This window comes from Leucopleurus acutus (assembly GCF_964270905.1).
Source record: "Leucopleurus acutus genome assembly, chromosome: 20".
Lineage (NCBI taxonomy): Eukaryota > Metazoa > Chordata > Mammalia > Artiodactyla > Delphinidae > Leucopleurus > Leucopleurus acutus.
The window spans coordinates 19,923,115-19,994,090 of NC_139162.1; the positions used below are offsets into that span (position 1 = coordinate 19,923,115).

The following is a 70,976-nucleotide window of genomic DNA, read 5'->3' on the forward strand; positions in this document are numbered from 1 at the left end:
TTATCTATTAGGTGTTACTTGGCACATGGATGTCTGTTTCTATAGGAGTTTGTAGCTTACATGGTCTCTAAGCTGTTTTATTATTTTGGAAGTTGTTGAAAACTGATTGTGATGGAAACTGTTCTTGTCCATTGAGATGCAAATGCATTTTATCAGATGAGGTCGATTGATACCTTGTTGGAGGTGAATGGGCTAAAAGCTGTACTTGTGGCTACATTTTGGCTTCTACTTTGGATTGTGTATAACATTCTATTGGCTCCCTCATTAGTTAATGAGTTAAATAAAATCGTTGACATCCATCCATCCATCCATCCATCCATCCATCCATCCATCCATCCGTCTAACCTTCTTTTCATCTATCTACCTCCATATCCTCCCACAATCCACTTATTCTTCCTCCTATCCATTTACCCATCCATTTATCCATACAAACTCCCATTTATTCACCCATCTACTTATCTATTTACCCCATTTGCATGCATCCATTCACACATCCCAAACATACTTACTGATACCTACTACAGGCCCAGCACTCTGCTGTGTACTGGTGAAAAAAATGATGTAGAAAACCAGGTCTCTGCTCTTAAGGAGCCCACAGTCTGTCAGGAAAGGCAGATGTATAAACCAATGGTCACAGAACAATTTATTTTCTTTGCTAAACGTGCACAGATTAAGGACACTTAACCCAATCTGAGGAGGTTAGAAAAACCTGCTTTGAGGTTGTGCTCCTTGAATTGAGCTTAAAGTTTAATTAAAATTTCGCCAGATGGACAGGACTGGGTGATGTTCCAGGGGAGAGAATAGCTTGTGTGTACGATGGCTGTGTAGCTGTCGAGAGACCAAGGTGATTCCAGGGACCCAGGTAATTTGGAATATTGGGAGTTGAGTGTGAATGAGTGGTGTGTTATGAGAGAAGATTGGAAGGAAGGTCTGGAGTGTTTTCCACAGCAGCAATTGATTCTCCAACTCTCCAGACATCAAGTGGGTGTCCAACAACTCGATTCAGTTCTGCAACTCCCCAGTTAGCACACATGCCACAGCTTAAGGGCGCAGCACCACGACTGCCCCCCACTTTAGGCATCAGCTGCAGAACTACCCTTTGATTATAAGGAGAAAGTTCCCTTGATCTCCTTCTTGGGTTCAACAGTGTGCTAGAATGGCTTGCAGAACTCAGGGAAACACTTTACTTATGTTTACCAGTTTCTTACAAAAAATACAACCCAGGAACAGCCAGAGGGGAGAGATGTACAGGGCAAAGTGTGAGGGTGTGGAGTGGTGTGTGAAGCCTCTGTGACCTCTCTGGGGGTACCACCCTCCCTGCACCTCGATGTGTTTGCCCACCAGGAAGCTCAACAAGTCTCATTGTTCAGGAGTTTTTATACAGCTTCATCTCCAGCCCCCATCGGCTCCATCCCCTTTCTGTAGGTCAGTGGGTAGGGCTGAAAGTTCCAACCCTGTAATCACTTGGTATTTCTGGTGACCCTTGCCATCCTGAGGCTGTGTGTGGGCCCCCCACGCCATTAGCATAAACTCAGGTGTGATCAAAGGGCTTGGTATGATTAACAAAAGACACTCCTGTCACTTAGGAAATTTCAAGAGTCTTAGAAGCTCTATACAAAAACCAAATATTGTGACAAAAGATGCCCCTATCACTCTTCACACTTAGGAAATTATGTGGGTTTTATTTGCTCTGTGTGAGGAACCTAGGACAGACAAAATATATTTCTAATTGTATTGCAGCAGGTCATAAAGGCCTTGAATGACAGACTAATGCCTTGAATAACAGGCTGAGGACCTTGGGGGCCACATAAGAGCTTTAAGAAGAGAGTGATATGGTCAGGTATGTGTTTTAAAAAGGTCTCTCTGGCTATCTTGTGGAAGATGGGGTTGGCTGTGTGTGTGCAGAGGGGATCAAGTGGTCCAGTCTCTGTAGAATGAGGACTTTGCCAATGATGTGCTCTTGATCTAGGCCCTGGGGTTGGCCTAACCCCCAGGTTTAGCCTGGGCCCAAACCCAGTTCTCATTCCACTTACCCTGCCAAGGCTGAAGTTAAGGCAGCCTGGCTGAGGGTTGTGGTACGACGAAGATTTAGGGGTTCTCCATTTTCCAGGGTGGCATGCAGTACCCCTCACCAAAGTCTTCAGTCTTGCTGTGGTCCATCTCCAGCTTTAGGACTGCTGTGGACTTTTGTGAACTGTTCACTGGTTTGTCTGTCAAACTGGGAAGGATCTCAGTTCCATGCCCCACTCTTCTGCGTCTACAGTTTGCATCCACAAAACCCATTAACTTCCCATCAGTCACCCCGTGATGTTTCCCCTGGCCCCGTGAAATCTCCATCCCACCAGGCTTGCTAGTGACACCTGACAGTGTTTATCCCAGGTGGAGCTGCTACAGGGAGTTAGACATGGCTCCAGCCCTCAAAAAGCTTGCAAAAGGGGTGAAAGATTGATCTGGGGCCCCATTGATCTGGACTGAGAAACCCCAGCATGTGGAATAGGAAACAGCTCAGGCTGCAGAGTTAGGTGAACTTGGGTTCGTGTGTTTCCTCTACCACTCACTGAATTGTGCCCTTAGGGAAGTCACTTCACTTCCTCTGAGCTTCAATTCCTTCATATGTAGAAAGGGAATAATAATATTTACCTACCTTAGTTTAGATTTTTTTTGGTAGCAACTAATGGGCGCCAACTTGAACCATTTTAAGCAAAAAGGAAAATTTACTAGAACCTAAGTCTGGGCTTTTTGAGGTCCTGGAGTGGGGAACAGAGAAGTAGATGGGAACCCAGGCAGGACTTTGCCTCTTGTCTCTGCATCTCTCTGTTCAGTCTCCTAATTTTCTCACCCTGCAGACCCTCTCTCTCCATTACTCCAAAAAAGTCCACCCTGCAGCTTAGGAGTGAGTTCACAGTAGCTCATTTTAACCAAAAGCAGACCTGACTGACTGTCTTTCAGGCGTAAGTCCAGATTCCCAAGAGAAAATCGGCTGAGTTGCATTCGGTTTTCACGTTTGATCCAATCAACTGTGACGAGGTTGGGGGTGGAGGGCATATAGCACGATGTGGCATCTATTGGATGTATGCATAAGCAGGGGGTAGTTTTTGTTTATTGAGGTATAGTTGATTTACAGGTGTACAACATAGTGATTCAAATTTTTCATAGGTTATACTCCATTTACAGTTATAAAAATTGGCTGTATTACCTGTGCTGTACAATATATCCTTGTATCTTATTTATTTTATACATAGTAGTTTGTACCTATTAATCCCCTACCCCTGTCTTGCCCCTCCCCGCTTCCCTCTCCCCACTAGTAACCACTAGTTTGTTCTCAATTATCTGTGAGTCTGTGTTTTGTTATATTCTTTTATTTGTTTTTTTTTTAAATTTTAAGATTCCACAAATAAATGATAACACACAGTATTTTTCTTTCTCTGTCTGACTTACTTTACTAAACACAGTATCCTCCAGGTCTGTCCATGCTGTTGCAAATGGCAGAATTTCATTTCTTTTCCCCATTGTATACTTTTGCCTCCTTTGTCATAGATTAATTGACCATAAGTGCATGGGTTTATTTCTGGGCTCTCTATTCTGCTCCATTAATCTATGTGTCTGTTTCTTGTGTCCTACCATACTGTTTTGATTACTGTAGTATAGTCTGAAGCCAGGGAGTGTGATACTTCCAGCTCTCTTCTTCTTCCTCAAGATTGTTTTGGCTATTTGGGGTCTTTTGTGGTTCTATATATAAAATTTATTTATATATAAATTTTAGGATTATTTGTTCTACTTCTGTGAAAAAGGCCATTGGTATTTTGATAGAGATTGCATTGAATCTGTAAATTGCCTTGGGTAATATGGTCATTTTAACAATATTAATTCTTCCAATCCATGAATATGGTATATCTTTCCATCCATTTGTGTAGTTTTCAATTTCTTTCCTCAGTGTCTTATAGTTTCTGAGTACATGTGTTTTACCTTTTTAGTTATATTTATTCCTAGCTATTTTATTCTTTTTTATGTGCTCCTATGTTAGATGCATATATATTTACAATTGTTATATCTTCTTCTTGGAGTGATCCTTGGATCATTATGTAATGTCCTTCTTTGTCTCTTGTTACAGTCTTTGTTTTAAAGTATATTTTGTCTGATATAAATATTGCTACCCTGGCTTTCTTTTGATTTACATTTGCATGGAATACCTTTTTTCATTCTCTCACTTTGTCTGTGTGTATCTTTAGATCTGAAGTGAGTCTCTTATAAGCAGCATATATATGGGTCTTGTTTTTGTATCCGTCCACCCAACCTGTGTCTTTTGATTAGAGCATTTAGCCCATTTACATTTAAAGTAATTATTGATGAGTATGTTCTTATTGCCATTTTGTTCACTGTTTTGGGCTTGTTTTTATAGTTCTTTTTTGTTCCTTTTTTCTTCTTTTGTTCTCTTTCCTTGTGATTTGATGCCTACCTGTAGTGTTATGTTTGGATTCCTTTCTCTTTTTTGTGTATGTATCTATTATAGACTTTTGGTTTGTGCTTACTGTGAGGTCAGGCTGTCTATCTATCTGTCTATCTATCTATGATTATTTTAAGTGGCTGATCTCTTAATTTCAAACACATTTTAACAACCCTGAAGTTTTACTGCCCTCCCCTCGTGATTACTGGTTTTGACATGGTATTTTCCATCCTTTTGTCTTGTGTGTCCTTCAGCTGATTATTGTGGATATAGGTGACTTTACTGCTTTTGTCTTTCAACCTTCCTACTAGCTTTGTGCATGTGGTTGATTTACTACCTTTACCGTATATTTGCCTTTACCACTGAGCTTTTTCCTTTTATAATTTCCATGTTTCTGGCTGTGGCCTTTTCTTTTTTGCTTAGAGAAGTCCCTTTAACATTTCTTGTAAAGCTGGTTTGGTGGTGCTGAACTCTTTTAGCTTTTGCTTGTAGGTAAAACTTTTGATCTCTCCCTCATATCTGAATGAAAGCTGTGCTGGGTAGAGTATTCTTGGTTGTAGGTTTTTCCCTTTTCACCACTTTAAATATATCATGCCACTCCCTTCTGGCCTTCAAAGTTTCTGCTGAAAAGTCAGCTGATAGCCTCATGGGAGGCCCCTTGTATGTACCTTGTTGCTTTTCCCTTGCTGCTTTTAATATTCTCTCTTTTTAAAATTTTTTTTGCCATTTTAATTACAATGTGTCTTGTTGTGGTCTTCTTTGGGTTGGCCCTGTTTGGGATGCTGTGCTTCCTGGACTTGGACGTCTGTTTCCTTTCCTACATTAGGGAAGTTTCCAGCTATTATGTCTTCAGATATGTTCCCTGCACCTTTCTCTCTCTCTTCTCTTTCGGGACTCCGTAATGAGAGTGTTAGCATGCTTTATGTTGTCCCAGAGGTCTCTTAAACTGTCCTCATTTATTTTTATTCTTTTTTCTGTTCAGCGGCAGTGATTTCCACCACTCTGTCTTCCAGCTAACTGATCTATTCTTCTGTATCATTTAATCTACTGTTGATTCCTACTAGTGTATTTTTCATTTTAGTTGTTATATTCTTCATTTCTGTTTGGTTCTTCTTTATATTTTCTAATTCTTTGTTAAAAACTTCTAGCTTCTCACTCTGTTTATCCATTCTTCTCCTGAGTTCTTTGACCGTCTTTATGATCATGACTTTGAACTCTTTATTGGGCAGGTTGCCTATTTCCACTCCACTTGGTTCTTCTCTTGAGGTTTTATTTTGTTCCTTCATTTGGAACGTGATCCTCCGTCACCTCGTGTTGCCTCATTTGCTGTTTTTGTTTCTGTGTATCTCGTAGTTGGTTACATCTCCTGACCTTGGAGAAGTGGCCTTTTGTACCACACATCCTGTGCATCCCAGCAGCACACTCCTGTCACCAGCGCTCTGTGCTCTAGGTGTGCCCCCTATTTGGATAGTGTGGGTCCTTCTGTTGTGGCAGGCTGACAACTGTGGGTGGTCTGGTAGGCACGGCTGGTCCCCAGTCTGGTTGGTTGCCAGGCCCTGTCTTAAGCAGGGGGTAATTTTCAGAGAAAGTGGGGACCTGTGAGGTGGGCAACACTCCCAAAGTGGTCTCCTATGTTATCTCAGGTTTGTTGAGAAGACTGAATAGGATAATGAATATAAACATTTGGCACAGTTTCTGGTATATACTTTGGGCTCTATAAGTGGTATCTGCTATTATTCATTCATTGACTTATTTAATAAGCACTTTTTTTTTTTAAATTTCAAGCATGGACATGTGTTACTTTTTAAAAAAAATTAATTAATTAATTTATTTTTGGCTGCCTTGTGTCTTTGTTGCTACTCACGGGCTTTCTCTAGTTGCAGTGAGTGGGGGCCACTCTTCGTCACCGTGTGTGGGCTTCTCATTGCAGTGGCTTCTCTTATTGCAGAGCACGGGCTCTGGGCGCATGGGCTTCAGTAGTTGTGGCTCACGGGCTCTAGAGCGCAGGCTCAGCAGTTGTGGCGCACAGACTTAGTCGCTCGGAGGCATGTGGGATCCTTCCAGACCAGGGCTCAAACCCGTGTCCCCTGCATTGACAGGCGGATTCCTAACCACTGCGCCACCAGAGAAGCCCCTTATAAGCACTTTTTAGTGTATGGTTTGTATTAGATCCTACACTAGGTGCTGAGGGCAAAGCCATAAGTTGTTGCTGGGGTTTTTGTCAGGATTGAAAGAAATAGTACAAAGTGTTTAGTACAGTTCCTGACACAGAGTAAAGTTTCAGTAAATGTTGTCTGTAAATGTTGAATGTCTAATTGCAAAAGAGTGAAAAAAATTCTTTTTTTTTCCTATATGTTTTTTGGTCCCTTGGCCATAGGACTAAGACATGTTTCATTACAAAAATGGATTTTAGTGATCAAAATAATGTCAGCCGCCAGACTGACAGTTTTGAGATGCTGTGTTTAAGTCAAATTTAGGAAAAGTTTAGGAAAATGACATTGGCATCTTCCAAACTCAAGCACTTAAACAAATCATTAAGAGTTAACTCAGTTAAAAATACCCATGTGCAACCTGTGATTGTCTTTATCTTCCTGACCAAGGATGGATGGACCTGCCCATCTGCAGGAGACTAAATTGTGGTATAGCCACACGACAGAATTCAGCAATGAAGATGAACATGCTACGGCCACAAGCAATGTATGGGCAACTCACAAACACAGGGTTGAGCAAAGGAAGCCAGACACTGAATGATTCTATTTATGTAACTTTCCGAAACAGGAAAAGCACATCTATGGTATTAGAAGTCTGGGCAGTGTTTGCCCTTGGCAAGGTGTTGGCTGGGAGGGGCTTTAGGCATGTTGGTGATGTTGTTTCTTGATCTGAGTGCTGGGTACACAGGTGTATTTTGTAAAATCTTACTGAACAGCACACTTAACGTGCATTTTAATGTATATATGATCTAGTTTGATAAAGTTTTAAAAACAGAAGAAAGAGTGCCTCATCTTTATGCACCTGCCCAGCCGAGGCAGGTGAGGCAGGCTCCCCGCTTGGTGACTGAGAAGGAATTAGATTTCTAGGCAGAGGGGGCAAAGGGAAAGGAACTCATATTTATTCAGTCCATGGGAGAACCTGGTTTCGAGGCTCAGTAACAAACATAGTTTCACTTCTTCTGAGCAATAATTTCTTTCTTTTTACTTATTGAAAAATATCTCTTGAATATTCTGTAGAGGGTGCTTCCCTCTACAGTGGCTGCTACTGAAAGTCAGTTTTGGACTCCACCTCTTACAAGTGCAGGAATTGTATCTTTCATTGTCATCCTGAGATTTTTCTTTTATTTCTTATCTTTATTTTTCCTTTGTCCCAATTCATTCACTTATTTTAAAAAAGTTGAGATGTGTGTATATTTCCTTTGCCCCTAGTTACTCACTTATTAGAGAAAACATGATAGTATGTGTGTGTCTTTAAGTGGCTTTGATTCTTTTTGGAGGAACATGGTGTACGAATAAACAAAACAGTGCAGAAAACATTTATAGCAGCCTTAGGTGTGTTGGGTATTTCCACCATTTATTTCAGGGGATGTTACGGGGGAAGGGTGTGGTTTGGAGGGGCTGGCCTGGTACACAGTAGGTGCCCAATGCACTTGTGGGGCATTGGCCAGTGAGGGATGGGGATGGAACACAGAGGATCGCATGAGGGCTCTGCTTTCTCCAAGTACCAGAAAGCAGAGAGAAATTCACTCTGGTCTGGGTCAGGAGCTTTGGGCTTGGAGCCAGAAAATCTGGGTTCAATTCTCCTCTTTTTCACCCGCTGTGAGTCCTGGGACGAATCCCTTGTCCTTTAAGAACCTTGGTCCAGCAGAAGGGTCTCCATCAGGTACCACCTGGGGCCTGGGTCTTCTGTCCAGCATCTTCAGACTGTGGCCCCCTCCCCTGGAGCATCTGTTGAGTATGAAGGGGACTCTTTTTTTAAATTGAAGTATAGTTGATTTACCAAGTTGTGTTAATTACTGATATATATATATATTCAGTTATACATATGTATGATTCAGTTATACACATATATGTGATTCAGTTACACACATATATATATATATAGTGATTCAGTTATATATATATGTAAAGTGGCTCAGTTATACATCTATATCTTCTATTTTTAATATTCTTTTCCATTATGGTTTATTATAAGATATTGAAGATAGTTCTCGGTGCTGTACAGCAGGACCTTGTTGTTTATCTATTCTATATATAAAAGCTTATATCTGCTAACCTCAACCCTCCCCCAACTCCACTCCCCCTTGGCAACCACCAGTCTCTTCTCTGTGCCTGTGATTCTGTTTCTGTTTCATAGATAGGTTAATTTGTGTCATATTTTAGATTCCACATATAAGTGATATCATATGGTACTTGTCTTTCTCTTACTTCACTTAGTATGATAATCTCCAGTTGAATCCATATTGCTGCAAATGGCATTATTTCATTCCTTTTTATGGCTGAGTAGTATTCCATTGTATATATGTACCACATCTTCTTTATCCATTCATCTGTCGACAAACTTTTAGGTTGTTTCCATTTCTTTAAAAAAATTTTTTTTCTTTTTTGGCTGTGTTGGGTTTTCGTTGCTGCATGCAGCCTTTCTCTAGTTGCATTGAGCAGGAGCTACTCTTCATTGTGGTGCGTGGGCTTCTCATTGCAGTGGCTTCTCTTGTTTCAGAGCACGGGCTCTAGGTGCACTGGCTTCAGTAGTTGTGGCACACGGGCTTAGTTGCTCTGCGGCATGTGGGATCTTCCCGGACCAGGGATCGAACCTGTGTCCCCTGCATTGGCAGGCGGATTCTTAACCACTGCGCCACCAGGGAAGTCCCTGCATGTCTTGATTATTGTGAATAGTGCTGCTGTGAACACAGTGGTGCATGTATCTTTTTGAATTAGAGTTTTGTCCAGGTATATTGCCCAGGAGTGGGATTGTTGGATCATATGGTAATTCTTTTTTTTCCCCAAGATTTATTTATTTATTATTTATTTATTTAATTTATTTTTGGCTGCGTCAGGTCTTAGTTGCAGCACGCGGGATCTTTGTTGAGGCATGCGGGATCTTTCGTTGTGGCACGTGGGCTTCTCTCTAGTTGTGGCACGTGGGCTCCAGGGCGTGTGGGCTCTGTAGTTTGCAGCACGTGAGCTCTCTCGTTGAGGCGCACGAGCTCAGTAGTTGTGGCGTGCGGGCTTAGTTGCCTGGCGGCATGTGGGATCTCAGTTCCCTGGCCAGGGATCGAATCCGTGTCCCCTGCACTGTAAGGCAGATTCTTTACCACTGGACCACCAGGGAAGTCCCTGGTAATTCTTATTTTTAGTTTTTTAAGGAACCCCCATACTGTTTTCCACAGTGGCTGCACCAACGTACATTCCCGTCAACAGTGTAGGAGGGTTCTGAAGGGGACTCTTAACCCTGCCTCTCCTTTCTGTCCTGGTCCTCTCCACCAGAGTTCCTGGGGACTCTTGGTAACTTGGGAACATTCTCATGCCACCTGCTCACATCCACAAATTTCAAAAGAACAGGAGATCCCAGAACCCGACAAGATGGCTGTGGGGAGTTTCACTGCCCCCTGCATCTGCTCCTCTTAAAGTAGGCTTAGCAGCTCAGGAACCTAGGAGAGCTGGAACCTGGACTGGCAGAGACAGATGGGCCCCTTTTTTGCCATCCCTTAGGAGGCAGTTTGTCTGCTGTTTGTTTTGAGCTGACCAGGGTGGACTTGAAATGCTGCTGGGAGAACTTGTCCCTGAGAAGTATGTTAATCATGTCACCTGAATGCAGTACAGAACAGTTTACACCCCCAGCCTGGAGTAGCTGAGCCTTTGCACTTGGGAAGAGGCAGCGCAGCGGTCCTGCAGAGTCTTGTGAATTTGACCCTGTGGGGAATAAGCTGTTTCTCAGCATCTCTGTTTGGACTGTCACCTTGTTCATTTTCACTGGCATACAACGTGCTACAAGCATCCCGCTCCCCTAAAGCACGGCACAGGCTGCCCTCAATGTAACCTTTTCTCAGCTCAGTCTGGAAGAAAGGACACCCTTCCACTGCAGCCTTGGCACTGCCTTAAATCAAGCCACACCCTTTAATAGTTACCCGTTGCTACACGGTTAGGTCCACACTGGAAAGGACAGTCAGGGTCCTTTCTGATCTTGTCCCTGCCCACCTCTCTAGGTTCTATTCCAGTCACTCTCCCTCTCACCCCTTGGGCTCCAGCCATCTCTAACATCCAAATGCCCCCTTCTTCAGCCGCTTCTCTGACCTTGTTTTCCCTTAGGTTGAATTAATATCTCCTTCATCTGGGGCCCCATGATACACTTCACATTTCAAAATGATAGAAATTGCATAAGATTTTTTTGTGTGTTTGTGCATACATGCCTCCCTATTTGTGAGCCTTTGGAGGGGAAGAACAGAGTCTTATTCATCACTGTGGCCCCAGCTCAGGGTCTGGCACAGGGCTCCATAAACATTTGTTGCACTAGTGGAGTTAGATCATAAAGACACCAGCGACTGTGCTGGAACAGGGGGCTGCCTCTGGAGGGCCCCATCTGCCCTTGTGGTGTTCTAGTTCTTTCTCCCTCCCTGCCCCTTCTCAGTGTGTTACTTCTAGCTGTCCTCCTCCTTCCATTTGATACTTAAAAGCTTCACAGAAGAACTGTAGGTTTCTTGAGAGAACAGTATCCATGGCTGCTAAATAAATAAGCTACATTCACCAACAATTCAGCAAAACCACGTTTGGTGAGAATGACTGACTGCATTCTTACCAGGACACTGCTGGCTGCATAGCAGTCCTTGAGAAGACAAAACACTCTTTTTATTTTAAAAGAATTTTAGAAGAATTGCAAAAATGGAGCTCACGTATATCCTTCACCCAGCTTCCCCTAATGATAGCGACTTATATAACTGTAGTACAATGATCAAAACCAGGAAATTAACAATTGGTACAATATTGTTATTGTATCCTATGTGAAGTTCACTAGTTTTTACCTAATGTTCCTTTTCTGTTTCAAGATCTGCTTTAGGATCCCACCTTGCTTATGGTTGTGTCTCCTCAGATTCTTCCAGTCTGTAACAGTTCCTGATTCTTTCCTTGCTTTCGTGAACTTGACATCTCTGATGAGTATTGCTCAGTTACATAGAAGTTTTTTATTTGCTTCTGGTTCCTGGTTGGTTTCCAGGTGATTGAGGTTCCTGGAGGTGTTGTCTTTAGGGTTAGTTCTGGATAAGTGCTTCTTCTTCCTTTCCCTTCTCATTCTGCTTGATTCCCTTGGGATTCTCTGGAGCAGGAGTCAGAGGAGGGCGGCATTCTGTGGAGGTGATTAGCGTCACAGTGAGCGCTCCCGATCACATCTGCAGTCAGTTATACAATTAGCCGAGCACAGTGACCTTGCGATGGTCCAGATTCCTTCTTGCTTCTCCTCCTTTTCTGCATATCTTACTTTGCTCCTCCCCTCTCCCAGTTGTCCCTTGTTGGTAATCGATTAGAGGATGCTTCAGGACTGGCACCCCAGTGCACACACTTTCCTGGAGTTACACTCTCTGGGACATCTCTGCCAGGTCTGCTGGGGGGACTGGGTGGTGTATTTGGGAAGTGGGACCGTGTGCTGAGCCTTACGGCCCCCCTGCACTCATCAGTGATGGGGTCATGTGGCCCTTGAGGTTAGGGACAGGAGCAGAGGCCTGGGAGAGGAGTCAGCTGTGGTAACAAAGTGTCAGTCAGCTCAGCCCCATTACATTCAGTCACTCATCCTCTGATGGGAAGCCTGGGCTTTCTGAGGGATGATGTAAGAACATGCTAGAACCCAGTCCCTTAATTCATTCATTCAGCTATTCATTCACACATTTATTTGACCAGAGTAAGGCCTGGTTGGTTATTATTATTGTTTTTGTTGTTGCTGTCATTATTATTAAGTACTAGGAATGAGACTTCCCTGGCGGTCCAGTGCTTAAGACTCTGCACTTCCACTACAGGGCGCACGGGTTCGATCCCTGGTCGGGGAACTAAGATCCTGTATGCTGCATGGCGCGGCCAAAAAGAAAAAAAAAGTCCTAGGTATGAGGACATAGGGATGAATGTGACTCAAGCCCAGCCCTCAGAGTGCTCAGAGAGAGAGAGAGAGAGAGCGAGCGAGCGAGCTTGGAAGACCTCAGCACCATGTGACAAGGGCTCTGTTGAAGGGATGTGTTAAGTTTGTGGGAGCAAGGGAGAGGAAGTGACTTAATTGTGACAGGGATGTGCAGGGGATGGGGCAGCTGATGCTGAAGGATTTGGAACAGTTAGGCCGGCAAACTGGGAAGGGGCTGATGTTCCAGGTAGGGGAACAGCTTGCGCAAAGGCCTGGAGTGCGGAAAGTCTGTGGCTAGCTGAAGGGATAGAAAACTCTCCACACCTTTACTCCTTCATTTATTCATCCACTCGTTTGTTCTGGGCCAGGCTTTGCTGGGAACAGGGCCACCAAGTTGTTCTGGGCCAGGCTCTGCTGGGAACAGGGCCACCAAGGTGAGGCAGACCTGGCCCTGCCTAAGGGTCTCATGGTCGGGGGGAGTCATACAATTATTATGAGAGCAGAAATATACGTAGATGCCTTAGGGAGGATAGAGAGATGGGCAGGCAAGCTTTCTTTGAGGAGGATATCTCTGAGGTTTGATTTGAGGAGTAGCTGGGCAAGTGAAGAAGCAGAGATGGTCATTTTTTACAGAGAGAGAGTAGCATGTGCAAAGGCCCAGGGGTCATCTGTTTTTTCATTCACTTATTTGTTCATTCTACAGATATGTATTGAGTGCCAGCCCTGTGTCTGTACTATGCATAGAGGTTACAAAGTGAACAATTATGAAGCTTACATGGAGAGTTTTACTCACCTTAGGCTAAATTATGCTTTGGTGACAACCTGAAAATCTCAGTGGCTTACAACAGGGAAGGTTTATTTTTCACTCAAGTTATGTGTTCATCGCTGGTGGCAGGGAGAAGAGAGGTAGTGGAACCATGAGCTGGCTCTTAAGGTTTCAGCTCCAAAGTGGCAAGTGTCTCTTGCATTCGTATTTTATTTGAGAAAGTGCATCACCTGGCCAAGTTTGACATCAGCGGGTTAGGGAATGTGTAATCCTCCCACAGAGAAGGGCAGTGCATATTTTGACCAGTAAGACAACCTACCAAATGTCTGAGGAAAGGTAGCTTAATATGACTGGAGGCTGGAGACAGGAAGAGCAATTGGGAAATTTTGGAAATACCATAGTAGAGAGAATGAAGAGGGCCCCAACTAAGGTTGGAACAGTAAGAGGAGAGGAGGAGAGGGCTTCAAGAAATGGCAGGAGTAGAATGAAGGGAATTTGGCACATTGTTCAACAGATAACTTAGAGAGAAAGAAGGAACGAGTAAGTGTGTGTGCCTGGACCTTGCACACCAGTGAAGTAACCAATAAATCGATCACTTATAAAGTGAGACAGACCTTGATCAAATATCTCTCCATTAAAAAAATTGTTGATAATTAAAAAAATTTGGGGGGGGCTTCCCTGGTGGTGCAGTGGTTGAGAGTCCACCTGCCGATGCAGGGGACACGGGTTCGTGTCCCGGTCCGGGAAGATCCCACATGCCACGGAGCAGCTAGGCCTGTGAGCCATGGCCGCTGAGCCTGCGCGTCCGGAGCCTGTGCTCCGCAACAGGACAGGCCACAACAGTGAGAGGCCCGTGTACCGCAAAAAAAAAAAAAAACTAAAAAAATAAAAATAAAAATAAAATAAAATATTTGCATACAGTAACATTCACTTTTTTGGAGTATAGTTCTATGATTTTGACAAATGCACATTGTGTAGCCGCTACCACAATTAAGATACTGAAAAGTCTCTCTCATGCAGCTTCTCTTTGTTAATCAAACCGTCCCTTCTCCCCTACTCCTGGAAACCCTGATCTATTTTCTGCTGCTGTAGTTTTGCCTTTTTCAGAATGTTGTATAAATGGAATCATACAGTATGTAGTCTTTTAAATCTATTCTCTTCCACTTAGTGTAATGCATTTGAGATTCACTCAAGTTGTCGCATGTATCAGTGTTTCTATTAGTCAATAGTATTTAATTGTATGGCTGTACCATGTGCATGGTTTCAAAAAAAAAAAGCCCCTGGTCACATTTTGTTATTCTCTACATTCTGCAAAATGGTGGCTGCTTTATGTGATGCCCCAGGCAGAGTTTTTTCTGTTTCTTGCCGAGCACCCTATGCCTGTAGGTCTCCCTCTGCTCAGTCAGGAAAATCCTTCTCTGGTTCCCTGGGCTCAAAGGTAGAATTTCGTTTTCTTCCTTTGATGTAAAGACTCACTTCCTGCTCAGAGTCCCATATGAAAACAAAACCCCTTTGCGCAGCTTCCTGTGTAACATCATCAAACATCCCACCAGCAACCGTTACTCAGGAGCATCAGAGGTTAACGGCACTTCCTACACCTTATGCTACAAAAGCACATTGCAAAGTTCTGTGAAGTCCCTGAGAGTTGGTGGACGCTCAGCTTTCCGAGACATCCCCAGATGGTCTCTGGATGGACTATGGGAAATTGGTCTCAGCTTTTTCTCTTATATGTTTGAGTAATGTAGTATAAGAGTAATGTAGGATATTTTTCTTTTTAAAATTAATTAATTAATTTTGGCTGCATTAGGTCTTCGTTGCTGAGCACGGGCTTTTCTCTAGTCGTGAGTGGGAGCTACTCTTCGTTGCGGTGCATGGGCCTCTCACTGCAGTGACTTCTCTTGTTGCAGAGCACAGGCTCTAGGCGTGTGGGCTTCAGTAGTTGTGGCACGTGGCCTCAGTAGTTGTGGCTCGTGGGCTCTAGAGCACAGGTTCAGTAGTTGTGATGTATGGGCGGGCTTAGTTGTTCCATGGCATGTGGGATCTTCCCTGACCAGGGCTCGAACTCGTGTCTGCTGCATTGGCAGGTGGATTCTTAACTACTGCGCCACCAGGGAAGTCCCTAGGATATTTCTGTGCATTGCAGAATCCTATGGGGTCAGTTGGCTGGAAAACCAGGTTTTCCTCATCCCATGGACTATAATAGTTCTGATCCAGAAAGTTGCTGGAAATCTGGGGTTCAAAAACTCCAAAGGCTAAGAGATGAAGATCCCACAGGACCAAGTTCAAAGGAATGATTTTTAAAAAAACAACAACTTGTTTTGCTGGGTTCAAAAGCAATTAGTTAATTTTAAAAAAGTATCTGTTGCATTAATAGATAGTAAACCAAAAACCTTTTTTTTTAAAAAACAAAAACTTTAAATGATATGTGGGGACAAACTTTGCTTATCAAATTTACTGTTTTTCAATGAGAAGGAAGTGTTTACAAGTTAACATTAAAATAACATTCTTTTCTGATTATAAACATAATGCATGCTGATTATTGAAAATTTGGGAAACACAGAATTAAAAAGAAAAGTTATTCATAATTCCCAAGCCTGGAGATGGATATCTGCTAGAAAAAGTTGAGATCTGACTGTAAATAATGCATTGAGTTCAGCTTTTTTGTTTGACCTTGAGATCAACTCAAGATCACCTTGTCACGGCTTAATGGCTGCCAGTGTTGTTTTATGGATCCTGCCATATTTTACCTTACGAGTCTTTTATTATTGGGCATTTCTGTTGTTTCCTATTTTTTGATTTGTATATACCTGAAATTAACACTGTGGCAGATACATGCTGTACTTGTTTCTTAGGCTATGTCCTTAGAAGGTGAATTGCTGGGTGGTCTGGAGTTTTGGTTGTGAAGATCAGAGATTCAACCTATCATTTCGAAGACAGTAGAATTTATGGTAAGGATTCTTGACCTGGGCGATGCCTGGAACCAGGGTGCTCAAGGATGGCTGCTCTTTCTGGCCCGGAGCCGATGCTCCAGGATTGGCTTGGCGAAAGCAGGGTGTAGCAGAGCAGGAGGGCTGAGTGTGGACACTGAGGCAGGGGCCCCTGGTGCGGGAAAGGATAATGGGGTGCACATGCCCAGGGATCCCACAGCCAGGGCCAGCTGCTCCCTCTAGTTGAGATTCTGTTGTCATCAGTGCTGCTGGAGGCCACAGGTACCTATGGGGAACTAGGTACCTGCCTTTCTTTTCCCCATCAGAGACTGGCAGGAGGGGAGGTGCAGAGTGAGTTGTGGGGCCAGACCCCATGGTTGCCTCTCTGATCTGGGTTCTGCCAAGGTCCAGGCCCCTTGGAACCTGAGGTCTGTGTCAGGATACCGTGGTGTTCCATCCCCGGGATGCTATCGAGTCCTGAGCACGTGTTGAGGCCGTGCACCCCCTAGTGGTCATTTTCTCCATGACTAGCACAATGGGCGTGGAAGATGTTTCTTGGTCCAGCCTCCAAGCCCCCAGGTCTGAGGAGGTCTCCCGCAGATCCACATTTTCCTGGGAGCCAGGAGGCGGGTGCTACTCCCAACTCTCTCTTTAGCTCGCTGTGTGACTCTGGCCACTTTTTATTGCACAGAGCCTCAAGGTCAGCCAGAGAAGAGAGCTTAGGGCCTTCCCAGAAAGGCAGAGTTCCAGAAAGATCCCTTTCTGGGTCTCACTTTAGTCATCTGTGAAATGAGGAAGGTCATGCTGGCTTCATAGGTTTGAACTGGGGAAGGGCTCAGAGCCTTTGCGGCTCCTGCCCACTTTGGCCAGGTGGGGGGCCCATGGACCGAGCAGGTATGTGCAGCGTGGTAAGCAGATTCCAGGGAGCACTGGGTTTGTGCCCTTTCCTGGTGTCCACTAAAGGTTCCAAACTGAGAGGTGAGCCCTTAGCTGTCATGAGGATCACTCTTCCCGCCTCAGGGTAAATAGGAGTCAGAGAAGATGTGGCCAGGGTGGTGAAGTGCTCAGAGCTGGGCCCCTCTGGGAGGGTTGGAGGGAGAGGGACTGCCTGATTTGGGACTGCCTGGGAGGCTTCTTGGAGGAGGAAGTAGTGAAGAGATCCCATGGGCTCCAGGGATTGGAAAACTGTGAGTTCAGAGGGCAGGCACTTCAGACAAGTAGGAAAATAGAACACAAAAACCATCCTGAGGGGGTGACATCAGCAGAAATGGCAGAATAAGGAAATCCTCTCTTCCATAAAAGCAATGAGAACACTGGAAAAAAAATATCAAAATCAACTTTTTCAGAACTCTGGAAATTAAGCAAAGGCTTGAAACAATCCAAGGAGTATTCATTAGAAACAATCAGCTAAATCTTGGTAAGAATAGTGAACTTTGTAGTGTTTTAACTTTCCATAGTCCCATTCCCCTCTCTCCAGTCCTGTAGTAGCCTTGAAACCCAGTAGCTCCACAATTAACAGTGAAAACCAGCAGCCTGGAAGCCATTGGAAGGGGCAGAACAGAATTGCAACTCCTCCAAAGCTCAGTTTCCCAGGTAACTGCCCTCATTTGACCCATCTGGTGGTTCCCTAGATGACCTCCCTTGAAAGGTTGTGTTTATTTGACCTGGCTTGAAGCTTGCTTAATGCAAGCAAGCCTTTTTTCCTGGGGGCATTTGTTGAAAATAATCAATGGCAATCATTTAACATCACAGTTGCCTGAGGCAATGATAACAACTAGGGCAAACAAGGAGCTAACCAAAAGTCTTAAAGGAAGAGTTAGGGCATGAGCTGTCCACAGAGGGCTTTGAAAAACTTTGGCATATTCCTGGGAATCTAAAAGGCCACTCACATGTGCACGGATGTGCACATTCTCAGAGAAGACCTGGGAAGGCCCTAAGCTCTCACCTCTGACTGACCTGGAGGCTCTGTGCAACAAAAAGTTAAGGCTAAGGCAGATTTGTAGACTGCCTGCCTGAGTATCAGAGGAGTTCCCCAAAATACAGAACTCCTTGGCAAATGCTGAGAGACTTATTCATTCCAGGCATTTAAGGGACTCTGTCCAATTGCTAACTGACCACTACCAAACAGAGACTTCAGTGACCGCACACAACAGAGAGTACAAACTTTACAGCATTAGTTTAGGAAAGTCACTAAACAAACTGCAGAAGCAACAAAACCCAGCAACAACAGACTCTGGGGGTCAGGGATCTGGTTTCTGCAGTTGCCATATTGTATTATTGAAATATCCAATTTTCTATAGAAATTACGAGACATGCCAAGAAATAAGAAAGAATGGCCCATTCACAAGAAAACAAGCATTCAATAGAAATTATCCCTAAAGAAACCCAAAGGTTGGACTTACTAGACAAATACTTTAAGCCAGTTATTTAAAATCTTTTCAAAGAACTAAAGGAAACCATGTCTAAAGAATGAAAGAGAAGTATGAGAGTGGTGTGTCAACAAATAGAGAATATCAATAAAGAGGTATAAAAAAGAACCAAATAGAAATTCTGGAGTTGAAAGTACAATAAGTGAAAGGAAAATACATTAGAAGACCTCAAGAGCAAATGTGAGTTAGCTGAAGAAAGGGTCCGCAAACTTGAAGATAGGTTTAATTGAGATAATCTAGTCTGAGGAGCAGAAAAAGAAAATTAATAGAGCCTTAGCTACCCATTGGACATTAGCAAGCATCCTAATACATGCATAATGAGAGTCCCAGAGGAAAGGAGAGAGAGAAAGAGACAGAATATTTGAAGAAATAATGGTCCCAAACTTCCCAAATTTGATAAGAATATTAATCTACACATCTAAAAAGTTCAATGAACTCCTAAGATCAACTCTAGACACATCATAATGAGACTGTTGAAAATCACAGACAGAGGGAATATTGAAAGCAGCAAGAGAGAAACAGCTTATCACATAAAACGTTTCCTCAATAAGATTAACACTCAGTTTCTCATCAGAAGCCAGGGAGGCCAGAAGGCAGTGGGATGACATGCAAAGGGCTGAAAGAAAAAGCCTATCAACCAGTAATTCCATACCTGGCAAAACTATCCAGCAAAAAATAAAGGTGAAATCAAGACTTCCCAGATAAAATAGATTCCTCACTAGCAGACCTTCCCTACAAAAAATACTAAAGGGATCGTTCAGGCTGAAATGAAAGAAAATAGACAGTAACTTGAATCCACATGAAGAAATAAAGATCAGCGATAAAGGTAACTGTATAGGTAAATATAAAAGACAGTATAGGGCTCCCCTGGTGGTGCAGTGGTTAAGAATCTGCCTGCCAATGCAGGGGACATGGGTTTGTTTGAGCCCTGGTCCAGGAAGATCCCACATGCCGTGGAGCAACTAAGCCCGTGCACCACAACTACTGAGCTCGTGCTCTAGAGCCCGCGAGCCACAACTACTGAAGCTCGCGCGCCTAGAGCCCGTGCTCTGCAACAAGAGAAGCCACCGCAGTGAGAAGCCCGCACACTGCAATGAAGAAGAGCCCCTACTCGCCGCAACTAGAGAAAGCACACACGCAGCAACGAAGACCCAATGCAGCCAAAAATAAATAAATAAAATAAATACATTTATAAAAAAAGGCAGTATATATATATAGTTTGTAACTCTTTTTTCCCTCCTATATGATTTAAAAGACAACTGCATAAAGCAATAATTATAAATCTATGTTGATGGGCATACGATGTATAAAAATGTAATATGTACAACAGCGATAGCACAAAGGAGCGGGGAGGGAGGGGATCTATTAGGGGCAAAGTTTTGTACACTACTTAAATTAAGTTGGTACAAATTCTAACTGGATTGTTATAAGTTAAGATTTTAAGTATAATCCTTAGGAGAACCACTAAGAAAAAAACATAAAATATAGTCAAAGAAACGTCAAGAGAATTAAAATGGTACACTATAAAATATCTATTTAACATAAACACGGCAATAATGGGGTAATAGAGGAACAAAAAAGACATAAGCCAAAGAATACAAATAGGAAAATGACAGGCATAAACCCTACCTTGTTGGTAATTACATTAAATGTAAAAGGATTAAAGATTGCAGTCAAAGAGAGATTGGTAGAATGGATAAACTGCCCTGATCCAACTATATTTTGTTCACAGAAGACACACTTTCTATTAAAAGACACAAATAGGTTGAAAAGAAAAGGATAGAAAAAGATATACCATGTAAACAGTAACCAAAAGAGAGCTGGAGTGACTATACTAATATCAGACAAAATAGACTTTAAGATAAAAATTGTGACTAGATGTAAAGAGGTACATTTGATAATGCTCAAAGGGTCAATCCATCAGGAAGATATAACAATTATAAGATTATATGCCCGTAACAACAGAGACTCAAAATGTATGAAGCAAAATCTGACAAGAGTTGAAGGGAGGAATATACAATTCAACAGTAATAGCTGGAGATTTTAGCATTAGACTTTCAATAATTGATAGACTAACTAGACAGAAGATCAGTGTGGAAATAAAAGTCTTGAACAACACTAACATACCACTATAGAACACTCCATCACAACAGTAGAATACATATTCCTCTCTAGTGCATGTGGAACATTCTTCAGGGTAAAACATATGTTAGGGTATAAAACTAGTATCAGTAAAGTTACAAGGATTTAAATCATAAAACTTACGTTCTCTGACCACAGTGGAATGAAATTAGAAATCAGTAATGGAAGGAAATTGGGAAAATTCACAGATGTTTGGAAATTAAACAATACATTTCAAATAACCAATGGATCAAAAAAGAAATCCCAATGAAATTAGAGCAAAATTGGAATTAAGACAAATTGCCCCCTGAGAGCTCCAGGAACGTGTGCGTCCAGAGCACAGTTTGCAAAATCTCATCCCTGGGAGACACACAGCCCAGGAAATCCTGCAGGAGATGAAGGAGCGGGGGCCTTGCTGCAGTGAGCTTCATCTCCCACCTACCCAATTCAAGTCCTAAGTCTGGCAAAGAGGCTTCCTGTTCTCATTTTCGATCGTGAGGTTTTCCAGGCAGGACCCCAATGTTGGGGTCCACACACCCCACTAAATGCCAGCCGCTCAATCACTGTTGTCAACCAGCTAATTAGATTGATTTCCTCCCTCGCTGCTGATGTATATCACTCGTCTGGTTCATTTCTCAGTTGGAAAAGGTGTGGCAGCTCCAGCTTCCAGAGGCCCTGCCTGCTGTGTAGAGTCGGGGTGGGATTGGGGGCCACGTACAGAGGCTGAGGGAAGGCATGGGGCTCTGAGAGGAGATCGGGATGGACTAGGTGTCCCTCTGCTGCAATCACTTTCCTGCAGTGTGTTTCTGAAATCCTGACTGCAAATGTCGCCTTGCACCCTGGGTTCCTCTGATGGTGGTGGTGGTGTATGTGCTTGTGTTTCACATGAGCTCGCTCAGCTCTAGAAAGAGAAGTATTTCAAGATTTTTCTTTATTTAGTTATAAAAAAATACAGTATGTCCCATGCACCAGTGTAGCCAATATATATATAGTCATTATCACTAGAGCAATTACTACAATGATAGGAAATAGAAGGTTACAGGAATTTGTTTATCCAACTAAAAAACCTGAATTAAAATTGTTAACCTAAATAGCAACCTGCTTATTATGCAAAAACCCTTATTCTATATGTTTGTGAGAGCTAGAAATGTATAAGTATTATTAGTAAAAAAAAAAAAATATGAAAAACTCGTTATTGGTTAAAAATAAAAAGTCAGTGTTATCTACAGTCCCCTGAATTGAGGGGCCTTGCCCAGAGCAGGAACCTTGGTCCATGACAAATGGTGAGTCAGAGAGTTTGCCTCCTTCCCCGCACCCCCGTTGAGTGATGCCACTTCCCTAAGGTGTGTTTGCAGTGGAAAGTTCCGTACGTGGCTGAAAGTGGAAGAGGAACAGGTGACCACTGGGCCTGAGCAGGGGCCTTGCCTTCTGTAGGGATGGGGCCCTGCTGGGGTTCCCTGAGATGTGGCAACAACGAGGTGTAAAGGCAAATGGCACAGCTGTGTTGCGCAGTCATGTTTGGGTTTGGACTTTGGCCAGAGTTGATGTGGGTCACACCTTAAGTGCCTCTAAGTCGAGAGATCAAGAGTAGATGGAGAGAAAGAAAAAAGAAAGAGCATGAATGAGTGACCGGGCGAGGCAGGGAGAGGTCTTCTGCTCCGGGAACATCTGCCCTGCTTCCCAGGCAAAACTGGAGGGGTGTCGTGAGTGTCAAATTGGGGTCACAGCGACTCCTGGCCCTCTCTGGAGAGAGTGGGTGTGGAGGTGGCCCTCACCCTATGATCTGTGGTCTCGTTTGGTCTGCACTGTCCCTCCAGGATGAATTCACAGTTGCTTTAAAGTTCAACGAGCCATTTCCCTGACCTTGGATGAATTTTCAGTACCCAGTACAGCATAGTTACAGGCATGGCAGGCCAGCGAGGTCACCTCAAGACCCAAGGTCAGGAGATGTCAAGAGGCCCTTCCTCCCTTTTGACAGGCCTGGAGAGAGGCTGCAGAATGCTGGGGGTCTTGGGAGGGTGTGAGGAAGCTAAAGCAGGGCAGGCCTGGGGGGCGGGCCCAGTCTCCTGGGGGACCGGGCTACAGAGAGTCTCGCCCCACAGTCATGCCATCCAGCCCCTTGCCTCCAGGTGACAGGCACCAGGACCCCCCCCCCCCAGCTGCCCCCCCTAGGGGTTCAGGGACCTCAGGGGAAGACCTCCCCCTGGCAGTTGAGCATAATCTGCTTTGAGAAGACTGAGAAAGTCTTTGAGTTGAACCCGTAGTCGCAGGTGACAGGGTTATGTGGCTGTCTCAGCCCAGACAGAACACCAGCCTGGTGTTTTCCAGCGTTTTGGGAGTAGCCATCACTGAAATACGTTCCTGGACATTTCAGGGACTTGGATTTTGCCATCCAAGGTGGCGAGGTCTCTGGGGCCCATGAGGAAGGGCTGTTAGGCTGGGACATGAGTGCTGTGATTGGAGGGCTCAGTGCCCGTGTCCGACTAGCCTGAGCTACCCAGGCCCAGAGGCCCACGGTCCCCTAATACACCAGCTCCTCCCGGGGGTCCGAGCCATACAGCTCGGCCAGCATCTTGAACCTGGGCCCCCAGTCATTGAGAAAGTCATAATCAATGTCCGAGTCAGATGAATCGGTGCCCAGGGAGCTGAGGGACTCGGCGATGGACTCGGCGCCCTCGTAGCCATAGATGTGCAGCGTGTCGTAGGGTGGGCCGCCGCCGTCGTGGTCCGCCTCGTCCTTCTTCACCTCGATCATTGCGGCCATCTCCCCGGGCCCGTGCGCCCCGGGCGCGTGCCGCGGCGGCTTCTGCACCTGTGCGTAGAGGGACGGCCGCGTGTCCAGCGCCGGCCGCGGGGGCTTGGTCCCACCGTGGCGCACCGAGTTGAGCACCGACACGTCGTAGCTGGTGGTGTCCATCTCGCCGCCGCCCTCCTCGTCGTAGGTGACCAGCTGCTCGTGGATCTCCGGTACGCTCTTGCCGTGGGCGCGGGCCTGCTTCCGGAGCCGCCGCCGCAGGATGATGAGGAGGGTGATCACTGCGAACAAGCGAGCCAGAGCTGGTCAGCCATGGCCCAGCAGACCGGGGGACTCCCCCCAACACCCCGCCCCCACACCCCCCCCCCACACCCCCGCCTTGAGGTTTACCTGCACCCTACCCTCCTCCCTGGGAATCCCTGGGCCAGCCCAGCTCCCAGTGACAGCTGGGCCAACGCAGAAGTTTTGGTTTGGTCTAGACACCTGGTGGGTCCACCCTCACTCCCACCCAGAGTCATCTCCACCCCACCCCCACCCAGGATCCATCCTTGCTGGTGTCCTGGCCACAGTAGGGCGGGGGGGAGAGCAACAGAGCGGGCCTCCCTCAAGTTCATTCTCTCCTGCCACTCTCCTCCCCATCTACCCGCATCCTCAATTCCTCCCTCCTCTTAACCACTGTGGCAAATCCTTCTGTGTCTTGTCCAAAGGCCAGGAGGCCAGAGGTTGGGGCAGAGATGGGGAAAGGGATGGAGTTGGAATTTGGAGTGCAAAGATCCTGAGCCGTGATGATGACGATGATGACGATGATGGTGATGATGATGACGGTGACGATGATGATGATGATGGTGAAGATGATGATGGTGATGACGATGATGATGGTGATGATGGTGATGGTGATGATGATGATGATGATGATGATGATAATGATGGGTCATGGTGGTGCTGGTAGACATGACACCCATTGCAGTAGCAGCAGCTACTCTTGAGCACCTACTGTGTACATGCTGGCATGGTATTGGCACATTTTCATGTTCTTTTACTCAAAGTAGGTATTAATATCCCATTTTACATGAGCAAACCAAACTCAGAGCAGCTGAGTGACATGCCCAGAGTCCCATGATCAGGCAGCAGTGTGATGTTGGCCCTGCTCAAAGCTCTGAGGTGTGTGACTGCATGACGGTTGCCAACCCCTAGGAGGGGTGGACCACGTGGGGCAGAGAGCTCCTAGAAGTAGGCTCAGAGCATCCCTAGACTCTGTCGTTCTAGCCTCGAGTGACTTAACGAACTGTTCCGTACATAAGAAAAGCCAGGATGCCCTCTCTGAGCCTCTGTTTCCTTGCCTGTAAAATGGAAGTGATGACTCCTCTGCTCTGTTTATATTTGATAAGGTGGCTATGAGGTTAAGTGCAATTCTGTGTGTGGTGGTGATGCCAGTATATCATTATTACTAATTTTTATTGAGAGGAAAATCTGGGTCTGGACTCTTTGCCACGGAAGCCCCAGAAGTGGGAGCACTGCCAAAGGGCCTCTCAGGGAAGCCACTGGCAGGAAAGGCCTGGAGCAGATGATGTGGGTCCCTCACTGTGTCCCCCGGTCAGTCCTGTCACTGTAGTGCACAGGGTGACCTCTAACCACCCAAGGGCTTCCTCTGGAGGGCCAGCCCCTGCCCCAGGTGAAACGCAGAACTTACACCTCTGGGAGGAGCGCCACCATCAGCTGGTGGGCATCGTTGGAAAAACATGGGCTGTGAGTGCCGCCACCCAGTCTCCAGTGAGAAGCTCCAGTGTCCCATGGTGGCAGCTTGTGTAACAACTTGCCCTTGATTGGCTGCCTACCTTTCCAGTCTCACTCCCCCTCTTCCTTCTGGGGCTTCTTGGGAGTGCCTCTCACATAAACCCTGTGCACCCCAATCCTGGTCCCAGGGTCTGCTTCCTGGGGAGCCCAAAGTAAGGCAAGGCCTAAAGTGCTCCTAAAATTTCTGAGGCCCAAACAAGAGGAAAAGAGATGTCAAGTCTGGAGAAATCCTAAAAATAGAAAGAAAACCACTGGCGATAATCTAAACTAGAAATTTTAAACTTTCCGTTTCTCTCCAAAAGAAGAACTGGATCCTCTTTTTTCAAAGCAGGTGCGACTTGTGGGATCTTAGTTCCCTGACCAGGGATTGAACCCGGCCCCTCTGCAGTGAGAGCGAAGAGTCCTAACCATTGGACCGCCAGCGAATCCCCTCGGAAGAGGTTTTATGTAAATAAATGCCTAGAACAGTGCCTGGCACACAATAAGTGCTCAAAATATGTCAGTTGAATGAGTGAATGTTATATATAAAGTATTTTAAACTGGGGAAGGAGACTTGAGTCCCCCCCTGCTTCCCCCCCCTCCCCCGCCATCCCCACAGTTAGGCACCCAAGGAGGTGAAGCTTACACCTAGCACAGGCCTGCACTAGGGCCTGGAGGCAGGGCTGGGCCTGGATCCCTGGCCTCTTCCTTCTCCTGTGTAGCCCCCTCAATGTCCCCTCCCATCCTCCTGGGCACTGACCTGTGATGGTGAGGATGCAGAGGAAGATAGCTACCAGCGCCTGGATGCTGACGCCCACCTGGGCGGCCACCTCCTCACACAAGGTGAACTCGCCGCGTTCGTTGCACTTGCACACAGTCACATCCAGCATGCTGGTGCCTGTGAGGCTTGGCCTCCCGTTGTCCGAGATGAGCACGGGCAGGTGGTGGACCTTGGCGCGCTCTCGGTCAAAATACCCATACTTGACTGTGATGTTGGCCGTGTTATCTGGAAACACCAAGTCCTCGGAGTCAGGCTCTGCTGCCTGGAGTGCCCATCCTCTCATCCACACTGCCTGCCACCTCCAGGAAGCCCTTGTTAACTGCACCAGCCCATGTGCTGCCTGGGCTGTGTCTCTGCCCTTGGCACCCCCTGCCTCAGGTTTTAGCCATTTGAGCGCAGGTCTGTTCCTCCAGAGAGGGGATGTTTTGGGCAGCTGCTTCGACCTAGCCTCTAAGAAGGACTTGGCCAGAATGTAAAACCCTTGCTTTCTGTTTCTGTGGGCGAATGATATGCCTGACCCCTAACTCTACTTCAATAAAAGGTGACTGTCAGCTAATTAACGCATTGTTTCAAGCTTTGATGAGCAATCAGGGGGAAATAAAGTCTTAAAAAGTCTTTTAGCATCGGGCTAACTTCTAAGGCTGTTTTTGCTATCCCTGAAAATCCATTAGAAAGTAAAAACAATGCACAGTTCCCTGGGGCACTGAGGGGATGATTGCATATGTAATTGAGGATTCTCCAGTCAGGCTGGAATTGAGAATGCGCTTTGGCCCAAACATAGGCTCTCCCTCTCAGCTCCAATCAATCCTTGTACAGAATTCCCCAGGGAGATTTTTTAACATGCTGGTTTTTCAGGACCGCCCCCCTCCACTCCTCCTTCCTTTTCCCCCTCCCCTCTCCCGCCTTTCTGATTCAGTGGCTGGATAATCCGCCCTTTGTTGGCTCCTAGGAGATGATGATGGTTAGAGGGTCCAGGGACTCCCTGTTCCAGGGTTTACCTAGCCGTGCGGGGTTGGCACACTCAGAAAGCCAAAGGCAAAGGAGGCCATCTTTTAGATTTCAGATGGAAGCCAATTACATTTCATTATTAAGTAGCCATGTCTATTATAATTGAAAATAATAACAATATGGCCACTGACACTGTATGAGGGAAATTAGAGATTTCTCACTATACTCATTTAATATTGTAGCAGGACATTCATGTTCTAAGTGAATCTGAGATCAACAAGCTAGTCTCCTGGTCACATACGGGGTGTCTTTGGGTTGGTGTTTAAGCTTTCTTCTCCATTGCAGCCCTCCTCTGAGGCAGGATTGAGGTGGGCCCCGGGGATGGGGTGACACGTATTTTTTCCATATTATTTACTACTAAAGACAGCGGAATGTTGAATGGTCTGTCATTGACTGTCCGCGCATCGTAGCTACCATCCCCATCCCATAGGAGGCTCCTTAAGGACGAGTCTGTGGCTGATCCCCTGGGTCTGCCTCTCACTCTCAGGGACCCCACTCCCTGACCTTCCTCAAAGGTGGCAATGGCTGTTTCTATACAGGAATCCTCACCAACCACAGTGTTGCCAGCTGGGATGGGCAGGGATTCCACCCCATTCTGGGTGAAGGATTATTCTGTTTAGACCCAAGGGGGATTTTTTTGTGGTTTTCTCAGGAAGGTGCAGAAGCCATGGAAGCCTGTCTGCTTTTGGCTGGAATTCAGTCAACTCAGCACTGACACTCTCGGAAGCACATACTCATGAGAAACTCTGATTGGCCGCTACTGACATCACAGGGCTCTCTAGGCTGTGATTGGTGGACCAGATCCTGTCCCGAGGACACCTGCTGGTAAGTAGTCATGGTAGCCAAATTAAAACACTGTATCCTTGGCATTTTGGGTTTCAAATGTCCAGTTTTGCCTCTTTGGAAGCAACCTCAAAGTTCTATGTCATAGAGCAATTTGCAGTTGTGCTGAGCGCAGGAAGGAGTCTTTGGCTAGTTTGTGAACCAAGCTGTCTACACCGCATATCTGTTCTGTGCTCCTCAGTAACCTGAGCATCTTATGGGGAAGGGCAGGCCATGTGGACTTAGCAGTGTGCCAGGGTGGCTCTGACCATTGCACAGACCAGTTAGGTATGTGGTGGGAATTGTACAAAACCTCCTGTAACTCGAAAGCCCCACTGAGGGCCTGCCCCCAGTGCACTGGCTTGGTCCTTGACCCTGGCTTTTCAAGACTCAACCCCGTCCCTGAGCCCCCCAAGAGCCAGCCTGACTGCCTTGAGGCGCACCGTGATTATCCGTGAGGGTGAAGTTGCTGTCCTCAGTGCTCAGGGAAAACTTGAACTTCACATCTCGTGGTGTTATATCCTTGTCTATTGCCGAGATTTGCACGACCAGCTAGAGGGTGGAAGATGGGGGCCGGTCATTAGCGGTGTTGGGTTGGCCGGGGTTTCAGTGATGGGGAGGGACTTTGGGTTTAGACCTGACCGTGGCTGCCTCTCACCTGTAACACTAACCTAAATGGTCTCCACAGAGCCACTCTTTCTACCACCACCTCCCCGCCAATCTACTCACTACACGTTCTCTCTGAGCCTCAGTTTCACCCTCTGTGGGGATAATGTCACCTTTCCTCAAGGCTGTTGTACAAGTTACATTAAACTTAGTGAAATGCCGGCTGACCGTGGCTGGGAGGTGCTGCCCCTCGGCCTGCCCCAGGCGGACGCTGCCTTGCCCTCCCACCTGAGTTAGACTCACCTTGCCCTGGGCAGCGTTCTCACACACTTTGGGCTCGTAGGGCTTGGCAAACTCTGGGGCATTGTCGTTCTCATCCAAAACTTCGATGTGGACCTGCACAATGGATTCTTTGCCCGTGGGGGTCCCTGCAGGGGAAAGGACTCATCACTACAGTGGGTTCAGCAGGTACCAGCCCTGGGATTAGAATGTATATGGATGGGAGTCCTGGAGGGGTGCTCTTTTTGCAGGAAGAGGGGGTTATGGACATCTGGAAGGGAGGCCAGGGATGGCCTTCTGGTAGAAGGGAGTGGAAGAGGAAGGGGGTAAAGCTTCAAGCACAGGGATATTTGCTAAAGAATTAGTTGTAAGAATTGAAAAGGTGAACAACAGAAGTGTATTTTTAAAGGTTTTAATTAAATCAATTAAGTAATTATTAAATCAATTCAGCAATTTAAGCAATCAAACTAATTTAAATAAATTAATTATGAAATAATTGAAAAGGTAAACCATCTAAGTGAGATTGCATTAATAAATGACGTCAGTTTAAAAGAATGGACTATGTGGCTGTTTGCAATGCCCAGGTAAATTACATTTTAAAAATTACAGTCTTTTTAAAAAAAGATATTTTAGTACCATGAGAAAATGATTCTGGAATAAGGTTAAGTAAAAATGCAGGATATGATATTTATACAAGTATTATGATCTCACTTGTATAAAAATACATATCGTAAAAAGACCAGAGGAAATAAACTACAGTGCTAACAGTAATCATCTGTGTATGGTGGGAATATGAGGGTATAATTTTCTTCTCCTTTTTTATATTTTCCGTATTTTAAAATGGGCAGTAAACTATTACTATAAGATTTAAAAATTGTATGAGTGAGATTAGATGGGGAAGAAAGGGGCAAAGACTGATCTGGACAGTACGCAGGAGTCCATTGAAGCTGACCTGGCTGCCAGGTGGGGGACGTGCTGCCAGCAGGAAGCAGGGGCCCTTCAGGGTAGCACCGGTGGGGCCCTGGCCAAGTCACCCCCTTTCTGGGCCCTTGTGGCCTCTGTGTGAGGTGGGAATATTGATCCTTCTCCCAGAGGACAGTTGTGATTTTCTCATAGAGGCGAAGGGTAAATTCTGGAGAATCTCACAGTCTTGGAGTTGGAAACTGCTTCAGATTTTGAATTCAGCCCACTGACTGGCCCATAAACACCCTCCAAAGCAGCCTTTTCCAAATGACCACTATAATAAGAATCACATGGCACTCGTTCAGTGCACACTCCTTGGCCCCATTTCTGACGCACTGGACTAAAACCTCCAGGGAGGCATCTGAGAAGCTCTGTGGTTAAGAGGTGCCTCAGGTGATTCTCATCACAGGGACATCTGGCAGCCTGTTTTGGAACAGTGCTTCTTAAACTGTAGTGTGCATGAGATTCTGATTCAGTCTGGGGTTGGGGCCTGATGTTTTGCTCGTCTAACAAAGTCTCAGATGACGTGGATGCAGCTGGTCCATCCACACTTGGGGATGGAGGCGCTATAGCATCCCAGCCAAGTGGTGCATCAGCAGGTGCTTATAGGACCTCTGGAGACCCAAAATGATGGATTTTGACAATTTGAAAAGGAGAGGAGCCCAGGTCCCCTGGCAAATGGGGCCACTCACCACTAGAATCCAGCTCTTTGGCCTCCACTGTCAGGTTACACCAGGGGTAGACTTCTCTGTCCAGCTCCTTCTCATTGTAAATATTCCCCTGCTTGGTTATTCCGAAGAACTGGCCCTTGTCACTTGTCCTGCGGATGGAGTATCTGCCCACGGGAGAGAGTTTCAAGGTTTTCCGTTGTTCTTTGCTGAGTCCAAACTCCCCAGCAGGACAGAGGAGACCCTTCAGGATCTGTCCCTTGCATCCATCCCCCATCTTCCTCTCACTGCTCATTGCACTTGATCACCCAGAGGGAGTCAGAGTAGTGAGATAATCCCTTTGAGGTTGGCAGTGTTGCCATCACTGGGCTGAGGGTGGTACCTGAGACTCCATCAACAGCACTTTCACAGTTGAGGCAGGTGGCACTGTAATCAACTGTACCACAGCTTGGATTGGATTTTGTGATTAATGAAAAGATAGTTGGGCAAGAGCCAGGAAGAAGTAAAAAAAGGGGCTGGAAGAGGTACGAAGTGATTGAAAGGAAACTAAATTTGTGAAGTAAAAATTGGAAAAGTTCTTAAGGAAAAAGGCATGAAGAGAAGAAAAGAGAGATGAAAATATATAACGTTCCAAATATATATTTCTCTAATACTGAGGAAAATTCCAGAACAAAGAGAACAGAAGAAATAACAAAAGATATAATAGAAGAAAACTTCCTGATCTGAAGCAAGGCCCAAGTTTATAGAAGAGTCATTGATATCAGGCGTAATTTTAAAAAGAGATCAATATTTAGCTATATCCTGATGACACTTTTGAATTTCAGAGCTATATAAAGAAACCAAAAAGAGTCCAGACAGAAAAGATATGTCCTTATAAAGAAAGAGAAATCAGACTCACCCCAGACATTCTCACAAAGTTAAATGCTAGGACACACTGATAATATTTTTGATTTGTAAATATGCAAGGATTCAGGAAGTATATCATCCACAAGATGGGTCCTGAAAAAATTTTTTTTGAAAACTCACTTCATCTAACAAGTGTCTCAAAATAAAGTAGAAAAAAAATCTGGTTTGGGAGGAATTAAAATTAAACTATTGATATCTTTATCATATATAGGAAGGCAATGGTGTGTGTGTGTGTGTGTGTGTGTGTGTGTGTGTGTGTGTGTGTGTGAGTGTGAGTGACAGAGACAGAGACAGAGACAGACAGAGAGAGAGACAGAGATTTTTAACTAGAAAATATTGGTCCAGGAAAACATGTAAAATTTTACAGATAGAAGTAAATCTCACTGGTAGAAGTAAAAATGCATGTACTCCATCCAAATATCTACGAGAAAATAACACGAAAAAATAGACTCTACAACAAAGATGGAGGAAGAGAAAAAAGTAATTAAGTTTGAGAAATAGCAAATGTAAAACAAGATAAAAGAAGTAAGATCAAACATATCATTTACAATGAAAAATGTAAATAGGTTAAACACAAAGCATCTCAGTTTGGATTAAAAAGCAAAGCCATGAGGACACGGGGGGAAGGGGAAGCTGGGATGAAGAGAGAGTAGCGTGGACATATATACACTACCAAATGTAAAATGGATGGCTAGTGGGAAGCTGCTGCATAGCACAGGGAGATCAGCTCAATGCTTTGTGATGACCTAGAGGCGTGGGATAGGCGGGGTGGGAGGGAGACGCAAGAGGGAGGGGATATAAGGATATATGTATACGTATAGCTGATTCACTTTGTTGTACAGCAGAAACTAATACAACATTGTAAAGCAATTATACTCCAGTAAAGATGGGAAAAAAAAAAGCAAAGCCAATTACATTCCAGTTTCAAGAGACAACTTACTGCCCATGACCTAGAAAAAATTAAAAGTAAAGGTCGGAAAATTTATTTCAGGCAAACATGAGTAACATGAAAACAGGACAAACTTTACATCAGGCAACATGGAATTGAGGACAAAATGTCATAAGGATGAAAGTGACAAGTCATAATGAAGGTAAAATAATTATAAACCTTTGTTAACTGAATAGAAAAATTAAAATACATAAAGCAAAAGCTTAGATATTCCAGAAAAAAAATGGACAGAAAGACACACAAAGACAATTACATTACATCACAGAACAAGTTAAAGCAAAGCCAAAAAATGCCCGACTTTATTTAAGAGACTTTATTTAAGTCTTTTAAATAAACCATTGGATCAATGAAGAAGTAAAAATTATCATTATAGACCATTTAGAATAGAATGGCCATGAAAACAGTTGTCCTAAAACTTATGAGATGTGATCAAAATGGAGGTACACGTTTGTCTTTAACAGGAAGACCTGATAACAGAGAAACATTAACTCTCCCCAAATTGATGTATAAACACAATTCTCATTAGAATTCTGATGTTTTTTTAAAAACGGAAGAAGTTTATGGTTCACATGGAAGAATGAATGTTTGAGAATGCATTAAAGATATATAAAGTGAAAAAACACTTGAGGGAGGGACTTGCCGTATACATACCAAGTTTTAGTACCAAGGTGCAACAGTAAAACAGAATGGCTTTGCCACAGAACATAGGATTCAGAAGTAGATTCAGGGATATACGGGAGCTTGGAACTACATCTTTTGTCACAGAGGGGAGAGGAGAGGAGTCTAGTTCAGATAGAAGAACAAGTAGTGATGAAATGGGTATAATGTGATCCAAAAAAATTTTAAAACAATCAAATCCCCCAAACAAACAAAGGACAAATCCACCATAAATGTATGTAGATGTTTGTGTGGTCACGAAGAAAGGCATGATAGGACCACAGCACACCATGAACGTGAGTTGTCTGGAAATCAGGGTTATGATGTTTTCTTTATAGATCCTTGTGTTGTTTGATTGTGTGAAATAAACACTTTTTCCTTCTGTGTTTTTGGGAAGACAAATGTAATAAATCATGTTTAGTGAAGGGGTTTCATGGATGTCAAGTTGGCTGCTCTCTTGACTGTCGCATCTCCCCAGACGGGACCTGTGGGAGGCCGTACCTCCCCTTCAAGGTAAAGCAGACAACGGGAAGCTCTGATGGCCAGGACCATGCTGGCCTGGGCAGAGCAAGATTCCACCTGGCCACATGGGTCAGTGGAAGAGCTTGGGCTTCTTGTCGTGCCTCTGTGCATGTCCCATGTACCTTCCGGGAGAAGCCAGTTTCCCCCTCTGAGTCCTGGGCTCAGTCCAGCAGGCCTAAGAGCCTCAGTGCCTGGGTGGTGTCGTGATCACCACCATCGTCACGCCTTCCACCCGCCTTACCTGATGCTCCGCTTAGCGGCATCGGGGTCCACGGCCAGCACTGAGCCGATCAGAGGTTTCTTCTGGTTCTCCCGCAGTTGGAAGTGGTAAAAGGGCTGCTGGAAGGTGGGGGGCTCGTCCACATCTGTGACGTTGATGATGACACGGGCGATGTTCTTGGTGGAGGTGCTGCTCAGGTAGCGGAGGTCGATGGTGGGGTCCGTGGCCTCGATGGTGAAGCTGTATTGCCGGATGCGTTCATAGTCCAGGGGCTGCGAAGGGAAAACTGTGGTGAGCACTTGCTCCGAGCCAAGCATGGGGTTGTGATTTTCACAGCAACCCTGCGAGGTCACGCTGGGATGATCCCTTTTTACAGATGAGGGGCCTGTGGCCTGGCTGTCTTCAGCTGTCTCCCGTGTATCCTGACCGTGGCTCAGTTGCAGGTATTGAGGACAACCAGTGGGTCAGCCACAGTCTCGCTGTCAAGGGGACCACAGACTAGTGGTTCTGTCCCAGCTCCTTGAAGACATTCCTTTTCTTGTGCCTTTGCTCAAGTCTCTTCTCCTGCCCTTGCCCGCTTGGCACACTCCTATTCACCCCTCAGGAAGCCAATCTGAAGGTAATCAGATGCCCTCTCAGAACCCATTCCTGCCCCTCCCAACACAGGTAATTGCTCCCTGCCTGGGTGCCCTCTATGTCTGTGTGTCTGTCCTCCCTACTGGCTGAGAGCTTTGGTACCGTGGAGGCCGTCTGACTCCCCTGGGTATACCTAGTTCCCAGCACAGGGCTGGACCAGAGAAGGACTCGGGAGAGGTCTGCTGGAGGAATGGCCTGGCTCAGGCAGAGGGGTTCTGGAGTGCCCCCTTTCAGGCAGGTCATCACTGGCCTTGGCCTCCCAGTCCCCTGCATGGCCGTTCTGAAGCAGTTTGTGCCCCTGGCAGACCTTCCCTCCTCTTCTAGATTCAGCCAGTCCAGCTGCTTTCTCAGCAGCAGCCACGGCCAGTGGCCACCCCCTCCCCACGGCATTCACTATTTCCTTACATGCTGATGGCTTTCAGCTGCGAGCACTTGTAATCTTCCAGGGCTTTCCTGGCCCGTGCCCAGGGCAGATCAGAAAGTGCCAGGGAGGGGGCTTCCCTGCTGGTCCAGTGGTTACGAATCCTCCTTCCAATGCAGGGGACGCAGGTTTGATCCCTGGTCAGGGAACTAAGCTCCCACATGCCGCGGGGCAACTAAGCCCACGTGCCACAACTACTGATCTCCCGCTCTTCAACTAGAGAGCCTGTGCCGCAAACTACAGAGCCCACGCACTTAGGAACCCTCGCGCCACAGCTACAGAGCCCACGTGCCCTGGAGCCTGCACGCCACAACTAGAGAAGAGAAAACCCACACACCACAACTAGAGAGAAGCCCGCGGGCCACAATGAAGAGTCTGCATGCTGCAACTAAGACCTGATGTGGCCAAAAATAAATTAAATAAATAAATAAATCTTTTAAAAAAAAAAGAGGAAGAAAGTGCTGGGGAGTGGGCCCCCAGGAGCCCTCAGTCAGCCCACAGCTGCTGCGACTCTGAGGCATGTTCCACGCTGTCCCCCAGATGTCCCCAGCGGGACTGCACCCCACTCGCCCATGGCGTTCACCTGCTCATTGAGGAGCCTGTATTAGCTTTCCTCCTTTGCACATCTCACTGCTCCTGGGGCTTCCTGAGATCACTCCCCAAGTAAACTATTTACACCCAAATCCTTGCCTCGAGGTCTGCTTCCGGGGTAGCCCAGCCTAAGGCACTGACCCTTCTGTCCTGGCTCCCCTTCCCAGCGCCAGGGTCACAGTGTCCACGAGCACACGGCCAGCTCCAAACCGACCCAGAACGTGCACCTTTGGTGGCCTCTGATCCGGGAGCAACCCCTGGCTGAGTCCTGAGGAAGCCGGGAGCCCCCAACCCCGCATCTGATGTCACTGCCACGGGTCTGCGAACCTTCATGGGCTTGATGATGCCCTCGTTGCGGCTGGGGTCAGGCTCGATGGTGAAGGTGTCCCTGTACTCGCCCTGCACGATGCTGTACTTTGTCTTCCGGTTCTGGGGCTCGTCTGGGTCCTCCACAAACAGAGAGCCCAGGGGGCTGCCCACACGGATGTCTTCGGGCACAGAAAATATGTACCTGGCTGATGCAAAGAGGCGCCCCAAAGGGCACTGGGTTAATGAGATAGATGAGGCGATCGTCCCCATACTATCCCAATACATTTTGTTACAGGAAACGGGCACAATAAAATAGTAGTAGTAGTAGTAGTAGTAGTAATTCCTCTGGAACTTTGTGTCCCAAGGCAGAGAGGTTGTGCTCTGTCCTTCCATCCACCTGACAGGTAGTTATTAAGCATCTGCTGTATGTCAGGCACCTTGCTAGGGGACCTGTTAATTGACAATTGAGAGAGTCTCTGCCTTCAGGGAGCTTGTGCCGTGCACAAGGAGGCCACTTCAGGAGAACCCGCCTGTCCTTGGGGTGGCTGAGCCTCTGCGTGAGCCGTCAGCATTGGAGGTGCAAGTGATGAGTCAGCTGACTTTCCTCCCCAGCCCACCCAGGGTGTGTCAAAAGGGGAGAATCAGTCTGTGGATGGGTCAGAGCCCAGCCCTGGCTCTGGCTCTGGAGCTTTGCCGAACCCCTGTTCCCCAGCTCATGGGGATTTTCTAGCTGGGGTCTGGGTTTTCCTGAGCCCATGGGATCTGGGTGAAAGTGGTCCTATCTGGTAGTGGGACTCTGGGCACACGGTGGCACACGGCAGGGAGTGTGACTCCCTGCTGGCCTGTGAGGGCTCCGTGGCAGGGGCAGTTGGACAGCCTTGGGAACGTGTTCATAGATGGGGAACACCGGAAAGACACCCCTGACGTAGGCCCGCCCTGGGTTGGAGAGAGAGGTAGACAGATGCCAGGATCCTCTCTGAGAGCTCCCGGGTCACCGAGCCTGGAGTATCCCAACCCTCGCCCTGCCCGGGGCCCTAGGGGAGGGGCTCACACTGTGTGAAGATGGGGAAGTTGTCGTTGACGTCCTGCAGAGAGATCAGCACGGTGGCCGTGCCCGATTCCCCCCGGAGGCCCTGGGCATCTCGTGCTTCCACCACGATCTCGTACTTGGCCTGCTTCTCTCGGTCCAGGTTTTTGTTCGCTGTGACAATTAGTCCTGCAAAAAGTGTCACATCAGGAGCCGTGTTACTTGGGGAGCTTTTAAAAAATAGTGATGCCCGGCCGCTACCCATAGGGCACCTGGCTTCAGAGCTCCCCAGGTGATTTCACTGTGCAGCCAGGACTGAGAGCCAGGGGTGAACCACCTTCCACCTCCATGCCCTGCACTGCTAGGCCAAACGCTTTGGTCCAGTATTGGTCCCAGCCACCTGGAGCACTGGGTTGAGCAAGAACCTGCGGCCACATCTAGGCTCAGAGTGGGAAGAGTGCTGTGGGTTAGCGATGGCTGCCTTGGGGCCGCGTAGGTTGTGCTGTGTGTTTGCCATCACTCTGAAAGATGGCTTGCCTCAGGCCTGACCACCTGGACTTCTGTCTTGCTCCCAAGACTCAGTCCTTACAGTTTTTTGGGTCACGTGGAGTGGATAATGACGATGGGCCACGTGCTCATTAGGCGTTACCTAATTCAGACTTCACACCTACCGTACAAGGTGACTATAAGCTTCCCCAGTTTTGAGATTAGGGCCCTAGCTCTCACAGAGGTCAGTTGACTTGCCCAAGGTCATTAGAAGCAGTGAGGAGCAGAAATGGGTTCTGAAACCAGATCCATTTGATTCCATAGCTGGAGCTGCTAACCGGCATTCTCTTCCACCTCTCCTGTCAGTGCTTGGGTCCTGACTCTGTCCCCTGGACTTGAGTTCACGTCTCGGGCACCTGTCTGCCTCCTTCTGCCCTCACCAGCCACCTTGTCTTGACGTAGGGTACCGACTGCCTCCAAAGGGTGGTGTAGGTCAGTGGTCAGTGACACCTGGCAGACTGGGCTTCCCTCGGTGCCTGCACCTCCACCCCCTCCAAGCCAGTGCCGCCCCCGGGGGGGTTAGTCACACAGACCGGAACCGCGGATGCTGAAATGTTCTTCTCCCTTCAGGAGTTGGTACACGACAGAGGCGTGGTCTGCCACAGTGGGGTCATCTGCATCCATTGCTGTCAGCTGGATGACCGAGGTCCCTGTGGGGAGAGAACCCAGGGTTGCTGCTTTGCGATGGCCAGCCCCTCACCCCATTCCCAGATGAGGGCCGATGGGGCTCAGGCTGTTCCTGAACCCCCCTCCCCCAGGTCCTGAGGGAGAAAAGGCTGCTTTGTTTTCTGAGGAGCCTGCCTGGGGGCAAAGTGCTGGCAGTGGTGGAGGCCCAGCTCCGTCAAACATGAAGGGCAAAGAGAACTGGTGGTTTTCATTTATGGGGGAAATGAGGGAAGAGGGGAGTGGCTGAGGTCATGGGGAGAAACAGTAAGGGCTGCTTCTTCCTTCTGGAAGCATGAGAACAAGAGACTAGGAAGGGCCCCCGAAGGGCTGGGTTCACATCTCTTTCCCCTTGAGCTCCAGGCTCCCCATACTTGACAGGAAGGTCTGGTACTGAGACCTGGCGAGAGAGCCTGGACTAAGGGCTGGGGAAGGGAGCCCTTTTCTGGCACCCCCTGGAGGCTGGGGGTAGAATTGAGGAAGGAATAGTCTCCTCTGCAGGCCTGGGGTCCAGGCTGCTGACACACCTTGGGATGAGGTGTGTCCCTCTCCCGCCCCCCTCCACTCCTGTATGGACCCCAAAGGTGACTCCTTGTCTTGGTGGAAGAGTTGGCCTCCTTCATGTGCAAAGGCTACGCTCTTGGCGTGCCAGCCCTGAGAGTCAGAACAGTGGGTGGCGTCGGCTCCAAAGAGTAACAAGACGTGTGTGTGTGTGTGTGTGTGTGTGTGTGTGTGTGTGTGTGTGTGTGTGTGTGTGTGTGTGTGTGTGTGTGTGTGTGTGTGTGTGTGTGTGTGTGTGTGTGTGACGGTCAGGACTCCGTCTGGGGCCAGGTCAGAGCTTAGTCTTTAGGGACCAGAGTTCCTTTCGAGTCATATAAACTGGCAATATGGGCATCCCCATAGCGGCCCGGAACTCACTGAATCCTGCCCCAGGCAGTGAAGCTGCAGATGGGAGAGGGGCCTCCATGCCAGGGATGAGCGAGGGGAGAGGGAGACAGACAGACCGGGTGCGTACCTATCCCTGACATCTCGGGCACAGAGGCATTGAACACCCGGTGCGTGAACACAGGCCAGTTGTCATTGATATCGTGAACTTTGATGGTGAAGCTGGAAGGAGACTCCAGGTTCTTCTCAGTGTTCTTGTCCACCACGAGGGCGATGAGGTGGTACTCAGAGATCTTCTCCCTGTCCAGCCTCTCAAAGGCATACACGTCCCCTGTGCTCTCATCAACCTGGAAGACCTTGCCGGCAGACTCTCCTTTGAGCTGGTACTTGGTGTTCTTGCGGTTCACGCTTGATTTAATCTAGGAAAGGAGAGGCGCTGTGAACTGGAAATAGCAGTGGTGGCTGTGTGCATGTGAGTGTGTGCCCGTGTGAGTGTGCCGGGGCATGGCATTATTAAAAAAAATCAATTATATAAACTTACAATTAAATGAATCATATTGAAAACAGAGGTAGGGGCCTCCCTGGTGGCGCAGTGGTTGAGAGTCCGCCTGCTGATGCAGGGGACGCGGGTTCGTGCCCCGGTCTGGGAAGATCCCACATGCTGTGGAGCGGCTGGGCCCGTGAGCCATGGCCGCTGAGCCTGCGCGTCCGGAGCCTGTGCTCCGCAACGGGAGAGGCCACAACAAGTGAGAGACCCGCGTACCGCAAAAACAAACAAACAAAGGTAATGTACTATAAATCTATTGCTTCCTAATACTGTAATTTTACTACATTTTACTATGTTCTCTTGAGTTTTTTAAAAAACTTTTTTATTTTTTACATCTTTATTGGAGTACAATTGCTTTACAGTGATGTGTCAGTTTCTGCTTTATATCGAACTGAATCAGCTATACATATACATATATCCCCATATCTCCTCCCTCTTGTGTCTCCCACCCACCCTCCGTATTCCACCCCTGTTCTTGAGTTTTTATGTTGATCGTATTGAATGATGGAAATATTGGATAATGCAGTGTTAATGCACATCTGTTCCCAACTCTGCCTTCAGTGGCATCGAGTTGGTAGCTTGCAACAGACATGGTGAAAGTGTTTATACCAAGGAAATTGGCACATGCTACAAACAGGATCTTTTCCCCTCAAAAGCCAGTTGTCAACTGTTTATCAGCACACCACTGGTCTCAGTCGTTTAGTTTTGGAATGGTGCATAAAATGTTCTCTTTTTGGAGATTTACAACACACAGTTCTGCAGGAAAGAACTCTACAGAGCTTCGTTTAACTCAGGATTTCCTCTACTTGTTAGACCACTGAATCCTTTTCCTTTGTTACACATACTATTAGTGTCCTTAGGAATAAGACTTGGAAAATAATGTGTGTAAAGCAATTTGCACAGGCGCTCAATAAATGCGAGTTGTTATTCACACTAGATGCCTACATTAAAGGATATTAGAAGTTTAGAATTGCTGAACATTTCATTTATGGAATCTTGGAAGCAGAGGCTGTTAGGAACATAAGCTAATCATGTTTCATACATGTCTAATGGTCCTCCCATAGGTGGTTAGGATGTTCAAAAAATAGAGTTCAATAAAGTAAAAGAAAAAAACCAGATGCCTGCAAGGTGCCAGCCTGGGAGCATAAAGATAGTCCAGACCCCGCTCTTTCCCTCAGGGCCGGGTTTGAAGCAGCAGAGGCTGAGATTGTGAGGGAGGGCAGCATTTAAGGGTCAGTTGGAACAAGAGCCTTGAGTGAAGGTGTTGCATCAGAAAGGCTGGAGGAGAACCCGAGAGAGAGTGGGGTCTCAGGACAGAAGAGGGAGCATCAAGATGGGTGTGGTCAGGTCCCACGAGGTCTGGAAAGCATCCCTAGGCTTAGCAGCGGTGCAGTCATCGGAGCCCTTGGTGAGAGCAGCGTTAGGGGTGGTGGATCGAGAAGCCGGATGACAGGGCTTTATTATTATTATTATTATTTTTTTTTTTTGCGGTCCGCGGGCCTCTCACTGTTGTGGCCTCTCCCGTTGCGGAGCACAGGCTCTGGACGCGCAGGCTCAGCGGCCATGGCTCACGGGCCCAGCCGCTCCGCGGCATGTGGGATCTTCCCGGACCGGGGCACGAACCCGCGTCCCCTGCATCGGCAGGCGGACTCTCAACCACTGCGCCACCAGGGAAGCTCCCGCGTGACAGGGCTTTAGAGAAGAGTCTGGGAGGTGAGGAAGTGGGGACAGGGAGTGAGCCCTTGGTGGGCGGGGCGGGAGAGAGGTGAGGCTGTAGCTGGAGGTAGTGAAGAAGCATCCTGGAGCAGGGCTGCGGGTGTGCAGGGGCAGATGGTTCGTGGGGAGGTCCCGAAGCCCAGTGGCCGGGACATACGATGAACAGATGGGCAGGAGGCAAGAAGTGATGCGCCAGCGCCGGAACCTGTGACTTGGGCGGGAGGACAGTGGGGGTCAAGAAGGAGGGACAGTCTGGGGCCCTGTATGAGTTACTCAGGCTTAGGGTAGGATGGTCATTCCAAACCTGGTTCTGGTGGGTGCATTAGGATTCATGTGGGCAGGGGTAGCAAGGGGGCGTGAGTCAGCTTTGATCTGTCACTGGAATTCTGTCTGAGATTGCATTTGACTCACACCTAAACATCTTTGATAATTTCTCAGTATCATCAAATAACTAGTGTTAAGAAGACTTCATTTGGATATGAGTTTCTGTTTTCCTTCCCTCCAACTTTTCTCAAATAGACTTTATATTTTAGAACTGTTCCAGATTTATAGAAAAATTGAGGTGATAGTACAGAGAGTTCCCATACATCCTGTGCCCAATTTCCCTGTTATTAACACCTTACATTAGTATGATACATTTGTCGTAATTAATGCACCGATATTGATATATTATTATTAACTGAAGTTCATATTTTGTGCAGATTTCCGTAGTTTTTACCTAATGTCCTTTTTCTGTTTGAGGATCCCACCCAGGATGCCACATTACCTCTAGCTGTCATGTTCCTTTAAGTTACTCTTGGCGGGGACAGTTTCTCAGATTCTCCATGGTTCTTTTTTTTTTTTAATTGAAATATACTTTATTTACAATGTTGTGTTAGTTTCAAGCGTACAGTAAAGTGATTCAGTTATATATATATATATGTATATATATATATACAAATACACATATATATTCTTTTTCAGATTCTTTTCCATTATAAATTATTGCAAGATCCTGAGTATAGTTCTCTGTGATGTATGGTAGGCCCTTGTTGTTTGCCTAGTTTATATATAGTAGTGTGTAGATGTTAATCCCACTCCCCTCACTATCCTCTTTGGTAACCATAAGTTTGTTTTCTTTGTCCGTGAGGCTCTGCTTGTTCTCGACGACCGTGAGAGTTTTGAGGAGTGCTGGTTGGGTGTTTTGTAGGATGCCCCCTATTGGAATTTGTCCGATGTTTTCCTCACGATTAGACAGACTGAGGTTATAGGTTTGGGGGGGGGCCTCCCCTTTTTTAACTTATCCCTATATTTGGATATGACATCTTAATGCCAAAAGCTCTGCTGACCCCTGTCTGTGGATTCAGAAGGCCACTCCGCTCCCATTGTCCGGCAAACAGCTCTGTAAACAAAGGCTCCTGGCTCTGATCTTGGTAAACAGGGACTTCCTTCCCTCCGATGATGTCTTTGGAGCCAGGAGGAGATCCTTGGAGCCCTGTCCTTGCCTCTCCCAGACACCGTGCTTCTTCCCAGGGTGGGGACTGCACGGGACCCTCTGTCCCCACGCCAGGTGCCAAGTGCACGCTGTTGGCAGGGGACGGCAGGCCCGAGGCTCTTCGTGCTGCGCAGAGGCCTTCGGGCGAGCCGTCCGAGGCCCGCCGTGTCCGGGCTGGGCGGCACGCCGGCGGCCCTGCTTGCTGACTGTCCCTGACTCAGCCCGTGGGTATTCGTTGGGGGGCAGTCGTTCTCTCTGGAGGCTGATTCACGGCACGCTCACCCCCTTGGGAAGGAGCAGATGGGCCGATGGTATTTTCCTCTAGGGCACAGAGTTCACATCGGTGTTGGGAGTCAGGAACCCTGTGCTTTCCTAGGGCTCTATCCTGGTTTCACTGTGTGACCCTGGGCAAGCGCCTTCCCCTCTGAGTGGCCAGACTGAAGGATCTGAATTTCCCAGCCATTCTTGGTGGCCAGAGGAGGCCTGAGCACGGTGAGCAGTGGAGAGGGCCGTGGGCAGGGCTGTGAGTGTAGATTCCCCAGCTGGCTCCACCGCCAGCTGCCATGGCATTTCTGGTCCTGAGGCCAGACTTGACCCTTCCCCATCTAGGGGTCCTTTCTGGCCTGATTCTCTATAACCATAGGGCTCCCCCATCTCCAGCATGTGTGGGGTTCTTTGTCTGATACATGCTGCCCTTTTAGACCAGGGTGGGCAAACTGTTTCTGTAAAGGGCCAGATAGTAAAAATTTTCGACTTTGTGGATCATATGGTCTTTGGGACAATTACTCAAATCTGCCATTGTAGCATGAAAGCAACCACGACCATTTGTTAAGTGCACGGCGTGGCTCTGTTCCAATAAAACTTTATTTACAAAACCGCATGGCGGGGCAGTTCTACCAGCCCCTATTTATGTATTTATTTATTTAATTGAAGTATAGTTGATTTACAGTGTTGTGTTAGTTTCTTGTGTACAGCAAAGTGATGTATATGTGTGTGTGTGTATACATCTTTTCCATTATAGGTTATTACAACCTACGGAATATAGATCCCTGTGCTATGCAGTAGGTCCTTGTTGATTATCTGTTTTATATATAGTAGTATGTATACGTTAATCCCAAACTCCTAATTTATCCCTCCCCTGCTTTCCCCTTTGATAATCGTAAGTTTGTTTTCTATGTCTGTGAGTCTGTTTCTGTTTTGTAAATAAGTTCATTTGTATCATGTTTTTAGATTTGACATATAAGAGGTATCATATGATATTTGTCTTTCTCTGTCTGACTTACTTCACTTAGTATGATAACCTCTAGGTCCATCCATGTTGCTCTAAATGGCAAGATTTCATGCTTTTTTATGGCTGAGTAATATTCCATTATTTATAGGTACCACACCTTCTTTACGCATTCATCTGTTGGTGGACACTTAGGTTGCTTCCACGTCTTGGCTATTGTAAATAGTGCTGCTATGAACATTGGGGTTCGTGTATCTTTTTGAATTAGAATTTTCATATTTTCTGGATATATGCCCAGGAGTGGGATTGCTGGCTCATATGGTAGTTCTATTTTTAGTTTTTTAAGGAACCTTCATACTGTTTTCCATAGTGGCTGCACAAATTTACAATCCCACTGACAGTGTAGGAGGGTTCCCTTTTTTCCACTCCCTCTCCAGCATTTGTTATTTGTAGACTTTTTAATCATGGCCATTCTGACTGCTGTGAGGTGATACCTCATTGTGGTTTTGATTTGCATTTCTCTAATAGCGGTGTGGAGCATCTTTTCATGTGCTTGTTGGCCATCTGTATGGCTTCTTTGGAGAAGTGTTTGTTTAGGTCTTCTGCCCATTTTTGATTGGGTTGTTTGTTTTCTTGATACTGAGCTATATGAGCTGTTCATATATTTTGGAAATTAAGCCCTTGTCAGTCACATCGTTTGCAGATATTTTCTCCCAGTCTATAGGTTGTCTTTTTATTTGGTTTATGGTTTCCTTTGCTGTGCAAAAGCTTATAAGTTTGATTAGGTCCCGTTTGTTTATTTTTACTTTTATTTCTTTTGCCTTGGGAGACTGACCTAAGAAAACATTGCTGTGATTAATGTCAGAGAATGTTTTGCCTATGTTCTCTTCTAGGAGTTTTATGGTATCATGTCTTATATTTAAGTCTTTAAACCATTTTGAGTTTGTTTTTGTGTATGGTGTGAGGGAGTGTTCTAACTTCACTGATTTACATGTGGCCAGCCCCTGTTTTAGACCACAAGCTCCGTGAGGGTGTGGACCATGTCTGTCTTTGCCCCCTGACCATGTCCCAGAGCCCAGCCTTGTGCTTGGGAACATAATTCCTCTCACCGGTACACTGATCTTTCTTTAGCTGACCCTGCTTAGCTTCCAAGAAACTGACGTGGTGAGATTTTAAAGCACTGGAAAGGAATTTTTCTCCTCACTGAAAACTCTTGAAATACCTAATCCCCTAATCCGTCTCCCTGTCATTGTGTGTGAAATTCCACCACTAGAGCCATTCCTTTCTTTTTTTTTTTTTTTTGTGGTACACGGCCTCTCACTGTTGTGGCCTCTCCCGTTGCGGAGCACAGGCTCCGGACGCGCAGGCTCAGCGGCCATGGCTCACGGGCCCAGCCGCTCCGCGGCATGTGGGATCTTCCCGGACCGGGGCACGAACCTGTGTCCCCTGCCTGCATTGGCAGGCGGACTCTCAACCACTGCGTCACCAGGGAAGCCCCTAGAGCCATTCCTTTCAATTAGAGTGTACGGTTTTGACCTCAGCGACCTTCTGACACAGGAAGATAGTTCATTAGTCCCTCAGATTAGCTCCAAGCTCTAGGAAGGTGACTGAGGATGGACACGTTTTAAATGGGATGAAATGAGGGTTTAGAGTCGTAGTCACCGCCCTGGAGGGCAGGCTTGGGTCAAGTGCCTTGTTATGGGTGTCCTAGGATCTGGAGCTCATAACGCCCTAGATGCTAGGGCAAAACACCCTGAGAGACAGGGCTTTCTGAGGAGGTTCAAAGGCCTCGACTAGAGATGGCAAACCGTGGCCTGGACGATGAGCCGTGTCACCAGCACAGTCCTGTAGAAGTCTGCTCAGGTCTTCCAGACCTCTCAGATGCGCACAGTTAATGGCAGCCTTGGCGGGTCCTGCCCTGAGCCCTGAGCCCCCACGCTAGGCTGCCCTCCTTAGCTTGTGCACGGAGTGGCCCTTCTGCCAGTGATACTCACTCCATAGGCCAAAGTCTGTGAGAAAGATGAACCATTGTGCTCACCATTACTTCCACCACCACCACCACCACCTCCACCTCCACGATCATCATCGTCATCACCACCACCACCGCTGTTACCACCACCACCTTCTCCTTGGCTATCACCATAGTCACCACCACCATGACATCTGCCACCTCCACCATCTCTCCCACTATTACCATCACCCTCGCAACGATCATCCCCATCCCTGCAACCACCACAGCACCTGTCACTGCCTTTATCATCACCACCACCACGGCACGCCTCTCCCGCTCTGGGGCCTGAGACTTACCTTGCCCACATAGTGGGGCAGTGAGCCGTTTTTCTCTTCATCGATGTGCATCTGGTTCCAGATCCAGTCTCTCTTCTGGCGCCGGTGAATGGGCAGCGAGCTGGGGGGGTTGGGTTGGTCAGGGTTGACGGCCGCTGCAGCTAGCAGGCCCAGGCAGGTGCCCCCTGCAGCCAGCAGCATCACGAACACCTGCATCTTCCCGGGACGGACGGCTCTGAGGGACGAGGAGAGAGACCATCAGGGAATGTGGGGTGCGAGCATCTCCCGGGGAGCACTGAACTGTTTAACCCTTCATCCTTCACTCTCTGCTCAGACTAGCAGAACCACACCCTCTTCCTGCCCCCCGTGGAGCTCCTAGTCTGGGAGGGGAAGCCAGACACAGAAACAATTCCTACTTAAGGGTCACATGTGCTATTGGGCAAGCAAGCATGGACGACAGGGGAGGCTAGAGGAGAGCTGTAGGGAAGGTTTCCTGGAGGAGAGAGCAATGCTGATGTGGATGGTAGCTCCCAAAGCCTTGTGCGGTGGACACCCAGCTTGGATTTTACAGACGGGGAAACTGAGGCACAGAGAAGTTAAGTTCATGGTGGAGTAAATGGTGAGGCTGAGAATACAGCCCAGGTGTCTGACCTCAGCCGCTGACATTTATCAATAAGTGTCATCAATAAGTATAATAGGTACCAAAAAATAAACATCAATAACTATTGAATGCCTGACACTCTTCCAAGCACTTTATCTGTGTTATCACACTTAATCCTCCCAGTAAGCCAGAAGGTGGGTATAACTGGGGCCCTCACTTTATAGATGAGCAGAGGAAGAGAGAGGTTTAGTAACGGGAAGCCTCAGAGTCAAACTCAAACCAAGTCGGCCTGGCCCCAAAGTTCATGCTTCTTCCTACTGCCCTCTCTTGACCTAGCAGCTGCTGCGTGGTGGGATTTAAAGGCTCCTCTGAACAAACATGCCCCCCGGCTAGTCCGAGAGCCCCTGGGGCAGCGTTGCTTTGATGTTGTCTTCAGAAGGCTCTTAAGAAACCCAAATGTGGTGACCTAGAGGGCCAGGCCCTCACCAGACGCAACGCTCACAGTTGGTGATTAGCTTAGGAGCTGTCACGAGAACAGGGGTGGGATGGGGTGGTGGGTAGAGAGGCTGGGCTCGCAGGACCAGTTTCGTAGTTTGTGGGGCGTAGTATAGAATGGAAACATGGGGTCCTTTTCTCAAAAGTTACGAAGAATTTCAGGACAGAGACGGAAGAATGTGAAACCCAGCATGGGGTCCTTTTAAGCACAAGACGCCATGTGATTGCCCCCATGAAGGCAGCCCTTGGGACATGGGATCAACCTGGATGGGGATCTGGGGTCACCCAGAGATCAGGGCCCGGCTTCATCCTGAATTCCAGAAGGAAGAGGGCTTGTCTCACTGCCCCAGGGTGGGTGGAGGCTGTGACCTCGGCTGTCACTATGCCCTCTCAGCCCTTGACCCCATCAATCTACCCTTGCTGGTCCCTGTGTCACTGACCTGTGGCTCCTGGGATGGTTCAGAGGAAGAAGGCTGGTGGGTGGGAGTGGGAGTCAGAATCAGGGCTCCTGCCTGGAGAGAGGCAGGGGCCCACTGGGTGCTGGGTGGGAGGCCACCTCCCTGGCTGTCGCCCGCCCTGGCCGCGGGGAGAAGCTGGATTCTGCACAGCACAGGAGGTTTCTAAACTCTAGTAACATTTCCTCTGAGACACTGGCGCCAGGCTGTCCTCAGTGAGGGCCGGGGGTGTGTGTGCAGACTGGCCTCTGGGCCTGCTGACCTTAGCATCCAGCATCCCTGTGGCCCCCGGCTGCTGGCCCAGGCAGAAGTGGGCTCGCAGGGTTTGGCTGGGACAGAGCATTAGCCGGGCCTGGAACGCAGGTGCCATGTGCCTGGGAAGGCCTCCGGTCCCAGTTCCCTCAGTCCTCAATGAGGTGGTCAGACTGGAGGAGACCTGGTGCCCTTTGAGGTGGGCTGTGAAAAGGGCAGCTGCTCTGGGCCGGAGGAAGGCAGTGAACAAAGGCTCAGGGAGCTGAGAGTTCTGCCAGGAAGCTGGTCCTGACTCAGGGGAGGTGGCAGCTGTGACCCCTGGCCAGCCTCGCTGGGCTCAGGCCCGGTGGGTCATTTCCTTCTTTGCCTCGAAAGGAACTGCATGTCTTGCTCCCTTCTTCCTCCCTCAAGTGAGAAGTGACTCAAAAAATGAAAAAGTAAAACAAATAGAAGTGAAACTGAGAAACGGGGAGAGAGAAGTTCTCAAGCCCCTGGGCAGGACAAGATAGGAGGCCGCACCCTGAGCGGCTGCGTATTGAGCATCCACTGTGTGCTAGGCTTTGGGGTGCAGCAGTGAGCGGGACAGACAGGACCTGTCCCCGGGGAGTGCACGCTGTCGTGGGAACCCCAGGAAAATAAGTACATGGGGAAAAGCATCAGCTGCTGATGAGAGGCTCTCAGGGAATTACACTGGGGGACACAGCAGAGGGCGAGGGGGCAGCTGGCTGAGACTTCAAGGCCAGGGAGGCCTTTCAGAGAGATGATACTCATGCCAACCTCGGAGTGTCAGCCCTAGGAATGCCAGGGGAAGGGAGGGTATTCCAGGCAGAAGGATCAGCAAGTGCAAAGTCCCTGAGGTAGAAAAACGGTTCGTTTGTTTGAAGAGCCAAAAGAAGGCCCTTGGGTCAGATGAGCAATGGGGGCTCCAGAAGAGGGGACCAGGTCGGGGTGGTAGGCTGAGTGACAGCCCCCCAAAGGTGTCCACGTCTTCACCCCTGGAACCTGTGAATATTACCTTCCCTGGCAAAGGACTTTCAGCAGATAGGATTAAGTTAAGGATCTTGAAATAGGGAGATTATCCTGGACTATGTGGATAGACAGCGTCCTTAAAAGATGAAGGCAGGAGGGTCAGAATCAGGAGAAAGGAGACGTGATGATGGAAACAGAGGTTGGGGTGCTGCGGGGCCCCAGGCCAAGGAACGGGGGTGGCCTCTGGAAGTCAAAAAAGGCACGGAAATAGATTCTCCCCTAGAGGCTCTAGAAGGAAACAGTCCTGATTCTCACCCACCGAAACGCATTTCGGACTTCAGACCTCCAGAACTATAGTAACTAAATAAATCGGTGTTGTTTCACGCCAGCCACCTTTGGGGTGGTTTGTTGCAGCAGCTGGAGGAAACTAATGCAGTTGGGTTGCACAGGGCAGCCTAGAGAGAGCTTTTTCCTAAGCACGAGGGAAGGTGACATGATCTGATTTGAAGAGATCCCTGGCTGAGGTGAGGAGACGGGCTGGGAGAGAGGGGAGACCAGCAGGGGAGGTCACTGTCATCCAGGCGAGAGTTGATGGTGGCCCAGACCAGGTGTAGAGGTGCGTGGCCATGGGATGTGTTTTCCAGGTGGAGTTAACAGGACTTGCTGTGAATGGAATGTAGGGGGTGAGGGATGGAGAGGAATCTAGGATGGCTCTCGAGTCTTTGGCCTGAGCAGTTGGCGGGGGCAGGGCTTTGCTGAGGTTCGGAAGACGGGTAGTGGTACCAAAAGGTCTGTGTGGGCTGTGTCAGGTTGGAGTTGCTATGAAACGTCTCTGTGGCCATGGCCAGCAGCTGCCGGAGACCTGGCCTGGAGTGCGGGAGAAGGTGGGGCTGAGGCAGCTTACAGACGGTCCCTTCTCAGGGCTGGTGCTCAAACTGTGAGGCTGGAGCATGAAGGAGGGCAGGTAGCGAGGGAGGAGAAGCGGCCCAGGACAGCCCCATAGGTCTTTCCTCTTTCTCTGTCTCATGAACTTGTCATCCAGGATTAAGCCCAAATGTCCTCCTCTGGGGAGCCATCCCTGGTCCTCACCTTGCATCTCATGCATCCCTGGGCATCTTCCACTGCAGCACTGCCTGGGGCTGGTCCCAGGGTTGACACCCAGGTCCCATTGCTGGGCTCAAATCACAGCTTCCTTCCCTTCCTGGAGAATGGCTTTCTCCCTGCCCTGTCTACATCTTCCCTTTTCCCCAAGGCCCAGCCACACCTGACACATGGCTCTCTCCTCTTTGGGTTCACACAGAGCAGGGTGACGGCTGTGATTGCAGGGTCTGTGGTTTAGAGAACGTCAGTTGCGCTGCTTTGCCGCTCTGTGACTGTGCGCGAGACTCTTTGCCTCTCTGAGCCTCAGTCTCATCATCTGTACAATGGGAACACTAGTGTCTACCTCTCAGGGTTGTTTTCAGGCCTGAATTAAAAAAAAACATTTGTAACATGGCCAAAAAAGTAGCTAAGAATAAAACCAAGCATGTACGAATCCTCGCCGACACTCTGTTTTGCTCTACTGAGTAGTTAGCTTACCATTCTTGTTCCTGAACACCCAACCATCTGGTTGGGGGATTTGCAGGTCCCCACCCTGCTGAATCTACTCTCCCACCCCTCCCCTGACCTCTGCTCTGTATCAAGGGGACTGACCCTTGGCCTACAGGCGCGGGGTTCTGGTGTTTGGCCAATGGGGGCTCTAGCAGGCATCTGAGGATGGGAGGAGAAAAGTTGGGGTACTTCCTCCCTGCTGCTGTCTGCTCTGGTTCATTTGTACTGCTGTGGCTGCACCTCCCCATCCCGGTAGCTTCTATGGCTCCCATCCGTCCCTCACTGGGTTCGGGAAACACCCTTCCCTCCTCTTTGTCCCTTTGGTCCTGCGGTGGTCTGCTGCTGGTTTCTGCAGGACTCAGCATCCCGTTTGTTCCCTTGACTGAGCTCACAGCTCTGTAAGTGTTTCCTTCATAAAGTCTCTTCTTTGAAACGCCTCCTCAGTGGCACACTGAAACCTTATCTCACTTAAATCTTGCAAACTGCCAGGTAGTTGTCAGTGATCCCATTTTGCAGATGAGGCTCAGAGAGGTGGAGTGAGCCCTGCTGGGTCACACAGCGGCGAGTGGTTGAGCCAGGATTTGAACTTAGGCTGCCTTTCACCCCGGATAGTGCCTTTCCATCATGCGACTCTCTCTCTATTTCTGCGGTGACATTAACATGTAATAATAATAATAATGGTAGTAATAATAGTAATAATAAGCAGCTGTTCTCCATGTTTGGCTTGCATAGATGAAATCTCATTTAGTTTTCACACGTCCTCAGGATGTAGGAATTATCATCCCCATTTCACAGAGGAAGAAACTGAGGCTCAGACACAAACACCTCGTAAGTGGTAGATCTGGAACCCTCACCCAGATTTATCTTTTTCTAAATCCTGGGCTCCTTCTACACCCAATCTCAGAGGGTCCTGAGGGACTTTTCCATCTGAAAAGCCATGTTTATTTGTGTCTTTTGCCTTTTGTGTTAGAAATTTGTCCACATAAATGGGGGCCAAGAGGAAGGGTTTTATCGAAAAATAGTTCCTCCTCCTCCTGCTGTTGGAGAGGAAGTCAGCCGGCAGGATTTGCTGGACCCACAGCTGGAACAGAATTTCCCTTGGCCACACCTCTGGAGGTGTGATCAGAGCGCAGCTGGGGTCAGGTTTATTTTAGCCCTTTACTTTCCTATAAGTAGGAGTCTTGTCTCTTGGTTACTCTCACCACGTTTTTGGAGAGATCAGGCCGCTGCTGGTGGGTTTGCGGTACCACAGATGTGTAGTGGGCCTGAGGATCTTGGAATTGATTTCTGTGCTCAGAAATGCCCAGCTGAGTAGCCCTGGGGCCTTTCCTGACAGCAGACATGAGGGGGAGGGGATTCGCTCCACAGCTCAGACGTGCCTGCGGGGCACCCGGAGGCCAGGTGCTGGGCACCCGGAGGCCAGGTGCTGGCCCGTGTCCCTGTTACCCAGGATCCGTGATGATGCTTGGTTCCTGGGGCTGTGTTAGAGGCTTTCAGGGCAGCTCCAAATGGACGGATGGATGAGGGTGGGCCCTCTGTGCCCTCGGTCAGTCTGGGAAGGTCCAGGGAGCCCAAAATGAGAGGACAGAGTGTGGCCCAGGCCCCTGGTAATGGGCATGGAGCCCAGGAGAAGGGGCAGAGGAACCTCGGAGCATCTGGGGGATGGCTGGGCTCAGTCATGCCCGGATCAGAGGGCAAGGCCTTGGAGAACTCCTGGGTTTGGGTCTGTGTCTACAGTGGGTGGGACCGCTGAGCTCAGAACTAGATGCCTGGGTTGGGCCTGAGGACTGGCTCTGAAAGCTGAGCCAGGTTGGCGGGGGCTGGAGAGGTTGTGTGCCTCTGCTCCTCTCCAGTTCCCTGTCTGGGTCTCAAGGGTGCGGTCCAGTGGTTGGGACTCCACGCTTCCACTGCAGGGGGCGCCGGTTCAGTCCCTGGTTGGGGGAACTAGGATCTCGCATGCTGCGCAGTCCAGCCAAAATAAATAAATACATTTAAAAATTGAAAAAAAAAGGGGGGCTGTTGCTTGGTGAGCCTCGAAGAGGAGCCCCAGCCTGTGGGATGGTAACACCCACCAGGCCTGGTCACAGCTTCTGGCCTTTGCACTTGCCGTTCTCTCACCTCTGCCTGGACTTAGGTCACATGTCACCACTTCTCTGAAGCCCTCTCTAGAGCCTGGAGGTTATACAGTCATTCAACAAACATTTATTGAGCACCTACTATGTGCCAGGTACTGAACTACAAGTGGGGAGCCTACACAGGCTGCACCCTTGTGTAGAGACATTAACCACTTCATAAAAAACAGTTTCAAATTGTGGTGCTTTGATGGAGGCGTAGAGGAAGATGTGAGAGGGCAGAGAGGGGAGGACCCTGATTTCTCGGAGGGTCTCAGCCCAGCAGTGAATCCTGCCTCTCTCTGATCTGCTGTGAGACAGTAGGCAAAACTCCCTTTGGTCTGTTTCTCAGGACCCCCTCTGTCATTGGTGTTTGGCCTTTTCAAAGGGGCTGTGAGGTCCGCTCAGCTCTGTGCTCTTTAAAAGAAGGAGCCAGGGGGACCCAGAGGGAGATGGAAGGGGGGTGGGTTGGGGCTCCTCCTTTTGTAGTTAAATAGACGCTCGGAAGCCTGGACCAGCTGGGAGCCGCTCAGCGGGCAGCATGGCAAACGCTCCCGGCCGGGATGGTTCTGCCCCGACCCTGTTCAAGCCTTAGGTTTTAGGGGCTAAGTCTGGCGTTTATTGAGCAGACTGGAGGGCCGTTGGGGGTGGGGTAGAGGAAGACTCCAGGTCAGGGATACACACATGACATCCTCAGGCCACACGGACACACAAACGTGCTGCCTACACAAGCACACACCCCTGTCCCCCGAAGAGTCTCCTCTCTGCGGGGCTGGCCCCTCTCCCGCCCAGCACGCCCGCCAGCAGCTAGGACAAGACCTAGCAGCAGAGCCCAGCCCCAGGCAAAGCCGCGGAGGGTGGACTGGACGCTCAGTCCCAGCCCAGCCTCCTGCAGGCTCTGGGCTGCAGCCCAGAGGCCCTGGGTCAGGGATGAGGGGCCAGGAGGTGGGAGAAGAGGCCCAGAACCTTCAGGGGTGGGGGTGAGGGCGCTAGAGCCCCTGCCCCCTGTGTGGCCCTGGGCGGCTCTCCCACCGCCCTCCCACTCCACACCTCGAGCCTCAGTCTGGGGTCGAGGTTGGAGCCAGTGACCCCCAAACTCGTTCAGGAATCACCGGCATTGGGAGGATGAAGGGTGAGTCCCCAGGAGCTGTGGGGCCGGGCAGCTATGAGCTGGCCCCTTGGGGCTTTTTCCTGGTTTGGGGTTCAGTTCAGCCCTGTGACCTGCTCTTGCGGGTCCCAGACCCGATCATCTCCCCTCGGGTTCTGCCAACAGCCTCCCTCCCTCGGCTCCCCTCAGAGCTGCCCACGCTGCTCCCCTGCTGACCGCTCCTCCCTGGCTCCCCACACCCTGCAGGGTGAAGCCTAGCTCCTGAGCCAGCATTCAAGACCCAGCACGGAGTGTCTCTGCCCACCCCTCTGGCTCTCCTCTCCCTCACCTCCCTGCCCCACCCAGCCTCGAGGAGAACTGGACATTTATGGAATACACAGGCTGTTCCCTCTGCCCGAATGCCCTTCCTTGCTGTGGCCCCTGGGCGAATGCTCTGCTTCTCTTCAAGCCCCAGTCCATACCCCCCACAAGGTCTTCTGATTGGCTCCCGCTCCAGCGCAGCCTCTGCCTGCTGGCGCGAGTGTCTCTGACCAGGCATCCACTTCATCCTGGCAACCAGCGGCGTGAACTCAAGGCCCAGAGGACCTTGAGGTGTCCGTGTCCCTACTGCTGTCTGTCAGCCTGCCTCGGTCTCCAGCTCTGATCTTGCACTCCTTGCCTCCTTCCTCAGAGGATTTAAAACAAATCTGCACAGATCTGCCTACAACACCTTGGGTGGTCAGAGCACATACAGTGGTTGATAGAACTCAGAGAAGCTCCTCCTGTCACCATACAGCATCTCTAATGGCCCATCACTTTGTCAGGCACACCACCATTAGGATTTTGATCCTTTGAGGACAGTCAGATTATCCTTCTTATGGGTCCCTGATGAACATACACCCGTGTGCACGGGGCTTCCGAAGGTAGGGCTGACAAAACAGAGATCACGGGTTGCCATTCACATACTCACGGCAGACATCACTAATCAGTTACAGTGTTCGTTTCTCACCGAACTTGAACTCAGCCCCTGAATCCTCAATACAGTCTTTGAGCTAGATACAACCAATTCACCAGACCTAGTGTACGATTCGAAACAAATTTGTCCTGGGGGCTCTGGGTCATTCCCTTATCTCCTAATGGGGCAGCTCAAAGCTTGAAGGAGAGAAAACCCACCCTTGGGAGAGCCTTTTCCAGCCTCCTCTGGGCTTTCTGACTCGGCCTGGGGCTCTGAGGCAGTCATTGGCGGCAACAAGTCTCACACACTTGCCTGTTTGCTCATGAGCTGTGTGGCCTTAGGCCCATTCCTTGCCCTCTCTGAGCTCTAGCTTCCTCATCTCTAATGGAGGATCGAATGAGATCATGGGTACAAAGCCCAGCACACAGTAGGTGCTTAGTAAATGTGTGGGTGTCTCTACCCACTCAGCCTGGCCTGGCAGCTGTGGGCTTGACTGGCCGACTCACAGCTGACCTCATTTCCTGGTTCTGCCCTGGGCCCACCTCCTGCTCCTGTCTGTTCTCCTCTAGAAGGAAATCTCATTCACTGCCTTCCTGGCCCAGCCCCATGGGCCCTCCTTCCCCCTCCTCCCAGTGTCTGCTCCTGCCAGAATCTGATCGTTATGCTGTGGCAGACAATCTGGAGGTCCCTGAATGAGTTTAGAGACTATGTGGTCCATCCCTTGCCCTAGAGAAATTAGAAGACTGAAGCTCAGAGAGCAGACCCAAGACCTCCCAGCATCCTCTGGGGCTCCTGCTCTTCCTCCAGGGAGTCTTCTGTGATTTCTCCACCCAACATCAGCTTGGATCTGGGTTACGATGGGCTTGTCAGTATCTCTCCAGCCAGAAGCCAAGCTACTGAGGGCAGCAGTTGTCTCCTAGAACATTCCTCCCCCAGGACCATTGGGCTCCTGGCTCATCCTGGTGCCTGCTTCTGTGGCTTGAACTGTCAGGTTCAGTCCTCCCCGGCTTCTCCCCTCTCCAGGCTTCCCTATGGAGTGTGACAGGGCAGTGGGGTCAGAAGGGGCTGGCCTCATTCATATCCTGCTTTCACCTCATAGTAACTGTGCGACCTTGGACTGGCTGCCCAGCTTCTCTCAGACTCTGTGGTCGTGTCTGTCAAATGGGAATTCTTTTAGTAGCTTCAGGGATGCCGAGGGGGTGCAGAGAGGTGATGGAAGTAGTAAGGGATGGATCCCATGGGCAAGGGGCTCAAGATTTTTTTCCCTGAGCTAGTGGCCAGTGTGTCCACTGTGTATCCCCGAGGCAGCAGCAGAGCTGTGAGTCATCCAGCTATGGGAGAAAATAAGCATGGCCCCTCCAGCTTCCTGCTCCCATGTCCGGCCCTTGTTCAGCAGCACAATCGCTCAGGTCTAGACTGCAGGGTGGGCAGCTTAACCCCTGCAAGGCCAGTGGGCCCCTCGCCTACCCCCTCACCACTGGAAGCCAGAATTAGCAGGGCTGCCTGGGGGCGCAGAAGCTCCTGGGCCCCTTGATCACCTCCAGGCTGGCACCCACACATGGCTGGACTCAGGCCAGATGGGAGGGTCCCGCTGTTCCCCATCGCCTGACGATGAACCAAAATTCTCGGTCCTGCTACTTACTCATGGCCTTCTGCATCACTGGCCCTCCTGCCACTCCCTGCTCTGAAAACCTGGCTGCACTGGCCTCTCCAGGTCCAATGAGCTGCCCAGGCTCCCTGCCTCCCCTGGAATGCCCTTCGTCTCCTGTCAGGATCCTGTCTGCCCACCACCCATGGCAGAAATGTCCGTGGGGTGGGGGTGAGGAACAAGCACAGTGCTTGGCGTGGAGTAGCTGCCCAGAGAGCTCGCTGGAGGATGAGCTGACGCATCTCTCACCTACTGGGGACGGACCGACCTCAGGGGTCAAAACCTTTGTGACACTCAAGCCATGGTCAGCTCTGGGTGGCAGGTAAATTCAGCTGTGATTTCTCAAAGCTCCCCTCCTACGATCCGTTCCCGGTACCAAGTGTGTATATCGCTTCCTTTAATTGCCTCATGAAAAGACCCTTTCTTCCAGTTTACAGATGAGGAGGCTGGCACATGAGAAGCTGCATGGTTCTGGAAAGAGCCTGGGCTTTGGGGTACGAGTTCTTGCTCCAAATCTCAGTTGCCTCAACTGAGAAATGGAGAAAGGCTGTATCTAATTCATTGGCTTGCTGGTGATATAAAGTAGTGAGCTCCAGTGCTTCAGAACCTTCTGTAGACATCATTTCCAGCTCTCATGATGAACCGCAAAAAGAATCGCTATCTCCGTTGTTCAGAGAAGCAAACTGAGTTTGGGAGACACTGAGTAATTTTCCCAAAGTCACGCGGGAAGCGAGTGGTAGAGCTGGGATTTGTATCCAGGACGGCTCTCACCCTAGACCGCCTGCCTCCAAGTCTTTGGGGGGAACTTCTCTAAAATTATGAGGGCTGCTGGGTCCCTTGGGCCCCAATCTACGGGTACCTCGGTTTTGGGGGAGAAAAACTACAGCTTCCGCAGCTCGTAACCGGCCCCTACGGTGTCTGGGGAAGGAGGGGAGGGGATTCCACAGGTAGGGCCTCAGGTGCCCAGAGTCAAGCCTCAGCTTGCCTGTACTGAAAATGGGGGCAGTGGCTGACAGGGAGGGGCGAGGCTCCAAGCTCCCCTTCCAGGGCTCCTCTCCCAATCCCAGCACAGAGCCTTCGAGGGGATGGGATGATGTCATCCGTGGTAAATCCTCTCTCATGGGGGAAGGGGCACCACTCGGGTGCCAGTCCTCTGCCCCTGGCATGCTGGGCGACTCAGGCGGAATCCTGCCCTCTTAGCATCTGAGCCCAGCACCCACAGAAGCCAGTGGGCCCTTGAGTCTGGGAGTCTACCTGTGGGAGAGCCGAGCTCGCCCCTTCCCCGAGAACATCCCTTCGTGTCCGCGGCACCAGCCCCGGGCGCACCTTTCCCAGCTCTGTTGTGAGCCAGGAGACCCAGTCTACCCCGAGGAGTGGCGTTTCCCTGGGAGCCGATGATGACCATTCTACGCATGGGGAAGTCAGGGACCCTCACTCACCTTGCCTGTGGGCTGAGAGGTGTGTCCGTTCCGTCTGGCTGTCCGGCCGGGGCTGAGCGTGCCGTGGAACTGTGCAGAGCTCGGCCAACAGCCTCTGGAGGGGAGCCCCACCCGGCGGTGAGGGAGGCCTGGCCGCCGCCCCTTCAGGTTTTCCAGCTGGCCCTGGCCCATGTGCACCCCCCCACCCCCACCAAGGATGGTTTCCTGTTATTGTTCGTTTGTGAGGGCCGGGCTGGCTGCAGAGAGGCAGGCCCCGTGGTGGGCGGCCCCCTCGGCCCAGCTGGGCTGTCCCCATGGAGGCCTAGCCCTGGACTTGGCCGGGACGCTTAACTCGGGCCCCAACCCCAGGCCTCAGCTCTGGGGCTTTGAGCCCAGCACCTGCCGAGGGGCTTCGTTCATCTTCCTTGTGACCCCGAGGGCAGGTGCCGTCACCCCCACTTTATAGCTCATGACACTGAAACTCAGCAAGTTTAAGGTGCTTGTCTACTCAGCTGGGGCGTAGCACAGCCAGAAATCCAGCCTGGGTCACCCTGGGCCCAGAGCCAGATTTTCCCAGGTGACTCCATGACATGCTGGGGGAGGGGCAGACTTTGCAGTGGCTGGGGAGGCCTCAGGGGCCCCTGCGGTGGGGTGGGTAGGAGATGGGAACAGGCTGCAGCTCCTGGGTCTGCGAACTGGATTGACTTCCGGTGGGCGTGGGCCTGGCTTCCAGCTGTAAGGTGCCAGCCTGGGTGTTGGGGGTTAAGGGTGCGCCGTCTGGGTTTAGGAATATCAGGCAGAGCCAGGTGCCTGATGGGCCAGTCATGCACCTCCACCCCCGCCTCAGTTTCCTCTTCTGTAAAATGGGGATAATATAACCTCAGCCTCACATGGCTGTTGAGATAGACAAGAGTCCAAGAGGGGCGTGGAAGATGGGGAAGCTGAAGGCAGGACCAGGGACCGTTAGAGCCAAGAAGCTGTGGGCAGAAGCCGCTCAGAGTCTGTGAATCACGAGAGTTACAAGAGGAGGTTTTACAAACTGCAGATACCGGGGCCCCACCCCAGTCCAGCTGATTGGGAATCTCCCAGGGCAGGTAGTGGAAATCTTTGACTAGTTGCCCCTGTTTTTCCATGGATGGATGAATGGCTGGGAAGTCCCGAACTGGTCCTCTTATACAGCTGGGCAAACAGAGACCTGAGAGTGAGAGAGCCTTGCCCAGGGGCACTAAGTCAGTGGACGCTGGTGTGGAGATGGGGAACGGAGTGGGAGGGTATTTTGGGGGAGGGGAAGATAAAGATTTCCCTGTTCCAGGCATGTTGAGTTTGAGATGGCTCTTAGACACCCAAGTGGCCATGTCAGATTGGCAGCTGGAGATGGAGGTAGATAGTTGGATATAGGTGGATACAGTTGGGGACGGGGGTGGATTCAGTGGATACAGTGGGAGACAGGGTGGATACAGGTGGAGACACTCAGCCTGGAGGTGAGTTTGGAGCTGAGCCCTGCTGAGCCCAGCCTGGAGGAAGCCCTGAGCGTATGGCTGGCACCTGAGGCCTTGGCAGCGGACGAGCTTACAGGGAGGGAGGCCCCGGGCCTCTGAGATTTGCAGATTCCTTAGGAGAGAGCCCAGGGAGGAAGGAGGGAAGCCAGGGGTGTAGGCTGGGTCAGCCTGGGAAAGGTGAGCACTGAGACTTGACCACTGGATCTGGAAGTCGGAGGTCATTGATGGCTGTGACCAGAGCACGTTAAAGGGAAAGGAGTAGACATGAGGGACTGAGGGGGGTGGCGGCTGGTGCAGGGGGATCAGGAAATAGAGGCGTGTGATCCCGGCTCCTTCCCCCAGACTCGCAGTGAATGGAGCAGAGAGATGGGCGGCTTTTAGGTTTTGTTTTAAAGCAGTGCTGGCATGTTTGTGTGCTGAGGGGACTCCAGCAGCAGGGAAGGCAGACGACGCTGGAGGGAGGATGGTCCTGAGGCGGGCCTCTGCGCGGGAAGCCGCACATCACTGGCTGTTCGTGGAATGAACAAACAAAAGCTCAGCACTTTTTTCTCCAACAGGATTAACTCTGCCTTCTCCTGCCAGGGGGTGGGGTGGCCACAGAGAAGCCAGGACCAGCTCAGGGCTCCGTCCCTCGTGCCTCAGCCTGACTTCTCACACCCGCCTGTGCCGACTGCCTGCCCTTGTGGTCTGTGTGCCCGTGAGGTTGGGTCCAGGCCCGGGCATCACTTCCTGCTGGGTCTCAGACTCAGTCCTGGTGGCAGACAGGGATGGGGTTTGTCCTGGCACCATCCCTTTGTGATCTCAGTCTGGGAGGAAGTTGACTCTGCCCTGAAACCCCGCTGTTCCTGTCATTAGTAAACAAGGGGCTGGTCATCCGGGCGTGTGCCCCGGGGGTTGGGAATGGGGCCTCCACAGAGAGGTAGTCCAGGCCACGGAGGGAAGCTTGTGCCCCTGAGGATCCCTTCAGGGTCTCCTGCCCGATTTCTGCCACTGCCCAGCCCCGATTCCAACCCCTCTGGAGGCAGAGGAGGTGACGGGAGGACACAAGGCCAGGAAGGTACCATCAGGGGCAAAGGAGGCAGCCCGAGGGCCGGCAGGAAACGGGATGGTCTGCGGGACCTGATTAGTAGCTGGAGGGGGAAGTGACAATGGAGGCGGTGTGGGTGGGCTGGGGAGTGTGATAACAAGGCCTCTGCCGCACATAAGTTGACCAGGGAGGGGGCCCTACGACATCTTGCTGGGCGGGGTTCAGGCTTGGGGGTGGACAGACCCGGTGCAGGTTCTATGCCGGCTTATCACTGGCTGTGTGACCTGGAGCTTGCCGCGCTGAGCCCCTTTCCTCACCTGTGAAATGAGTCACCAGTTCAGACTTTGCAGGGCTGTTGGAGCAGCAGATGAGACAATGAAAATAAATGATCGTAACAGCACACATGCGTTGAATAGGTATTTCTCAAAGTGTGGTCCTCTGGCCACCTGTCTCAGAATCATCTGGGGAGCGTGTGTTGAAATGCAGATTCCTAGGCCCCAGCAGGGCGGCAGAGGCAGAATGGCTGGCAATGGAACCCTGAGACCTACACGTATGTAGCTCCTAGGCCATGTGTTTGCACGCTCACATTGGAGGACCCTGGCCTGGGAGCTCTCCCTCCGTGGGACACCCCTTTCAATCCTCAGGACAGCCCTGGGGGAGGGTTCTGTTGTTTTTCCCATTATACAGATGGGGAAACATAGCCTGGGAACTAAGTGCTCCCAAGATCACAGAGCTTGTCAGTGGTGGACTGGAAATTCCCAGCCAGGCCTCTGTGTCCAGAGGCCACCTCCTCACCCGCCGAGCTTTCCTGCCTGGCGCACAGCAGGGGCTTCTCAGCAAGCGATCCCGTTCCTTCTTCCCCACAGTGTGGGAGGCCTGAGGATGGCACAGGGAAGCCGGGCCGCCGGGTCTTTGCCCACACTCTTCCGCTCACTGGGCTGCTTCCTCTGCCCCCCTCACCTGCCTGCAGGGCCCCCATCCCCTGCTCCCCCCAGAGCTTGTCTCCTCCGCCCTCTCCTCTGCCATTCCGCTCCCTCCTCCGGGCCCCTGAAGCCTTTTACACAGACCCCCTTCACGGCCCACCACCTCGCTCATCTGCTTCTCTCTCTTCCCTGCACCTGGAGTGTGTCTCCTTTGCGTGTCTGTTCCTGGTGGGCGCACAGCACGGGGGGAGCGCTCCATAAACGTGGACTTGAAACCGTGGGCTCCTAGAAGGGCAGCCAGCCCACTGTGGATCCGATCTGCAACTTCTGCAGGGGGTGTGTGGGTGTGCAGGGCTCTTCACCCCTGCGCGGGGTGGCCCCGCACCTGTAGGCAAAGCCCTGGCAGAGAGCGTGAGCACAGCACATAGTGTCGCAGAACACGCAGGGATGTTAAGTGGGGATGCCCCTGTGGAAGTGCCTGGGATATACCCCGTGGTTCTGTCCATAGCTTGATTTGGTGGCTGAAATATTTTTCATCTCCTTCCTCTTTTCTCCAGATAATTGGTCGAAACCTGCAGTTGATGAGGAGTGTGGGTACCTGAGGCTCAGACTTTCCCTGGGCTGGGGGGACAGAGGGGACAGTTGAGTGCCCTGGGCTCCCAGGCTGCCCACTGGGGGCGGGCGTGGGGTGGGCAGGAGAGGGCTGTGTTACCCGTGAGCCTGAGTGCAGGGCGCTGTGTGAGTTTTAGACGAAAGGAAAGCACTTTGGCCTTTGGTGCAGCGGGGATTTGGGGAACGCCCCCTGGCTGTGGAGAGGGCAGTGAACACAACCTCCCGAGGAAACAGAAGTGGGGGGTCGGTGTAGGGTAGCCTGCAGGGGCTCAGGAGGGAGGAGGGACAGGGGAGGAGTCTCACCTTCAGCTGTGGCTCCGCGAGGAGCAGGGAGCGCTGCTCCAAGCAGGGGCTGGGCTGGGCTCACCTCTGGGCACTCACAGCTGAGCTCAGGGTGGGCCCAGAGCCGTGGTCATTGAACGAATGAATGAGCGAATGAGAGCATGGATGAGTGGGTGCATGAGTCGCCGGCACGTTGAGACAGACCCGGGCATGGGGCGAGTGTAGCTGTGGTCGGTGGTATATTCCAGCACATAGTGGGTCCTTTTCTCAGAGGCTTCAAGGAGGCACTGAATCAGTCAGTCAGCCTCTCAGCCCTGCTGGGGGCGGGAACCCAGGGAGGTGAAAGAGGCTGTCCCTTGATAAACTCTGAGACTGGGGTGGACTTAATTACAGTCACCAACCTATTATGTGTCTTTCCTGGCCCAGGCTCTGAGCCTTATTTTTTTATTTTTATTTTTTTTGCAGTACGCGGGCCTCTCACTGTTGTGGCTTCTCCCGTTGCGGAGCACAGGCTCCGGACGCGCAGGCTCAGTGGCCATGGCTCATTGGCCTAGCCGCTCTGCGGTATGTGGGATCTTCCCGGACCAGGGCACGAACCCGTGTCCCCAGCATCGGCAGGTGGACTCTCAACCACTGCGCCACCAGGGGAACCCTGAGCCTTATTTTTAATACGCAGGGCGACCTTGAGGGGGCGTATGGCCTTGCCCCTTTTACAGCACTGAGTAGCTAGCCCAGGGCGGCACTGCCCACCTCAAGCCGGGGCTCCCGCGAACGTGCTGAGCCCTGCTGAACACCCCAGGCCCACCTTAGGCTGAGCTGCTGCTGCCGCCTGCCTCCGGGCCTTTGCCTGTGCTGTCCTTGTGAAACAGGAGGGAAGGGGCCAGGGCACAACCTTTGAAAGGATGACATAGCCCAAGGACACGACATAAACTGTTTAGAACCAAATAGGTCCAAGGTGGCGGACAAGTTGACTTCCACTGACCTTGAGCCCTCAGTATATGCTCGTTGTAACACACCCACAGGCGCCATGACAGTTCCGTCCAAGGCTGACCATAAAGGTCAAAAAGTGGGCAGTGACCTAATTCCTGGAAATCCCCAACCCTTCCCCAAAATAGCTGCAATACTCCCACTCCTTAACCTATGAAAGTGCCCACCCCTATAAAAACTGAGATGGCCCACAGTCTGTGGAGTGTGTTTCTCTCTAAAGAAATCCGCTTCTTACCTACCACTTTGTCTCTCACTGAATTCTTTCTGCAATGAGACATCAAGAACCTGAGCTTCATTGAGTCCTGAGACCAGGTGGTGTGTGATCTCAGTTCAAAGAACATGGGTTCAAGTCCTAGTCTGGGTTTTGGCTGGGTTCGAGTCCCGGCCCTTGGGGCTCAAGTCACAACCCGAGTTGCACGATTTCCCTTGCACCCAGGATGCTCTTCCTTCCTACCTCTGTTAGCCCAACCCAGCACCACCCCTCCATCCAGCCCTGCTAAACTCCCATTCTGGAAAGCATCTTGCCCCTTGGAAAGATCCCATCTCACGTGTACCCCACTCATTCAGTTCCAAAGCCTACTGGGCTCCTCCCCTCTTATATAACGGTTCCTCACTACAGCCCTGACAAGTGTAGGTACTATTCATATTCCCATTTCCCTGATGAGGGAGCTGAGGCTCAGAGAAGCTGAGTAACTTGCCCAAGGTCACACAGCTCCTGAGCAGCGGAGCCAGGATTCCAACCCTCGTCTTCCAGTTCCCAGTTGAGTGCTCACTCTACATCATCATCCTACTCCAGGCAACATGTCATTGTTTGATAGTGTTTTGTGCTTGTTTATTATTTTAAAAAATACATTTCATGATGTGCAGGCGTTGTCTAGCTCTGAGGTGGGCATGGGGGACGCAGAGGTGACCGGGCTGGGTCCCCGCTTTCGATGTGTCAGACCACTGGTGGAGCCAGGTTGGCGACAGAGGTGTGTGCCTTGTGCTGGGGGTGCTTGGAGGAGGTAGCCTGGGGAGCTGCCAGAAGATGGGCAGGGCAAGAGGAAGGACTGGCCAGGAAGAGAGAACAGCAAGGTCAGAGGCACAGAGGCCTGTTTGGGAAGGAGAGGCCATTGCCTGGGTGGAAGCGTTGAGCTCCTGGGAGGGGGAAATCAGGGACTGGCTGGAGTGAAGCCAGGCGGCCGGGGCCTTTCAAGCCACACTGGGGACCCCGGGGGACCTCTCACCGGGCGGGCCCTGAGGAGCCCTGAATTTTAGGTGATTCGCCCCGTCCAGTCTGGTGGTCTCTGGCCAGGCTGGGGAGCCACAAGCTGTGGCTGTTGAGTGTACAGTTGCTGGAGCTGGACTAAGTGAGGCCTTTCCTTGGCCAGGAAGGGACCGATTGAACGGGGATTGAATTCCCGACAGTGAGAACAATACCTTATCTGCACAGCACTTTCCCAGATGTTTCTCACTTTTCTCCCACCACATCCGGGCAGGCTGTTAGGCAGCGGTGTTGGAGCTCGGGGCCGAGGGGTGCCCAGGAGCAGCCTGACGTGAGGGTGGAGATCCCGGGCACACCTGCTGCTTACTGTCCCGCTGATCCTGGACGCACCTTTGGTGCCTCAGTTTCCCGTTCTGTAAAATGGGAGTGATTGCGTGCCTTCCTCGTGGGGTTGCTGGAAGGAGTCATTGAGGAGGTTCAAGTAAAGTGCACAGAGCTGTCTCTGTCATACAGTAGCCACTCGATCAACGTTAGTCATGACAGTGACGCCACAGAGAGGTTGATGGTGGGGGGCGCACGTGTGAGGGTGTGAGCGCGGCCTCTGCATGTGCGCGGCGTTTGTTTGGCAGCCGTGTGGCGACACGTGCACGTGCCAGAGCTTGCGTGGACCATGTAAGACGCCCGCATTGATGTGACCATGTATGTGTGTGGGTGCACAGGTGGGCTGAGGGGTACAGCTGGGCCAGAGGAGGGCCAGGCCTGGGGGCAGCCCCTTTCTCCTCCATGATCTGGAATCATCTGTCTCTGTTACCCTGTTGACCAAGCCTTGTGCACCCTCATCTCCTGCAGAAGCCCAGAGAGGTCAAGGCCTTGCTCCAGGGTGGCCCAGCGAGCCGGGAGTGGCAGGATGGGACCAAGGGCCCTTCCTCCCTGATTGGAGGGCAAGCCTGAGTCTGGCAGAGAGCTTGCTACACGGAAGCCAGGACTTCCTACCTCTGGGCCCCGCGTTGCTTGCGTCCTGCATCGAGTGTCCCAGAGAACAATGGATCGGAGGCTTTGCCATCTGTGGGGCAGGAAGGTGGGTCAGGAGCCGCTTGATCCTGCCTCTTGATGGGGCAAACAGGGCTCTGGCCCTTCTCCAGGCCCCTCAGCTGTCTCCAGACCCTGCCCCCTGTGGCCTGTGAGGCAGATCTTCTGGGCACAGTCCAGCTCGGGGGTGGGGGGTCTGAGCTGGTCTTGGGGAAGGAAGCTGCCAGGGAGAACTCAGGGCAGACTGGGGGGAACTGATCACAGCTGGTGGAGGTCTTGGGGGTCCCCCAGCTTCATCCACCTGCCATGCCACTGAGAACCAGGAGGGAAACGAGAGACTCTACCCAGCCCAAGTCAACCCTCCCCAGCCCCGGGGCTCACGCTCACAGGCACGGGGCTGTCTCTGAGCCTGTTTACTCAGTTTACGTACAGTTGTAACAAGCCTGCGGGCAGGGAGGGCAGGGTGGGGCTGTGGCAATCCTGCCAGCGGAGAGGAGGAAACTGGGGGTCTATTTGTCTGTATGGACGGCTCTTCAAAGGCTTGGGCTGTTTCTGTACCCCCTTGTGTCTGAGAATCTGGCCATCATCAGGGATTCCCCTGCCTTGGGCTGAAGGACCACTTCTGAGAGCAGGTCCTCCCACTCTGTTTGTACTTCTGGGAAAGTTTCCTTCTGCTTTTGAGTCCTGGCTGTGGTCACTCACAGGAAACACACGGTGGTCGTTGGCTGGAGTGAGGGAAGACTGGGGTTAGGGTGGTGGGGTTTGGAGGGTTTAGACTCCCTTGGTGACAAGGGAGGCTCCCACCCTGTAGGCCAGCGCTGCAGGGCCTCAGCTCTGGGACTCCCTCACTCTGGGAGGGTCATGCATAGTCTCACCCCCCCACCCCCCCACCCCGTGTTTTCACTAGCCTGCTGTTTGGTGCCAGTTCCTGCCTGATGACCAACATCTTTTGCTCTTTGGGACAAGGTCCAAGTTCCTCAGCTGGGTATTCAAGGCCCTGCTGCCCGCTGCAGTCCTGCTTCTCACCCTTCAGCTCCAGCTGTGCTGGGGGAGTGAGTTGCCTACACGCACAGGGCTCTGTCGGGCCACAGGGCCTTTGCACGTGCCATCCTACTGCCTGGAATTCCACCTCCCAAAGAAACTCTAGTCCTTCCAGCTTCCTGAAGTTCAATCCAAATATCATCTTCTCCGTGACAAACAACAACAATAGAGTTACCTCTCTTAAAAAAAAAAAAAGCGTTATTGAGCTTTATTTATTTTTTAAAAGTTTTATTGAGGCATAATTGGTATACAATAAATTGCATATGTTTAAGGTATACAGTTTGACAGTATTTGACATACATATACATTTGTGAAAACATCACCACAATCAAAATATTGAACATATTTATCACCCCCCAAACTTGTCTTATGCCCCTTTGTATCCCCTGCCTATCTCCCCTCCCCAGGCAACTGACGATCTGGATTCTGTCAGTATAGATTTGTTGGGATTTTTCTAGAATTTTATATATGTAAGAACCTTTATTTAGTTTCTTTTTTTTTTTTAGTATATTCACAAAGTTGTGCATCAATCACCGTTATCTAATCCCAGAACATTTACATCACCCCAAAAGAAACCCAGTACCCCATGAGCAGTCACTTCCGGTTCTCTTCCGCCCCCAGCCCCTGGCAACCAGGAATCTTCTTTCTGTCTCTATGGATTTGCCTTTTCTGGACATCTTCTGTAAATGGAATCAAACAATATTTGGTCTTTTGTGACTGGATTCTGTCACTTAGCATAATGTTTTCAAGGTTCATCCATGCTGTGTATCTATCAGTACTTCATTATTCTTTTATGGCTGAGTAATATTCTAATGTGTAGATATTCCACATTTGTTTATCCTTTCATCAGTTGATGGACATTTGGGTTGTTTCTGCTCTTTGGATATTATGAATAAGACTGCTTGAACACTTGTTACAAGCTTTTGTGTAAAGATTAAAAAAAATTGAAGTACCGTTGATTTGCAATATTGTGTTAGTTTCAGGTGTACAGCAAAGTGATTTGGAGAGATATATATATATATACACACACACACACACATCCCTTCTTTTTTTAATCTGTTAATCCCATACTCCTACTTTATCCTCCCCCCCTTCCCCTTTGGTAACCATAAATTTGTTTCCTATGTCTGTGAGTCTGTTTCTGTTTTGTAAATACGTTCATTTGTACCATTTTTTAGATTCCACATATAAGTGATATCATATAATATTTGTCTTTCTCTGTCTGACTTACTTTACTTAGTGTGATAATCTCTAGGTCCATCCATGTCACTGCAAATGGCATTTCATTCTTTTTTATGGCTGAGTAATATTCCACTGTATATATGTACCACATCTTCTTTATCCATCTATTGATGGACGCTTAGGTTGCTTCCACGTCTTGGCTATTGTAAATAGTGCTGCTATGAACATTGGGGTGCATGTATCTTTTCAAGTTAGAGTTTTCGTCTTTTCTGGATAAAGGAGTGGGATTGCTGGCTTATGTTGTAACTTTGTTTTTAGTTTTTTAAGGAACCTCCATACTGTTTTCCATAGTGGCTGTACCAATTTACATTTCCACCAACAGTGTAGGAGGGTTCCCTTTTCTCCACACCCTCTCCAGCCTTTAGTACATGTAGACTTTTTGATGACGGCCATTCTGACAGGTGTGAGGTGCTACCTCATTGTAGTTTTGATTTGCACTTCTCTAATAATTAGCAATGTTGAACATCTTTTCATATGCCTGTTGGCCATCTGTATGGCTTCTTTGGAGAAATGTCTGTTTAGATCTTCTGCTGATTTTTTGATTGGATTGTTTGTTTTTTTGATATTGAGCTGTATGAGCTGTTTGTATATTTTGGAAATTAAGCCCTTGTCAGTTGCATTTTTTGCAGATTTTCTCCCAGTCTGTGGGCTGTCTCTTCCTTTTGTTTATAGTTTCCTTTGCTGTGCAGAAGCTTATAAGTTTGATTAGGTCCTTGTGTGAAGATGTTTTTAATTCTCTTGGGGTATGTATTTGGGAGTAGGATTGTTGGGTCATATGGTAACTCTAGATTTAATCTTTGAGGAATTGTCAAACTGTTTTCCGGAGCCACTCTACCATTCTACATTTCCACCAGCCATATACAAGGGCTCTAATTTCTCCACATTCTCACCAACACTTGTCAATGTTTGTCCTTTTGATTCTAGCTATTACCGTGAGTGTGAAGTGGTATCTCGTTCTGGTTTTGATTTGCATTTCCCAAATGACTAATATTTATTTATTTATTTATTTTATTATTATTATTTTTTTGCGGTACGCGGGCCTCTCACTGTGTGGCCTCTCCTGTTGCGGAGCACAGGCTCCGGACGCGCAGGCTCAGCGGCCATGGCTCACGGGCCCAGCCGCTCAGCGGCATGTGGGAATCTTCCCGGACCGGGGCACGAACCCGTGTCCCCTGCATCGGCAGGCAGACTCTCAACCACTGTGCCACCAGGGAAGCCCCCAAATGACTAATATTGTTGAGCATCTTTTCATTGGCTATTTGTATATCTTCTTTGGACAAGTGTCTATTCAAATCATTTGCCCATTTTTATTTGGGTTATTTGTCCTTTTTTTGCTTGTGTTGCAAGTTTTTTATATGTCTAGATATAAGTCCCTTATCAAATATGTGGTTTACAAATGTTCTATCCCATTCTCTGGGTTGTTTTTTTTACTTTCTTAATAGTGTCTTTTGAAATATAAAAGCTTTTAGTTATAATGAAGTCCAATTTATATATATATATATATATATATTTTTTTTTTTTTTCCATTTGTCTGTTGTGCTTTTGGTATCAAACCTCAGAAACCATTGCCTAATTCAAGGTCACGAAGATGAGCTGCCAGTTCTTGAGACTTACCCTGTGCCACGTATACATGACCTTCCCTCATCACATCCTGGCAAGGCAGGAATTTTCACTCCTGTTTTACAGACGTGAAATTGAGGCTCAATTCATTCCTGGGCATATAGCGAGTAGATGGCAGGGTGTCTGACTTCAAAACTGGGCCCAGATTGGTGCCAGGGTGACCCACAGATAGCCTGGAAGCATGGCAGTGGGTTAAGGAAAAGAGTAACAACAGTCACTGAAGGTTTCCTTTGTGCCAGGTGCGGTACTTGGCGCTTTATATGCGTTAGCTGACTCTCTCTCTCTCTCCATGGCAGAGGCTCTTAAAAGTATGTGACAAAGTGAGAGAGTGGCATGGACATATATACACTACCAAACGTAAGGTAGATAGCTAGTGGGAAGCAGCCGCATAGCACAGGGAGATCAGCTCGGTGGTTTGTGACCACCTAGACGGGTGGGATAGGGAGGGGGGAGGGGGGAGACGCAAGAGGGAAGAGATATGGGAACATATGTATAACTGATTCACTTTGTTACAAAGCAGAAACTAACACACCATTGTAAAGCAATTATACTACGATAAAGATGTTAAAAAAAAAAAAAAGTATGGCTCTGACCTGCAACATCAGCCGATTCTTGGGCCCCACCCCAAACTTGCTAAATTAGGAAGTCGGGGGGTAGGGCCCAGCAATCTGTGCTATTTAAGAGCATCGAGTGATTCTGATGCACGCAAGCGTGAGAACTGCCGCCCTAGAACAGTGCTTCTCTCCAGGCTGCACACTGCAATTACCTGGGGAGCTTTTGTTTTGTTTTGCTTCTTTCCTAAGTGCTAGGTTGAGGAGAGGCACACGTGGAGATTCTGATTTAACTGGTCTGCGTGGGGGCGAGACTTCGCTGGGTTTTAAAGCGCTCCAGGAGATCCGAATGTGCACCCGGGACTCTAATGACTGCCTTAGGAGCAGCTCCCACCACTAGCTCCATGTTATAGGTGCAGAAGCTCTGGGAGATTAATGGGCGTGTTCAAGGTTATATAGCCACGTAGCAGGAGGGGGAGCTGGAATTCAAAGCCCCTGCCTTTCCACTTCCTCTCCTTCCTCCCATTCTTTACTTTTTGCTTAATATAGATCCTGGGTGTTGTTTCCGCAAGCTGCTCTCTTTCGGAAAGTAACTGAGGCACGATATTGCCATCTAGTGGCCATTGATGAGAACTGACGAGCAGCTTCCGGACTTCCAATGACTGTTCTCAGGGGACACAGGTGGGAGGAGAGACGGTGACCATTCACGTTGCTTAGACAGACGTTTTTGGGAAGCGTGGGCCCATGTTTCCAAAAGATGTCTTTTGAGAGAAGGAGAGTGGCATGATGGCAGCTTTCATGTTTAAGCTCTGCTGATTAGAGGTCATTCACAAACCCCAGGAGGGGCTGGAGAGAGAGTCTCTTCTTGATCAAACTTGACTCAGGGTCTGTAACTTTCTCCTGGACCCATCTGTGTACTTCCTTGAAAAATCTAGTTTTAGCAAGAATGCTGCTAAGTCAGTTTAACCAGAGCTTGAAATCCGATATGGTTTCTCACCCTCCAGCATCCTCCAGGTGATGTCTGAGCTCCCTGGCCTGTCTTCAGCAAGAATCCTATTAGGTCAATTTAGCCAGAATTCCCCTTACCCCTGATGTTTCCTCTTAGTAATTTTCCATCCACTGACCCCCACTCATCCTGATCCTTGGCTATAAATTCCCACTTGCTAATGCTGTTCTCAGAGGTGGGCCCAATCCCCCTACCCCCCACCCCAAATCTTATTGCAGTGGTCCCTGTACCTATGGCAGTGGTCCTGAATACAGTCTGCCCTACCATCTTTAACAAGTACCATAAGTACATTTTTCCTTTAACACTGGGGAGGCTGGTTCCTAGGCAGGGCTGGAAGGGGAGGCAGCAAGGAATCTGAA

The 70,976-nt window shown here is 49.4% G+C and overlaps 1 protein-coding gene across 1 annotated transcript; it reads right to left on the minus strand.

Annotated features, from left to right (window-relative positions):
* Window positions 1-23,046: 23,046 nt before the first annotated feature.
* CDH5 (cadherin 5) lies at window positions 23,047-55,397 on the minus strand. Its single transcript, XM_082863581.1, has 12 exons — window positions 55,292-55,397; window positions 46,035-46,248; window positions 38,893-39,181; window positions 37,748-37,864; window positions 36,693-36,857; window positions 35,660-35,847; window positions 33,706-33,956; window positions 30,455-30,597; window positions 28,824-28,948; window positions 28,358-28,466; window positions 26,064-26,309; window positions 23,047-23,811 (listed from the first exon to the last, which is right to left on the minus strand). The coding sequence occupies exons 1-12, from the start codon at window positions 55,363-55,365 to the stop codon at window positions 23,297-23,299; spliced, it is 2,436 nt and encodes an 811-aa protein (XP_082719707.1). The 5' UTR covers window positions 55,366-55,397; the 3' UTR covers window positions 23,047-23,296.
* Window positions 55,398-70,976: the final 15,579 nt, after the last annotated feature.

Coding starts and splice junctions, on each gene's coding strand:
- CDH5 (XM_082863581.1), bottom strand. CDS start 55,365: ATGTTGGGTGGAGAAATCACAGAAGACTCCCTGGAGGAAGAGCAGGAG. Junction 39,182..46,034: donor TGCCCCACTATGTGGGCAAG/GTAAGTCTCAGG, acceptor CTCCTTTCCTAG/ATTAAATCAAGCGTGAACCG. Junction 30,598..33,705: donor GCCGCTAAGCGGAGCATCAG/GTAAGGCGGGTG, acceptor TCCCGTGGGCAG/ATACTCCATCCGCAGGACAA.